This window comes from Sceloporus occidentalis, unplaced genomic scaffold (assembly GCF_023333645.1).
Source record: "Sceloporus occidentalis isolate IW3139 unplaced genomic scaffold, rSceOcc1.0.p SCAF_1, whole genome shotgun sequence".
NCBI lineage: Eukaryota > Metazoa > Chordata > Lepidosauria > Squamata > Phrynosomatidae > Sceloporus > Sceloporus occidentalis.
The window spans coordinates 68,847,074-68,919,162 of NW_028316981.1; positions in this window are offsets into that span (position 1 = coordinate 68,847,074).

Genomic DNA, 72,089 nt, shown 5'->3' on the forward strand with positions numbered 1-72,089 from the left:
TCTTTTTTTCATGGCTTGAATTGCACAGATTACAATTGTGACTGACTGGGAAGGGGATTGATAAAGAGGTTGCGCCCCCCCCCCCCATTTCTGCGCTTCTTACCTGCAGGTATTTGAATATTCACATAGCCCCCTGCCCATTCTCACACATTGTAGGGTCTGCACAAGTACACAGCTTCATACCACCAAGAAATTTGGGAAATGATTGGTGATGTTGCTTTCAGCAGGAGGCAGAATGGATATGAGTATCTGCTGGCTATCTGGGGGCAAGCGGAAAACCCAACAGCAGCTGCAGCCAAGCCACTAACAGTTAGAAAGTTTATGAGCAAGCAGCTTGGGAAATGAATATGAACAGGCAGGATGTTACTAGTGGGGTGCGGGGGTGGAGATCGCACCAGCCGATACTCTAAGGTTGGGGGTGTGTGAAACCACTGCTCCCCAAACATCTGCCTTTGAACAGAAACAGGCATTGGTGTTCTCCTGCTGAAGAGATGCTGTGACTGGGGCAAGGCTCAGTGAGAAGAGAAAGGAGAGACCCCAGGTTTATTTTAATTTTTTTATAAAATCACATCTTACTAAATGTTCACTTTAACTGTGTATATATAAATACATTTAGGCTATACATATGATATTGTTATTTAAAGGTACAAAAGCAGCTGCCTGACATACTGGGCCAGCTGAGTTGCTGGTGGGGCCCGCGCCACCATACCCTTGTTTGGTGGGCCCGCTCCCACCCCAGCATGCCTTGCTGAGACTGGACGGCCCGTGATTGACTACTGGGAGCGGAAAGGGAGGGACTTCCACCTCCAGGCTGGGACTACATTTCCCAACGCGCCTGGGAGGCAAAAGTTCCCTCCCAATGGGCTGCCCTGGTTTCCTGGCTATCCCATTGGTTGACCAGGTTTGGAGGAGGAGCCTTCTCCTTCCCGGCCCCTCCCACCTCTAGGTCTATTTAAGGCCACGTGGCTGCCTCAACTGGCACCATTTGAGCCCCTGAACCTCTTTAGTGATGCCCCTCATTATGAAACACAGCTATAATAATGTACCTCCATTGTGATGTTACATGTGACAATGCAGAATCTTGGCTGTTCTCTTTAATGTTACTTGTTTAATGTCCACAGAAGGGGTTGGAATTGTATGGAGGATTTTTTTTTGCCTATGAGCCCTTGTTCCATCCAGATCCTCATACCCTAAAAATCAAGGTAGAAGATTTTTGGTTTTTTAAAAAATCGAAAATTTTCAGGAGGCACAATGTAATATTTTGGCATTATTTCAATGATATCCATCCTCACTATACAACAGCAGAAAATCTCTGGCAAAATCACTCAGAAGAGACCAAAAGAAGCCATTTATGATTTTTAAAATGGTGGTGATGCCTTCTGCTAAAGGTTGGGAAGAAAATGGCCCTCTGAGAATGCCCACCTCTGGTCTACAGTTATGAAGGCTGGAATCTGACCTTATTGATACAACTGTTGATGCAGTGAAGGGCAACTGCTAGGACCTAGGGAGATCCACTAGTCCCCCACAGGGCCATGGAGAGCCACATACCCTAGAGTGTTCCCAATTTTCTCCCATGCCTCTCACCCTTTGATTTTTCTTTTTAATTTTTTAAAATCAAAACACTTTCCTTCACACATTTTACTACACACACTCTGCCTGTTTTAGTTCCAGGAAAGGCATAATTTCAACCCCCAGTTTTCTTCCTTGTCAGTTAAAAGTCTCTGTTGGACCAAAAGAGCTTGTGGGGGGCAAAATGTGGCAAAATTTTCTCCACTTTCTCAAGGGATGTACACAGTATGTTTATGGTCAATTTAAAAAAATGACATATTTTGGTGGAAAACATTGGGAGGGGGGCTTTGAATGGGCCTAGCATTTGCAAAAATGGTTCTTAGAGGTCACATGTATCCCCTGAGTTGTATTTACTCATCTCTGATCTAGGAGTTTTATATCATGCCAGCCACATAGTCAGAAGCTACATAACCTTGATACAGAGGAGTCATTATTCTGCATGCATGCTACTTGTGATGGATGAGACATTTTGTGGGAGGAGAGGGTGCTGACCTTAGAATAAGCTGTACAAAGAGGAAAGATATCTCAAGGTTCGTGTCCTAGGCCACAGATACACTTAACAAATTGATGTCTTATACAGGACAGTGAATCAATGTACTTATATGGGATAGTTCTCTGGTTTTCACTGTAGGAATCTGTTTGTACCAAAGCTGTGCAATATGAGAAAATGCTTCAGAAGGTTGCTGTAATAATGAATGACCTTCCCAGCCTAAAGAAATATCTATTATCACCTAAAGTGACATCAACAACAATGGCTTTGAGAAGGTGATTGAGGCTGGAGAGAAAATGCTGTGCAGAGGGAGAGGCAGACATGGGAGGAGAAATGGAAAAATAAAAAAGGAGTACAAAGTCTAAAGTACACAGTAATAATGTTGTTAAGAAAAGGGCAGGCTCCTCCCAGGCAAATGAATTTGTTACCAACAAATTCCTCTGCCTCACTTGTCAAGGAATGCCCTGTTCAGAAACTGATTAAATAAGATCTCTCAGCAATGGAGATTTAATGTCTGGATTGTATCTCATAATATTTTTGACAGCTCTGTGCTGTTGTTTCAAAGAGCTTCCCTCTCTTGGGCCCATTCATCTGTCGATAAACTCTTGGAAAGGTTGCTGTCCTGCTGCTCCATTTCTAAAATATTTCATATGGATATGAAATGGCTTTTCTACTCCTCATGGTGACAAAATCTGTGTTCCCTTAGACTTCAACATCAGTTATTTGCCCTACTACAGAGGTTTAAAACACTGAAGAGGATAGGCAGAGACAGAATGAATTCGTTTGTTTTAAAATTCTCATGCTTTACATTCATGTGTATTTCAAAATAGTCTGTTAACTGAATTCAAAAGATGCTGTGCTGATACTCTTCTGCTGCTTCTGTTGTCATTTATTTGGCTTAAGGAAAAATCACAAGAAAGATATTGGCTGAAATACAGTGCAGAGTAAAGATAAAAAGAATATTTGAAAATATTCAGAATGGTTGAAAATGTGTTTCTTGTGTGTCATAAAACATTGATGAGAAGAATCTCTGTGATATGAGACTTAGCTGGGCAAAATATACAGATGGTTTCTTCCCCACAGAAAACAGCAATTTCTGTGAAGCAAATACTGGCTGGTATCAGTAATTACAATGTCATAAATCTGAATTATGACATTGTATTTACAGTGGAGCAGTGGTATCTACCAGGGGTTGGTTCCAGGATATGGATACTAAAAAATATGGATGCTCAAGTCCCATTAAATACAATGGTAGAATGGTGTTCCTTATGTAAAATGCCAAATTCTAGGTTTGCTTTTTTGGAATTGATATTTTTGGGGAATATTTTCAAGGCATGGATGAAGGAATCTGTAGATAAGGAATCCATGGATATGGAGGACCAATTATACACTAATTCACTTTTATGGTAATTGTACCATTACAATGACCAAAAATGCCCCTCAAGCCTACCTTTGAAGCTTTGCAACCCCCAACAGCATAATTTCTGATGCACCAGAAAACAGGGTGGTGAGTAATGGCATGTCCAGCACTCCCTGGTAGTAGGCTGCATTGTAACAGACGTGGTAACAGGACCTCACAGTGTATCTTGCTAGTGTGACAGGGATGTTCATACCATCTCTCACTGCTCTGCTCTACAGCCCCTTGGAAATTCTTCTGTTGTCTGTTGCATGTCTTAAAAATTAGGATTTTTTTTAAAAGGGAAATTAGCACTGGGAAACTTAACTGTGGAGATCTCCCAAAGCAGATCTCAGCCACTTTTTCATTCTGAACACACACACACACACATAAAACTATATGTGAATTTTGCACAGAACAAATCCCAAACTGCAAATAGTCTTCAAAACTGCACAGTTTGTTTTGTGGTTTTTTTTTTTGTTTTGTTTTGTTTTTTAGGATTTCTTTCACAGCAGGATGAAAATAGAATTGCTTGTTGCTCCCTTTGGTAAAGAAATTAGGGAAGAATTACATCTGTAGTGTAGAGTAAGGGATGCTTAAATTCACTTAAATCATAGGGTTTTAAGAAGACCTAACCTGCACTGGATCTAAAGTAATGCTTCCCCCTCAGTACAAATTATGACAGAATGATTTGCTTTGCCCTTATTTTATATTAACTAGCACAACTACTTTTTGTCTTCTTGGTAGCTCATGTAGGGGAACAAAATCTTTAAAATGTTTTTTTGCTTTTAAAAAATTCATATTACAGGCTGAGTCTTCCTTATCTGGAATTCTGAAATCTGACATGTTCCAGAAACCAAGACTTTTTTCATGGGTGGCTGAGATAGTGACAGCTCTTCTTTCTAATGGTTAAGTGTACACAAGTTTCATGCACAAAATTATTGAAAAATATTGTTTATAAAATTATAGTCAGCCCTCCTTATTCACAGATTCTTTATCCATGAATTCAGCCATCCATGGCTTGAAAATATTTTTTTAAATATAAATTGCCAAAAGCAAGTTTTGATTTTACCATATTATATCAGGGGCACCATTTTACTACACCACTGTATTTAATGGAACTTGAGCAACCATGGATTTTAGTATCCAGGGGGTCCTGGAAGTGAACCCCATTAGATACTAAGGGCCCAAAGTATCTTCCGGCTACGTGTATAAGATGTATATGAAACATAAATGAATTTTAAATTCAGTCTTGGGTCCCATCTCCAAGATATCTCATTATCTATCTATATGACAATACACATATTCCAAAATAAAAAAAAATAATAATCTGAAATTCAAAGTACTTCCCAAGCATTTTGCATAAAAGGCAATCGACTTGTACATGACTGAGTTGCCTTGCATTCACCTGTCTGTGTTGTACCTGCAAACTCTACACATTATCATATCTGGATCCATGTAGGAAATACCCTTGCAATGAGTCAAGATCAAATTAGATAGGAAATGTATATTCCTATGGATTAATTCATTTTCCTTCTGACAATGGGATTTCCATCCAGATGTGGGCCTCAGACATCAATGAGAAACCACAAAATAAAGCATGCTAATTGCAAGGTATGGAAACAAAGAAAACCAAGAAGTATGACAAACGGATGTCTTTCCCCCCTTAAAAGCACATAGCTAATTGTATCACATCGTTTGACTATTGGACCACTTGCTCATCATCTCAGTTGGCAGCGGCACTTCAACAAGAGGAGCAGACCTTTGAAAGTGCCTTGAATAACACAAAAACAAAAATGTAGGATGTAGATTGGGAAAACTGTATGGTGAGATTTTAAAAAATAGCCTAGGCAGAGGCACATTTTCCTTGTGCTGTTCAGTTTGCATTACACAGTGATAACTAATTTATTCCTTCTTCATGGAAAGTCATGGAACAAAACCTCAAACATCAGGCAAGATGAGTATGAATTAAAAGATATTAAAAACCAAAGCTTCACCAACTAGTTAATTCCCCCACTTGCAACTTTCCCTCGCTGCAAACATAACCTTGAGTCCCCTAATGAGTTATTAATGCCACCATGTTCTGAACAGCAGGAATTTAAAAAAGTAGTTCAGATTGAAGAACAGAATCTGCACATCATGCTCCCCATTCTGAAGTATAGTCTAGATAATTTCTCTCTGGAGTATATTCAACACATTTAAGCATATTCACAGGACTGTTTTTGAGTGGCTCTTTCAATCTCAAATGAAGGCAAGTTCCCAGCAGTGGCTACAGTAAAAATTACTCATGGTTCCCATGAGTATATTTCTAATGATGTTTTGCAGTGACCTGTCCTGTTGAGGGCAATGGTAACTTGACATAAGAAATTTTCAAGAGACAATACATCATCAGTACCTTCACACATCTGTCTGTCTGTCTTCATCAATATACATGTCACTGCATAGTGTAAAACAAGAAAAAACAGCCCTGCAGCAATAGCATGGAGTCTGCTAAATTTGTTAAAGGGTTTTATGTGTTTATCATGCCTGTGTTATCCTTCAAGCACAGTTCATGCTGCTTCTTTTGACATATGAAGCTCTTCATTAATTTTGCCCAATGTGGCTGCCTCTTTCCTCATATCTCATTATTATCATAAACCTTGATTCAGTGGTGTCCACTTGTACACTTGGCCCTCCACTTTTACAGATTTGCTTATTTGTAGATTTGATTAATATGTTCTCTCTAGGAATCTTTAGGTCCTCCAGTGCAACTCTGCTGGACATTGGCCGTAGAGTTGTGCTGGAGATGTTCCTAGAGAAAACATTTCTCTAGGCATTTGTAGGTCCTTAATCGTGAATCTGTGGTAAATGTCTGGCAGATGTTGATTACAGAGTTGCAGTGGAGGACCTAGTGATTCCTACAGAGGTGTTCTCTTGGGTAAAAAGAATAGGTTTTTTTTTTTTAATTTGCATTTTTCCACATTCACAGGGATCCTTCACCCCTAACCCCAGAGAATGTAGAGGGGTACCACTGTAGTTCTTTGCTGAGAGGAAAAACTGAACTGGAATATTAGAGGTTCACTGGCAATTCTAGGCCTGCCAGAAAACCTGCCTGATCATCTTGATGTAAAGCTTCTAAGTATCAAGTCAGTGATGGTAATAAAATCACAGAATCACAGAGCTGGAGGATCACAAGAGTCACTCGGTTCAACCCCCTGCCAAGCAGGAATATGCAACTAAAGCACTGCTGAAAGATGACCATCCAATTTTTGTTTAAAGACGTTCAAGGAAGGAGAGTCCACCACTTACTTTTGGTTGGAATTTCCATGTCTGTTCAGTGGTGAATCTGCAATGAGATTTAGACCAGACTTGAAAGAGAACATCTAAGGTACTGAATTCTGTTTCTAAAATAGATCCAACCCTCTGGATAACTCATTTAAAGTTTTAACTGAACTCCAAGGCGGTTTCATTGTCCCAATGATCCAGGAGGCACCAATTGCTACTGCATTTGAGAACACTCCAGCTTCCCTATGCTTATTTTGAGAGAGGCAAGAGATGGCAATTAATTGAATACTTAGGATGGAGGGGATCAATGCAATTATCCTAGTATATTTCATAAATGTACTGCAGGCATCTTTTCCAAACTCTTTTTTATAAAGTTCCCTTTCATGACTGAAAATAATCTCAATGTGGTTTAAAATTATTTAAGTTCTCGGGCTGTAAAGCCTGAATTACCTTATTAAATTATAAAATGAGAAACAGAAGACCAGACACAGGCAAGGAAGGATTAGAGCGAATGAGCTCATAGTTCCATTCTAAGAATTTTTAAAATTCCCCTCTTCTCCCACCTTTCCCCATTTATGGTTACAAATGACAATAATATCTAAACTACTGTATTAAACGTGGTTCTCTTTGTGCCCTGTCAGTATGCACTAATTGACTGCTTCAGATTTTCTTCATGTGAGTCACTGCAAAAAAGGATGTTGCTTTAAAGAAAGGTCTTGGAAGTCAGCAAGAATATGGACTATAGATCTTCTGTAATGGCAGTGAAGCAATGGAGAAAGAAGAAAATCAGTTGAATGAAATGTAGGTTGGGAGATCTCTCAGTGACATACACTTAGAAGTTGAAAATGGGGAAGAGCAGAATATAAAGTAGATATAGTACTTAATGCCTAGGCAACTGGCCTTATGGTAGAGAGGCAGAAAGTGAGAAACAGAAGAAAGCTGAAAGAAAGCTGAAGGCAGTTCACATATTGTCTTGCTGAACAGCACAATCCAATGCTTAGTTATTTGGAAGTAAGTCCCATTCTTTTCAATGGGGCTTACTCCCAAGTAACTGTGCGTATGAATAACAGGAGTTAGTTGCAAGAAGTGCATGCACTGACCTCTTGATTATGGTACCTGGCCCAGAAAATGCATTTTTCCTTTAACCAAGAACTCATTCTGTGCAACCTGTGACCCATATACACAATATTAACAGATGTTTGCTTATCAGCTCACATTTCAAATAGCTATTCAGACCAGGCAATAGCTGTGGGCTTCCAGATGTTGTTGGACTGGCAATCTCACCATTATTCATCATTAGTTAAGAAGTTGATGGGAACTGCTGTCTCTCAACAATAGCTGGAGAGTCAGAGTTTCTGTCCTCTGATGGAAATGCTAAATCCTTGCTCCATGTCTTTACAACCAGAAATTACATAGCGCCACTTTGTACTTCATCTGAGGTTTGGTTAATGCTTATGATGTATTATTAAACCAGAACTATTTGGTGAATCACTAACAGTACTTTTGAAAACACTGGGTGTGCCAGAAACACAGAGTTTACAATAAACAGAACAAATGTTATGATGCTGTAATGGTAAATAAGGACCCCAAAATATCTTGGAAAGAGAAATCAGTTTGTAAATCTTTTATTGTTTTGACCCACTTTTCGCTATTGATCTACACAAATGGTTTGTAAAATATTACACAAAGCTATTCTTTCTACTCCTTTTGGATATTGCAGTTGCTGTTACACAGCTCACTGCCTTAATGGTCATAAATAGTGACTTATAGAGTTTCAAAGTTGAAAGTGATGTACTGTGTTGAAGCGAAAGTGTACACTCTCTCCTCCACCCCAACTCCCTGAACAAATCAAAATCCCAGGCATAAATCTCTATTGTGTTTATTTATGGACAGACAGGGCTAAAATATGTGTCTCATTTCCCTTTTATTAGGGTGGGATCCTGATGTAGCCGATGGTAACTTGTGCTTCAGCCTGCCATAAAATAGCATCTATGGAATCCTTTCTCATGACAATCACAGACGAATTCCCAAACTATGCGCTACACCCTAGAAGAATTATTTACCACTGAAGAAATGCAATTTCTTCTAGATAAAATATCAGATGGCTCATGTCAAGCATCACAATCCTTGGTGATGGACCCTGCCATATAGTTGATATTCTCGGAAAGCATCACTACCATGATAGTAAAACATCTACCAGTATATGAAACTACTGGGTTCAGGCTGATGATGACGCTGAGGGTTTGAGCTGATGACAGTGAGTTCCATCTCTCTATATCATTGTGAAGAATACAGCTCAATGATTTTAGGTAATACTGCTACATAAAATTGCACAGGTTTACTTTCTTCCAAGCCCAACTCAAAATGATGTTTATTTTTCAAGATTAACACTTAAATCCATGAAGGAATCTCTCTCTCTCTCTCTTCCTTTCCATGTCTTAGGTTGATCAGTGGATGCTCTTTTATAGATAATTTAACAGGGAAAGTTTGTTATTGGTCCTGTAGATTTGGTTGCAAACTCTGAGGCCTGGAAATGTAAATAGGGTGTTTATAACATATACAATATAACAAATATAAAGCATAAAGTGCTGTGTATTGTAGAATATGTGTGTGTTACCAAGAGCCTAGACATAGCTTAGTTTCAGGCAGAATGCTAACACAATATAAGCAAGATATGATAATGTAAACAATTTGAGTCAACAGATAATTAACTCAAAGCAGGTGTCACATTGAAAGGAATGGCTGATGCGATCAGCTAGCTGATGTAAATTGTTGGAAGTTAAGTGTACCTGATGTTACCTCATCTCTGGGGAGGAGACTGGTTACATAAACAAAGAACATTCAGTGTCTCTATTTATTTACTTACTTACTTACTTACTTACTTACTTACTTACTTATACCCCGCTCTTCAGCCAAGGCTATCAGAGAGGCTTATCTCATTGAACCAGATACAGTATGTCAGCTGGTTAGGCTAGGAAAGATATAACAAGCCATGAAGACAAATGACTAAAGTCCTCCTCCAATGTACGAGCTGTTGATAACAGCTGCACTGTTCCAAGCTGATAATCCAGACATACTGATGGAGGTAGACACTGCTGGTAAGGGAGAGGATCTTTACTCTCAACTAGATAATGCTAAATAGATATATTTCCCATTAAGATTATATTGGATGTTGTTAGATATAGCAGTACTCAAGTATATTAGCTCCTGGAAGCCTGTATGTTCACAGATACCTGTTTAGAGATCTATAGGTCATAAACAGAATTAGTCTATTATTTAGTTAATAAATATGGGATATATTGTTTATATTGTTTAAAATGTTCCTCTATGTATTAACTATAGAGGACTATGGAGAAGACTGCTAAAGGGATAAAGATGGTATCAAGGTCCAGTCCTTATGAAGAATAACATCTTACATGCCACATGTTATAATGTAATGAATTACATGCAGTTTATTGTAATTAAAGTAATGTGCCTAGGCACTGACATGCCTGTCTCTCCACAAAAGGGAGTGAGTATGCATATATCTATAATTGCATATACTGTAATCAATAGACTAAAAGATTAACGGAGAGCTTGTTCATTCTCTTGTAGAAATATTTGAGATTCTAATACTTAAGAATGCTTAAGTGGAATGTTCATATTAAATCTGCCTACCTGGATTTTACCTTGTTGACAAGTTGGATGCCCAGATCGCCAGAAGGTGATAAAATTGACCTCTGACAGATATAGATACAGGTATAGATTAGCTAATAATTCTTTTAAATTATTTCAAAACAATTAAATTTTTAAATTGTTTTAAAATGTTCATTAAAAAGTCACATATAACCAAAATTTCACTATAACCCTATGAAACAAGGTACATGTAAATACATTTAGCCTGTGCATATGATATTGTAATTTAAAGGTATAATTTTAACTTTGCTAGTTGTCATAACTATTGCCATTATATTCAGTGATACACATGAATTACGGTTTATGAGGAACAGTACAAAAATGACAATAAGGATCCTGTATGGTGTGATACAGGAGGCGGTTAATATGGGAGTGACACCATGAGTTACCACACTGGGCGACCCCAATTCTAGTGATGCCACTGGCTGACAGATAGTCCATTACCCCATGTCTGTCAGTCTGAATTGATGCAGTGGGGAACCATAACTGTTTCTCCTAGGATGGGACCCAACGCAGCTTCCATAACAACAAATCTAAAACGTTTACAAAACATTTAAAACCTATTTGAAAGCACCACATTAAAACACTATTCAACCGATGGGAGGACTAATGCCTATGAAGAAAACTGTCCAGACTTATGTATTCCAGCCAACAGGAACTGCTTTTTCTTTTCTTTTTTAAAATACTCTTTATTTGAAAAATAAAGGTCATTCCTTTGAACAAGAAGTATAACATGACCATTTGGGTGAGAGTTCTTTCATTGGAATTTAAAAGATGAGAGTGCAAACTGTAAACAATTTGAATGAATGGCTAATGACAAATTTCATAGCACAAAACCAGATGGTGCATGTCCAGGGCTCATGAGAAAAATAAAGAAGAGAAATGACCAAAAAGATAAGACAAATGGGGAGAAATGTATGCTGTTCTTATAAAAGAAGAGAGAAAATTATAACCTGTGTAAACTTTCAAGTAAGAAGGGCCACAAAGGAGTAATAGTTATATGTAATTTTATACTGTTTTTAACTAGTTGGTTTTAATTGACTTTTAATTTTTTATTGTAAAGTTTTAAATGGTTTTATTTGAAAGCCACCTTTGTTCCCTCTCTGGGAGGAAGGCAGCATAGTAATGAAATAATAAAATAATATTTTTTTTAAAAAAAATACAATGGATGGATTTGTGGAAAGCCGGAAGGTGGGTGAACCTGAGAAGATGGAGAAAGAGAGAGACTACACAGTAACATTCGCCTCTGGGTATGGATCTCCCATAATCTTTCAGTGCTGGCTATAGTTGATAGGAGGTGGGGTTGATAGGAAGTGAAGTCCAACCACATCTGAGGTTGCCCATGTAAAGCTTAGAGATGATGAACGAAGGACAGATCATACCTGTTTGGAGTTCCTGTCTATTCTCTGTCTGCCTGTCTTTCTCTCCCACATCTTTTCTCTCAATGTATTATTATTATTTTTTTATTTTTAAAGCAACAAAAATTAGAACTTTGGACTCAAGAGTGAAACACCATATGAAAAAATGGTAGCACATCTAAGTGTTGACTTCTGAAGGACTGTTTACACTCTACCACTTTATCAGTTTGATGGATGACATTTGCAATAGTAGGCCATTTGGATGACATCAGTCAAAAACAGCCTTCCTGTGGAGTAGAATGTGAAGCTGGAGTAAAAATTGACAAATGCTTCTATATCTTTATCAAATCTACTGAAGTTTCCAGTGCATGAAAACAGACCTAAAATTGCTGATGTCAAATATAAACATGTTGTTCCCTGTTGAGAAGATTTCATCCTGCCATCAATCTAAAGTGTCTTTCCTTTATATGAGTGTACCCTCCCCTCCCCTCCTCACCATTCTTTTTGGTAGAGAAAGCATTGAAAATTGATGGGCAGGTTGCTGCTGACATTTTGAAGTACAAGAGAAACCTTTCATGAAGTCAGTCTTAAAGCTATCATAAAGCATCAGAAATTAGAACCATGTTGATTTATTTATATACTTATATATTTGAAAGATTGATATACCGTTACTCAGCTTTTACCATTGCAAAATAATAAGTATAAGAGTAACAAATTTTGAACAAAACAAAAATCAGATTACAACACCATTTTCTGAAAAGCACAGAAGGTAAAACAAATAGCTAATGCAGCAACATATTCATATCATTTGTCAGCATTACACTGCTGTGACTTCCAAAGTGTTTGCTTGTTGTTGCTGTGTGCCTTCAAGCCATTTTGGACTTATGGTGACCCTAAGGTGAACCTATCCTGGAGTTTCCATGGCAAGTTTTGTTCAGAGGGGGTTTGCCTTTGTATTCCTCTGTGGCTGAGAAAGTGTGACTTGTCCAAGGTCACCCAGTGGTTATCTATTATATGAGAGTTTGATAGCCCCATTCTTGGTAGGCTGTCAGGAAATGAATCCATAAGACATTTGTCTAGTTGTAACATTTTGAAGGATTGACATGAATTTGGATTTGGATTTTGAAAGCCTAACAGAAGATTGAGGCAATCATTTCTGGCACCAGATGTTAGGAAACAATGCTGGTAGCTCTTTTCCTCACCAAATGTGCCCCTCTCTTTTCTCTATGTGTCATATGGCCTGCCCTATTGCACGGGTCTGCTGCGCTCAGAGGCCATGTAAGACACTCTTCTACTGTGTAACCAGTATCATGGATGCAAGATTCATCTGCCAGTATGCCCCCCTCAAATAGCAAAATCCTTTGCCCCAGCTCTGCAAACCAAATTTGCTAAATCAACATCCAGTTTCACCTTTCATACTGTTGCTCCTTTCTCCTGATTATTTTGAGAGAGCTGCTTTTTATAAGTTAATTTTCCTTTCAGGAGGAAGCCCCGACGACTTCTTATAATCATCTGTTTATTTCTAGATGTACAATTGAATAGCATTTTATGAAGTTTCAGGGGAAACAATGGCTACAACAAGGAGCTATAACCTCAAAAGCAGCAGGGCATTTGAGTGAGGAATCTTGCATTTTGAAGTAAAATATTCCCATTAAAAAAATCTGCTTTCAAATGCTGAATTAGAATAGAAAATTCACATTCTGAATTGGAATGATGAAATGAAAATATCTTACCAGATTTTCAACATCTTGATGATGTTCCTATCAGGAGAACATGTCCAATGAGTGAGGCTGAAGGAGCTGAGTATTCCCTTTTTGGAAAAGTATTGTCTAAAGCTAACATGGGAGCCATCTTCAAATATCTGAAAGACTTTCACACAGTTGATAGAGCACGTTTTCTGTTGTTTTGGAGGGAAAAACTTAAATTAGTTCCAGTTATTATTTTTAAGTTTGAAGTTTTCAAGTATGAAGCACTGGCTATGTGATACTTTTATCAGGTATTTTAAATGTCTGTCTGGCATCCTGTTATAACATACACAGGATTTAATTAAACTTATCATAAAATCATAGAATTATAGGGTTGGAAGAGACTACAAGGACCATTTATTCTTGCCATGTAGGAATAACAATCAAAGCATCCCCAACAGATGGCCATCTAACCTGTTTCAAAACCTCCAAAGAAGAAGATTCCACTCATCTGCTCTAACTGTCAGGAAACTCCTCCTAATGTTGAGGTGGAATCTCTTTTCTTGTACAGTGGGACCTTGCTTTACGTGGGGGATGAATTCTGCCCCCCTCCCTCGTGTAAAGCAAAAAACGCATATGCTTAAGTCCCATTATATCCACAGCTGCACACGCCCCCCCATAGCCATGCGTGTCATTCACAAGCCCCATTGGATATAATAGGGCTTGTGCTTGCTGTGTGGCTGTGCACACACCGGACATTCGCCCATTTCCCGAGCGGCTTCAGCATATGCTGAAAACCACCTATAAGGAGCCTGCATATGGCGCAGGCTCACTGTAGTTTGAATCCGTTGTTCTGTGTCTTGTTCTCTGGAGCAGCAGAAAAAAAGCTTGCTCCATCTTCAATGTGACACCATTTCAAATATTTAAACATGGCTATCATGTCACTCCTTAACCATGCCTTCTGTAGGCTAACCATATCCAGCTCCCTAAGTTTCTCCTGATAAGGCATGGTTTCCAGATTTTTTGCCATTTTTGGTCACCCTTCTCTGGACATGCTCCAGCTTGTCAATATTCTTCTTGAATTGTGGTGCCTAGAACTGATCACAGTATTCCAGATGAAGTCAGACCAATGTTTCAGTCTGGAGACACTATTGGTCATTGCACAGTGACCAAACTTGTTTCTTTTATCTGAGAGATTCTCCTCCCCCCCCCCCCCCTCCAACATGGCCCTTTACTGGCTGGTGGCAAGTGAGAGAGGTCAGAGGAGTATCCATGTATGGTGCTAGGGCTGGGAGATGCTTGTGACTGTGTATTTAGCCATAGGAACATAGCTGGATGCTTTTTTGCCACTCTCCCTCTGCTCTCTACCAGCCAGTAAATGACTATCTTGGAAAGGGCTGCAGCAGGTAAAAGATGGGTTTCATGGGAATGACAGAGGAAACGTGTTGTTGTTCTGCCAATGGAACTTTATGCTTTGTCTCCTTGATCCAGGAATTCAGTTGTCTATCTTATAGTTTAACTTTCAGCAGTAAGTTTTCAGTTGCTGCCAATCGTCTGCTTCATTGGGGATGGGAGCAAAACTGCAATTTCAGTAATTTCAGTATAGCAATTACCTTAGCTCAGTGCTGGGAGTGCAATGTGAACTATAGTTCACGAACAGAGGCACAGTAATTGCTGTCTTATCAGCTGTTCATGACAAGGGAATTTTACTGATTCCTTCTTGGAAGACAGAAAATGTCATCTTTGATCATAAGACCTTTCATTTAACCCCCATTTTAAGCTATGTGCTATAGCCAAATAGAGTCAGTAAATGCACAAAGATAAACTTTTATTGATGGAGACACAATGGTCCCCGTTTCTTCTCCTGGATTTAAATTAATCAAAAATTCTTTCCCTAGAAAACTCTTTTAAATAGGACAAGCCTATTGTACAGAAATGGTGAGAACTAACGCTAAACATTAAATACATTTTAGAGCAACAGTATAAAGTGACAATGCTGCCTAACTGTTCAGAAATGGAAGCCTAGGCATAAGACAGAAAGCAACCCAATATTTTGTGCTCTCTTAAAATGCTTTGCTCTTCCCCTTCATGTAGGACACTTGCCATAAATGCATGCCTCAGTTATCCCTTCCTTGAAATCCTTCTTCAAAGCCAACCAGTTCTACATTCAACATCTAGATTCAGTCTGCAGTCTTTAAATTTCTCATTTGGAACTCAGAAGCTGCTAGCAGTTCTGTTGATTTGTGGCAGCAAATCCATGTTGGGTTTTGTAGGAAATGCTTCTGGTTTTACTGGTTTCAAAGAAATAGCCGTGTTAGTCTGTTAACTGCATAAAAAGAAACAGGGGTGGAGGAAGTAATCTCGCAAGACCTTTAAGGGGTTGTTCCCACTTAAGATTTGAAACGATTTAAAATACAACGTTTTTAATAAAATCGATTCAAAATAACACTGTTCTTATCCCGCTATCCGAATCACTTTGTTCATCATTCCCATCTGGTTATTTAAATCGAAGTTTTTACCTGCAAGCGTTCCTACTTGGCATGAAATCGGTGTTTAAATAAAGCGATTCTTCTCCTCCATACCTTATTTGGAGCTGTCAATCAATAGTACGTCAGAATGACGTAACGTTAATCCGGAATATTTGGAAGCGATTTATCTTTTGGCATCGTTTCCATTTCATTGACTGTTTGTGAATTTAGCGAATTTAGGAAAGCAAATTTAGGAAACCCAAGCTCTTTCCAGAGGAACTATGGGATAGGTTTTGCATGACAGCATCCCCTCTTCATGTCTCCCAAAAGACAGCCAGGGAGAATCCCTTCAGAGAGCACAGAGATCAATGGGGGAGGCTTCTGGCAAAGCGAATTTAGGAAACTCAAGCTCTTTCCAGAGGAACTATGGGATAGGTTTTGCATGACAGCATCCCCTCTTCATGTCTCCCAAGACAGCCAGGGAGAATCCCTTCAGAGAGCACAGAGATCAATGGGGGAGGCTTCTGGCAAAGCGAATTTAGGAAACCCAAGCTCTTTCCAGAGGAACTATGGGATAGGTTTTCCATGACAGCATCCCTTCTTCATGTCTCCCAAAAGACAGCCAGGGAGAATCCCTTCAGAGAGCCCAGAGATCAATGGGGGAGGCTTCTGGCAAAGCGAATTTAAGAAACCCAAGCTCTTTCCAGAGGAACTATGGGATAGGTTTTCCATGACAGCATCCCCTCTTCATGTCTCCCAAAAGACAGCCAGGGAGAATCCCTTCAGAGAGCACAGAGATCAATGGGGGAGGCTTCTGGCAAAGCGAATTTAAGAAACCCAAGCTCTTTCCAGAGGAACTATGGGATAGGTTTTCCATGACAGCATCCCCTCTTCATGTCTCCCAAAAGACAGCCAGGGAGAATCCCTTCAGAGAGCACAGAGATCAATGAAGGAGGCTGCTGGAAAAGCAGGGAGGGCGCACTCTTCCCAAAGATTCTCTTTCCAGGGTTGGAGGAGAAGGCAGATTCTGTTTGAGAAAGAGAGGGAGAAAGGCTCTATCCCCCCCCCCCCCATTGATCAGAGCCCTTCCTTGCCTGGGCGAGATCAGATGCCTCCTCGCGAGGAGCCTTCCCTTCCCTGTCTGGGCGAGATCAGAGGCAGGGAATGCCTCTTGGAGAGGAGCCTTCCCTTCCTGCCTCTCCTCCGTTAGAAATGGGCTCTCCCCACACAGAGGGGTGAGGGAAACAAAAATGGCGACAGCCATGACAGATGGGGACAGAAAGGGCAACTCCCCCAAGGCCAGCCCCATCGCAGTCCGCTCCTCCCATCCATCTAACACGATTCAAAGGCTGTCGTTCCTATTTAAATACTCCGGTTCCTAACTCGAATCAATGGAAAAACGTAGGTCAGACCCTAGTGTTTTTTTAACACGCGTTAAATGAGGAAAGCTCGATTTAAATTTCTATCCCGCTCTACGATTCGATTTGTAGTGGGGACGATTGCGGGTTGCACAACCCCTAAGACTAACTGATATATTTCAGCTTGAGCTTTTTGGATTTCAGTCCACTTTTTCAAATGCACTGATGGAATACAACATTAAAGCCATTTAATAAAGATATTTAAAAACAGAGAATTACAAGATGTAATGGGACACAGAAACTTTCAAATTGTGATGTAAATTTTCAAAGGAGTTACAGGTTCAGCAAAAGGCTACTCTGTTGGTCCTGAAGTGTTTTTTGCTTTGTTTTTTGGATGCATGTACAACTGTGATGTAAATCCCCATATGTGGAACGACTTAGGGAGCTGGGGATGTTTAGCCTGGAGAAGAGAAGTTTAAGAGGTCATATGATAGCCCTGTTTAAATATTTGAAGAATTGTCAAATTGAGGAGGGAACAAGCTTGTTTTCTGCTGTTCCAGAGAATAGGACCCAGAGCAATGGATGCAAGCTCCAGGAAAAGAGATTCCACCTCAACATTAGGAGGAACTTCCTGACAGTAAGAGCTGTTTGACAGTGGATCACACTCCCTCAGAAGAAGTCTTCTTCTTTAGAGGTCTTTAAACAGAGGCTGGATGACCATGTGTTGGGAGTGCTTTGATTGAGAGTTCCTGCATGGCAGGGGGTTGGACTGGATGGCCCTTGAGGTATCGCCCAACTCTATGATTCTATGAATATCTGTAGTACGCCAACAAGCCACTGTTTCTGTTCATACTTCTGCTAATGATTTGAAATCTGTGAATATACGCCAATTCAGCTGTTTCTCTTTCCAGCCCTTTTCACTTTGTTTTCTTTACAGGAATATTTATGGAAGCTCCCTGTGCTACTAAATCTATTTTGAGCAAAGGCTTCAGCACCTTGAATAGCTCTCCTAAAAAGGGCTGGGCAATGGTGGAAGGCCAGGGGGCTGCATTATCCTCCTAGAAGACCTTGGAGGGCATACCTAACCCCCTCCCTGCAAAACAGAAACCCTCAGGGCCAACATTGTCCACTGGTTTGAGCATGGGACTAGGACTCTGGAGACCACCCCACCACAGAAACCCAATGGAGGATCTTGGACATGTTATACTCTCTCAGTCACAGAGGGAGGCAAAGACAACCAGTTTCTGAATAAATCTTGCCAAGAAACCCCCATGAGATGTTTGCCTTAGGGCTTCCATAAGCCAGGAAACACACAACAATGACGAAGGCACACAACAACAAAAACAACTTTTTGCCCCCCAAAATGTGGAGGGGCATTTTTATCACATTGTTAGGCACCCTAAAAATCACTTCTGGTTTGGAAAGAAGGGCATTTTCTATGCCTAAAATGGTCAGGGTGAGGGCTCCAAAACCTGGCAAAATCTCCCGGGGGGGGGGGGGGTCCCAAGGGTCACAAAATAGCCCAAAGGCTGCATTCCTGCCATCTCTAAAAGGCAGGCAATTGTAAAATACAGTATGGATTTGTCAGCTTGAAATAATTGAGTCACAGGGCATATCTGTCAGAATTCAGGAAAATGTTTAGACTTTTAAATATTTACAAATGCTCATTTCATCTTTAGTGTTTACCACATTGTTATGTTGTTCAGTTATCTGATGACTTCTGTTGTCTTTTTCAAAAAATGTCAAGCTATGCTTATTACATTTGTTGTGGTCTTCTGACTACATCTGGTAAACAGAACTCAGTAGTGCCACAATGTGTAATAGTGATGACAGGTTAGTGAAGAGTCAGCCAGGGGACTGGGACCTTCCTATTTGAGGTTTCAACCTCCAGCAAAGGTCTATATCTTTTTTCTTTTTAAATTCGGATTGGATTGGCATGTTTTATCTCAACGCCACCTAAGGTTTCCTGATGCAAAAGCATGAAGGCTTCTTGAGAAATCCAGTGTCCTCTGCCTAACAAAGGGGCCTGTGGCCTCACAAGGATGCAAACATATTGGACATCCACTTGCTGGCATTTGCCAGCTGAGACCAGTGCCTAATGAAAGGACAGCCCTGTTACATGCTGCACTACACAGAATTGCTACCATTTTACTGATCCACTGCTGGGATTAGTTATGTTTGCACATGCTGAGATGCTCCTAGGTTACACCTATCAGTAATTCCCAATAAGCCTTTATAGTTGTTATTCAGATTGATCGTGGATAACTTCATGTTCTATTCTCCATCTGTAATGAAAAGTAAACTGTGGCCAGTATTCTGCATCAACTATATTTAGGCATCCATAACTGTATTCACAATCACTACTTAGTCATAATTGTAACATGATTGTGACATGTTTACGGCACTATTGCTATGATCATAACCCCCCCCCCCCCAATCTACTTTATTGGGCATCAACTGCATAAGGAGAAGGGGGTTAGTTCTGCCAACAATTAGAGCATGAGAGAATGAAGTTTCAGGTCAAGTCAGGTGAGACTACTCAGGCTTATATACTTCATAAATAATTCAGCTTGATACCACTTTAACTGCCATGGCTCAGTGCTATGGAATTCTGGGATCTGTAGTTTTGTGAGATATTTAGCTCTCTATTTCAGAGAGTTTGGTACCACAACAAACTAAAGCTCCCAGAATTCCATAGTACTGAACCATGGCAGTTGAAATGGTGTTAAATTGCATTATTTCTCCAGTGCAGATACAGCCTAAGTTAAGTATAGTTAAGAATAGCTAACTAAATAGCTGATGTAAAATATTGGCCTGTGTTTTCTTCAGGATGGCTGTAGATACACCTCCCTTTCATAAGAAAAATATTAACAATTTAAATCAGTTGGGCAATCTATAACAAGGGCTTATTTTTCAGTGCAGTGAAGTAACTTTAAGATAAATAAAATGATGTAAAGAAGCAATGAAAACAGGGGGCATATAGTAATCAAAGGACAAATTCCGTCTTGTGTATCTACCTCTAACCAATTGCTGATGTACCGACATTTTTTTTCTTTTTCTTGACTTTTTAAAAAAACCATAATGGTTATTATTAATGCTATAATTATCTAGTAGTGTTTTAGTATTATAATTTTCTGTACATTATTTACAGGACCCATTTTTATCTGGTTATACATGTACCTCTGTTAATTTTGTTGGAAATTGCTTTGGGTCTTAGTTCTGGGACAAAACTGAGAACCAAAATAAAATAAGGTAATAATATAAAAAGGAAAGGAAGGAAGGATTTCTCAAGGATCTCTTACAAAATCCTTTGTGTTTGTGATTGTGAAAAAGGAGTAAAATGGGAAAAGGACAGCTAGAGTGGATCAAACCAATGGGACAAGCTGAGCCTGGAATAACTCTTATTATTATGGAGTAATAACAAACTATATGTCTTCAGCTGTCTAATTCCAAGGAAAGCAAAAATCTGTGTTTACATTCCTTTTGTAGGATTGTCACTGAGGAGAGCATATTTGCAAAGTGCTTGGGTCTTGGCAGCCTCGCTTTTGTGGCGATACATGACTTAATGTATCGAAATTAGATTCAAAAGGGACTTTTCTAACAGTGTTGCTTTCCCCCTGTATATCTCATGTAAGCAACACTGGCCAATTAATTCTGCAAAGGGACAACACATATATCTTCACTTCCTCTATACTGAGTGAGACACAAAACACTCAGTTTTAATCACACCACTGGGAATCTATTAAATACTATAGAAGAAGTGATGTAAAGCAGAAAAACAGGCATCCATAATTTTCTACCTGGGGAGTGAGGCTATAATAAGATCACTTTAGAGGTATTATATTGCTGTGTTTATATATGAGCAAACTGTTAAGCTTCAGTAGAAGAAATTTTATTTTTAGAGTTCTTCATTCTTATGCCAGTTCATTTCAATACAAGACTTGGTTCTGTTGAGGTGAAGAGTTGTTGAATGAAATGAAGTAATAAAATGTCCAAATCACTGGGCACTGTAAATGTCACATTTTTTTCCTCTGGAATATATAATGTCTTCACTGGCGCATACAACGGCATTCCTTTCTATATACAAATATATTCTAAAAGCATAGCTATTTTCTGATGGCACCGGTGGTAATAACTACAATGAATTCATAGCGAAAAAATTACCACTGGTATCAGCTTGTTTCATTTTTCATGTACATTCTTCTGTTCACAGTATGAGGCATAATGCCCAGCTCTCTGTAGGCATTAAATAAATGTTTGGCTGTACTAGGAGTAGTAACAGCAGCGGGCCTCATGTGTAAAACAATTTTGTATCAAGCAATTCCAGCTGAGAAGAAGAGACTTCTGTAAGAATCTCATAAGTTTTTATCTGCTGTGAACATTATATCTTTTCCCATGCTTCCTTCCACCCTGCTTAAATAAGTGGGACCCTTGCCACTGTGACTACTTTCTGCTATGGCACCTCAGTTGTGGAATGTCCTCTCTTTAGAGGCTAGCTGGCCTGGCTGGCACTGATGCCAACTTCATTCTCATGTCAAGTTCAAATATGGGGTGTAAATTTTGATCAACTCTCTACACCTATATGGGCTGGCATCTTGTTGGAAACAAATGCAGGGATAAGTCAAACACACTTGTGTATGTCTTTTTGTGGTTGTTGTGTACCTCAATTGAACATGTCCTCTTAACTGCTGGACCTCCTGGGGGCCCTCTGGGAAAGCAGGCATGTGTGGGACAGGCAAGAAGCATTCAGCGATATTCTGGGAGTTGAATACATGATATTTCCTGGGACCTTCAGAGGATGGAGAGAGATCACTACTTAATCTAGTGATAGGAGATTATTGCACTGGGGTTAAAACATTCTCCGGTGTGTTCTAACGGGGGCGAGCACGGAGTGTGACGAGAACACGATGGGGCCCAGAACACTATTTTACCATACAGTGGAATGCCGCCATCACCGCCGGGCGTTCCCATCACGTTCCCATTGAGTTCCAGGGGACACCATTTCTGGGGACGCTTGGAAACAGTTCCCAGAAATGGCATCCCCTGGAACTCAATGGGAACGCAATGGGAACGCCCGGTGGCGACGGCGGCGTTCCGCTGTGCAGTAAAATAGCGTTCTGGGCCCCATCACGTTCCTGTCACACTCTGTGCGCGCACCCGCGCGGGCACATTAGAACGCATTGGGGAACGTTTTAATCCCGGTGCGATAATCTTCATAGATTGGGGTGCAGAAAAACTCTTAGATCTGACTGACAATCACCACCCTCAAAACTCAAGAATCTGTACCTCCATATACATAATGGTCTTCACCTAATGTATTACACATTTTAGGCACCCATCCAGCCTTTCCACAGGCTCACCTGACTCAGGTATAACCTGTACTGCAGAAATAATGCAGTCTGACATTGCTTTAACTGCCATGGCTCAGTGCTATGGAATTCTGGCTTTTGTAGTTTTGAGAGATATTTAGCTTCTGACAGATTGCTCTGGTGCCACAACAAACTACAAATCCCAAGTTTTCATAGGATGGAGCCATGATGAACTGCATTATTTGAATAGTACTGATGGTTTATTACTTCAGATCCCCACATGACCTTACTGAGCAGTTTCAACATAATAGCTGAACTGTGTGGGAACTTAGGAACTGTAAAGACTGGTGGGAAAGGCCAGCCTGGAGATGGAGTCACGGCATGGCGTCCACATGATGCACACCCCATGGTGGACAATGTCATGGTGCTCCTCTGGCACTGCATCTACATGATGCAGCACTAAAGGAGCATGGAAAAGTCACATGCCAGCAGCCATGGCACCCTTTCCAGAGCACAAAAAGGAGCCACTTTTTGTGCCTCTTTTTGCACACAGAAAGGAGAGATTGGGGCTGTAGCATGTGGTTGCTGCAGCTCTCATTATTATTATTAACCTTTATTTATGAAACGCTGTAAATTTACACAGCGCTGTAAATACAATCTTTTTAGTTAGACGGTTCCCTGCCCTCGGGCTTACAATCTAAAAAGACATGACACAGAAGGAGAAGGGAGTGGTGGAGGGAAAGGGTAAGAGGTCCAGCAGTTCCTCTCTACCTCCGAGGCCTGGACCAAGGCAGATGGACTGGAGGGAGGGCTTGGGTTCTTAATGGATGGTTAATCATTTTCCAGGGAAAATACATACTCTCAAGTAGGATAATGCATATACAGTACATAGCAATACAGTAAATGGTTTGATAAGCAGACAACAAAAGAACACCAAATAGCAAGCGTCAATTATGCAATGCCTGGGAAGGCTATTCTGAACAGGATGGTTTTCAACTCCGTTTTGAAGCTGGTTAAAGAAGTGATGGCTCTTGCTTGTGGGGGAAAAAGGTTCCAGGAGTGAGGGGCAGCAAGTGAAAAGGGGCGAATCCAGGATGGGGCAGAGGAAATCCAGTGCTAAAAGGGGCAGCTGCAGGCCACCCTTTAGGGGCAGTGTGTCGAGCCCCTTACTGGTAGGTGAGATCTCACAGTGGAAATGCCAAGGCCCAAAAGTCTTCTAGAAGAATTGACCATGCAGATTAATGCAAACCCACCATATCATCCTGCCATTGCATAGAACTTAGAAAAGTTATTTACTGCACTATTAATCCCAGAGTCCCAAAAGGAACTTTTCTAGGATTTGTCATTGCTCCCCTACTCAGTGAAAGCTGATTCAGAAGAATGTTTTTTTCCCCTTCTACTGCTGATTTTTAAAAATCATTTTAATATATACAGTCAGTCTTCCATATTCATGGATTCTACCACACACAGCTTGAATATATAATATAAATTCCAAAAAGCAAACCTTGATTTTGCCCAATTCAATTTGCAACAGTGAAATGGCATTTTTCATGACTAGAAAATGGCATCGTAGCATCTGATCGCTAGGAGACTGCTCAGAGAATTCAGAAGGAGATGTGTGTGTGTGTGCATGTGCGTGTGCATTCACGTGTGCGCATTTGTTGGGTATTCCCTGGATCCTCTCCTTTCAGTTCCAGGAAGTCTTGAAAGATGTTCAAGTGACAGAAAGATTAACAAGTAAATTAACTCATGAACAATGAATATCTTGTCACTAAGCTTTCAAATTCATTGTCTTTCTATGGAAGACTGATGGGTTTAGAAGATAGCTGGGAAGTATATTCCTTCCAAAATCTGATGTAAAGCATGTTAACAAGCCTAAGATGCCTCTATAGGAATGATTTATAGGCTAGCATCCCACACACAAAATCATTTTGCTATATTTGAATAATGAAAAAAACAGTGGCATCAAATTGTATATTCTCACAGCATTGCTTTTAAACAAACAGCTATTTGATCATTGTTTAGAACAGTTAGGGGAAGCTCTTTTGCTTGACTTGACTAAAATCAATATATGTATACATGCTGGCTGTTTTGGGGTGTTTTTTTTAAAAAAGCTACAGCATCTAACTGCTGATTGCTATTGGCATATAAAATGATGTGTCTAAAGCTTGTGAGTGTCAGAAAAATCAATTGTTCTGAATGGTTATCTTTTAATTTAATAGTTTGAAAGGCTTCTTTTTAAAATCTCAACATAAAGCTGAGTATTTTTTATATAGTTTGCTCAGCAGTTAGATGAAAAGTCCAGAAGATCACCATAGGTGGTCAAAGTGGCTGCAATATCACCTGAGTGGAATAGGGCTTGATCCAGAAAGTCATCTTGGCCCACTGTCACTATAGTTCTTTTTTAATTTTATTTATTAAAATATTTCTATTCCATCCTAAATCAAAAGAGTTCAGTGTAGCATACAGGTAAAATCAATACTAATAGGTCAAAACAATTTAAAACAATAAAAATAATTTAAATAGACTAAAAACATATCACACACTTTAACAAGTTAAAACAGTTAAAATATTAAAACAGTTTTAAAACTCTGTGCATAGCATTTGGAATAAATCAGTGAGATCCAACAGCTTGAATAAGTAGCCATGGTTTTACTTGGCACCCAAATGAAACCAGCGATGGCACCATTCAAGCCTTCAAAGGGATGGCATTCCAAAATTGGGGTACAACAGCTGAGAAGACCCTCTCCCAAATTTTCACAGTGTATTGATCTCACTAGTTGGAAAGAGACCTCAGGCAAATATAGGGAGACATGATCCCTCAAATATTAAGGCCCCCAATGGTTTAGGGCTCTAAATGTCATTGCCAGCACCCCAAATTCAGATCAAAAGAACATTGGCAGCCACTGAAATTCTTTCAGTGCTAGCATTATATGACATCTTAGTGGTATTTGAGTCAGAAATCAAACCATTGCATTATGTACCACGTGCAGTTTCAGAGCTATTTTCAAGGGCAGCCCCACACACAGTGCATTACAACAGTCTAGTCATGAGGTTACCAGTGCATTAACTACCATGGGTTTACTCTTCCAGGTAAGGCTCTAGCTGGTACTGCAATTGAAGCTGGAACCAAGCACTGTGAGCCACAGAGTCCCTTTGGGCATGCAGTAGCAAAGATAGATGCTGGAGTACGTCCAAGCTACACACCTGCAACCCCATTCAGAACAGACCATTTACCTGATTCACAGACCTGAACCAGCAATCCACAGGATCTCTGTCTTATCAGAATTCAGCTTCAGTTTTTTGGCCATCATTTATCCCATTACAGCAGCTGGACATTGATCCAGTCCCTGCCCGGCCTCTGTTCACTCTGATGTCTAGGAGAAATAGAGGTGAGTGCAGATAACACTCCTAACAACCTCACTCAGGGATTTCATATGGATATTGGAAAGCCTGCAGCAGTCCTCAGCTTAATAGCCATCCAGTGCAAGGCTACTCTCTAGAAATAGCCCTGTAGATAACCACAGAACCACAAATGTCTCCTACCCCCATCCCACAGAGCCAGCCCAGTAAGATATCATGAACATGAGCATCAAAAGCTGCTGAGAAATCCAAGAACAACAGAGTACCACTCCCCCTGTCTTTCTCCTGGAGTAGGTTATGAGCCACTTCACATTCTGCAGCCAACCAATTTGATCCCAGCCATTTCAAAGACCAAGGCTGGAGAAAATGCTGTTCTCCAGATATTATTGGGTTGCAACTTGCAACAGCCCTTGCCACCACAGGTTGGCATTCTGTATTGCAGTTACTGGTTCGTAGACTAGTTACAGATCTGAAACTGCTCCTTATTCAATAAGACTCTGTAATGTTTGTGGCACTCTTGCCTCTTAAATACCACCACCCCCCCCAGCCTTCCTTAACAGCCAGCAGAGCAAAGGAGTCTGCTCAGCTGTTGATCAGGGCACAAGAAGGATAACATTTCCAGTCCTTTCCCACCAGTGAGCAAGCCTGCAATGAAGAATTGTGACAGGGGTCCTGTTTCTGATTCTCACAGTCTCACTCATTGGTGGAAGGGGCTGGAAATGGCATTCTCCTTGCACCATTACCAGCAGCTGAACAGACCTCCTTTGCTCAATCCATCTGCTGGTTGTTAAGCTTGGCTTGGGAAGGAAATCAAGCTAGGAGACTACTTTATTACACATTTGTGTAATGATTCTCCGCCTTTCAAAAATGAAAACTTTATTGAAAATGCTGCACTTCTTAAATTTATTCTAGCCTTTGCATTAATCTAAAATCCTTCCTGTGTTTCTGAGGAAGGCAGAAACTGAAACATTTAATTAAACTGAGTTAAATTTCACTCTATTTGCTCTTTTTTATTTACATATGAATTGCAATTTTAGGATTTGGGTGTAACCTTCCTGAATCTATAGCCCCCCCCTCTCTCTTTTTTTACAGTGCTCTTTAATTGCTTTGAAAACTTCTACAGATACAAACACACATTTGAAAGAGGCCAAGACAATTCTAACCAGGGCTTAGAAGAATCTATTCAGCAACTTCAAAGATCTTTTTTCTTTCCACGAACACTTTATTATAGATCAGAGAATCTGCTCTGCCATTGATTTTATATTATCCTACCAGAACACTTTCAGGGGTAGAGACTAGCAAAATTATTTCACTGGTAGCCAGCACTTCCACAACTCACTTTTCTAGTATAAAATTCCAATACCTGAAATACAGTGGAAGTGTTACAAATTTAGGTGGCATTTTACCTGCTACTGATTGTGGTGAGAACAACGGGGAACTTTACATAATCAACAGTGTCTTGTCTTATTATATTTTCCATCAATCATATTTTTGCTTTGACTTTACCTGGCAAATTCTTCTCTCAGCTGTCAGTCATTTCTGTTCATGAACCTTATTATATACACTCTGATGGAGGACAGTGGGTTCTAATGCTGCCTACCTAAAGTGGTTACAAATTTAGTGAAATCAATGTGAATGACAGGTCCATTCGATAATCTCACATTGTTTTGGGAAACTATGCAGCAGCTCCTGATTGCAAGTATATTTCTTGCAGAAAAATAAAACCCACCTGTTGTCACATAGTATATTCTAGTAGCTATTTTCATTCACTAATATGCTTAAATTCACACTGGGTATCCATATAGACATGTGAGGCTTCTATATATGGTCCTTTTAGCCCAGTATTGTCTATTTTGATCAGCAGAGGTTTTCCATGGAGCCAAGCAAAAGTCTCTTTCAGTCCTACTATCAGAGAAATCTTTAAGTGCAGGTGCCAGAGATCAAATTTCTAAGGAAAAACATACTCTACCACTAACTGAATCCCACCAGTTAGGGCCAGTGTTCTGCTGAAGTGGATAGACTGTTTGAGACTTCAGTCCTCTTGTATCTACTATGGGAGGAATAAGACCCCATTTAGAAGAGAGTGTTGCAATCCTTCAGATGAGGATGCACTACAACTTCTACCCATCTTTGTCAGCATGGCCAATGCGTAGATATAATGGGACATTCTATCCAAGAAAATCTAGATGGCTCTAGGTTCTTCCTATTTATTACTGGCTGGGGATGACCTCTTCAATCTGATACTCTCTAAATGTTTTGGACTGGGAGTGACAGGTTTTGTAGTCCAACACATTTAGAGAATGGAGCTTATCGCTTGGGCAAATAAGCCAGTTTACCTCTTCTGGCTTTAATTCTGGATCTGGGATCTCCTGGATATTATCATACCTAAATCACCACCAATCTAGCTAGGACGCCGTCACCCAGATGCATCCTGGGTAGAAACCTCACTCAGCCAGCATTATTTTGAAGTCAGGGAGTTTCCAGCTTCAAAAATTGGCTGGCTGAGCAAGGCTTCTGGGCGGTGGCATCCTGGCTAGATCAGTGGCGATTTAGGTATGCTAACATCCAGGGGCATCCCAGATCCAGAATTGAAGCTGGAAGAGGTAAGATGGCTTATTTGCCCAGTTGATGAGCTCCAGTGTCAGGTTGGGCAGGTCTGCAAGATACAACTATATTCTGCGCTTTGTGCTTCTTTTTTGGCCTCTTTGCTGCAAAAATAAACTGAGGCAAGAGTGGTTTTAATCTGTCCTGAGCATTGAGAGAGCTTGACTCAGGCAGGTTACAAACCGCCAAAAAATACATATGGAATATGTATTAGGGTTAGGAAGGGGTGGTGCTTCCGCACCCCACTAACCCTAGTACGTATTCCATACGTACAACATGGCGGCGCCCCTTCCACATGGGGGCCGCCATGTTTACGTATCGGACGCTGTGCGTCCGCACGTGTCGTGGCGTCTATGACGTCGTGAGTCTGCCCCTGGCGCCTCGCGACGTCATAGAGGCGCCGCTTAAAGAAGCTCCATTTTGGAGCTTCTTTTTTGCTCCGCAAGGGAGCCGCACAGTGTGGCTGCGGTGGCTCCCTTACGGAGCAAATGGCGGCGGTGGCAGACCGCCTCAAAGCGGCGGTCTATAACCCGCCAAAGAAATCTAAACAAGTCACAATTTACTGCAATTATTTTGCAATGTTTTATTCATACACCTCATCTTTCCCCCCGAATATTTTTCAGACACCATGTATTAATGCATTTTGTATTCTATTTTTAAAAGCAATAAATTGTCAGACAAAACCTGCTGCATGCTACAGATGTATGCTTTTCCTGGCTCATATAGAAAACACAGGGAAATGTAGCTTTTATTAAAGTTGCTGTTCAGAATGTCCAGAAGAAGAATGTCAAGTCAGTGACACTGAATTAAGTCAGAGGCAAATGTTCTTATCATTTTAATTTTCACCACTGAAGTAGTGATGGCAGGTGTGGGTGTGGGTGGGATTTGACACAATCTTTCTCACCAGCACCATTTTATTTCAGAAATGTAGAAATGATATGAGACAGTAGATGCATAAAGGACATTACAGAAGAATCTGTTCAATGCTCTCTTGCCATAAATTCACGAAATCTATGGATGCAATTAATGGACTCCTCATTGAATTATCTTGCAGAGCTATTTTTAGGTCCATTCAAGAACTTGTCCATTATGATGATCACAGCACTTTCCTAAACTGATACATAGTGCTGTCTTGGCAGCCAGCCAGTGCAAGGAATTCCATAGGGTCAAAAAACTGCCTTACCAGAGCTTCCAGCCCAGCATTTAGCGTTCTCAGAGTCAAGCCAGTCTGGGTCGGCAGGGGAAGGCAAACAACTGAGGCATCAAATTCAAAGGTGTATGGTAGCAAGGTCAGTCCACAGAGCAGGGTCCAACTCACACAAGCCACGAGTCAAGAGCAAAACAGGTTGCAGCTTCCAAAAAAGGTTAGTTGTCAGCATCCACCTTCTGGAGGCAAGTTTGGGATATTTGTGTTCTAGTAGACTCCCACAGCTATTGCCTCAATTCAGCGTGTTTTCTGTACATACACTTTGACCAACATAAACTCTCCTTTTCTTGTCGGTGTTCACTTGTGGTCGGTATTGTCTGGTATGTATCTGTGGCTTGCCGGAGGAGATCCATCTCATTACCACCTTCGATTCCTTTAAGAAGGCACTTAAGACAGATCTCTTCTGGCAGGCCTATCCACCCAATCTGCTATAAGAGAGTTAGAAATACCCCACCTCTATTTGTAAAGATATGTATTTTAAATGATGATTTAGTCTACGTATTATATTGATAGCGGTTTTACTGTTTTATCGAGTGTATTTTATATGAAATTGTAGTAATTTATCTTGTAATATTGTTTGTATTGTTGCAATCTCCCTGCGGATCGAGGTTGGAAATATAAATAAAATTATTATTATTATTATTATTATTATTATTATTATTATTATTATTATTATGTGTCTTGTGGCTGCTGTGAGGTATCCATGTTTGTCTCCTGCATGGACATGTCCCTCTGCTCTGCCCCGGTTTCTGAGAGTTAGGTCTGCCACCCTCTTTGTCTGCCTTTCTCTCTGTATTGTACTCCAGACCCAGAGGTCTGGGAAGGAGGCATGACAAGAGTCAGAGCAAAACATAGCTGCTTGTGTTCAGTTTCTTAAAACATACACCTGATATCTCAAGTTAAGATTATCAAAAGAAAGTGAAGTACAAGGTCAGACTGGGCATCATAAAAGTGAATTACAATAGCCTAGTCGTTGGAAGTATGAATAACAACACTGAAAGCTACATTGGTGTCTTTGCCCTGACCAATGGAGGGCATTCTGTGAGCAGAAGTATGAGGGGTTTAAAAATAAAGTGCCCAGGCTGTTGAAGAGGAGGTAAGAAGGAAGGGTGGGGAATGAGATGAGATGAGATGAGATGTAGTTTTGACAGCTTCAAAACTGCAGACAGTTCAGCTGCTCATTGGATTGTTTGCTCTAGTCTAGACAATGGAAAGAGTTTGTTCTTAGTTGGAGATGCTTCCTGCTAGCATCAAGCCAGCTTATCTGGAAAAGACTCTGACAGGCACATTATTCAACCTGTGGAACAGAGAAAAGTGTCACACTAGTAACTGTGTGACTCTGAAGATACAGTAGAGTAGAATACTTTTATAGGTATAGACAATCAACTATAATGGGATAAGTGGGAACTGCATTTTTATAACAATGACAGCATTTTAATTTTTGAGCTTTTTTTGGTGCTTTTACATCTTTGCATTCTTATCCTGCTGGTGGTTTTAATTTATTTTCCTAAGCTGAAATGCTTTATTCTCTGCTGCTGGTTTCATCTTGGTTTAACATTCTGCTGACATTTGGCATTGTTTACTTCAATTACTGCTGTATGGTTTATTTTTGTTGTATTTTGTATTTTATAATTATATCAGAGTGTACATTTAAAAATGTAATAAATATAATACAATCTAAATACAATTTCAAAATGTAATGAACAGATGAATAATTACATTAGGTAGATGCACTAATTAACCTAGCTATGGTCTGCACCCATTTTTTTAAAAGAAGATATTTATTAAACAAAAACAGTCACAAACAAATTTTATAGATCTGTCTAAAAAACAGTCAACCTTAACAACTAAACTACTAAACAAAAATAAACATACACTACTGCCTCCCTGCAATTGATGGATATATACCACTATTTCTCTGCTTCTTTATATCTGATAATATATTTATGCCTCTACAACATACCAGTACTATTTATTTTATGAAATTCAAAACTGACTCATATCCCCAGTAAGACTACAAATATGTAATAAACAATTCCCAATCTTTCTTAAAATTATTCAAAGGTTTCTCTTTCATCAAGGTTTCGTTAATTTGCCAATTTCAACAAGCTCAATCCTCTTCCCCAGCCAGTTTTCTTATATTGGCATATATTGGTATCTTTCCAGCTCTGAGAATATATTATACTTACTGTTTGGATCATATATTGGATTCCCCCCTCATATTCCTTCCAATTTTAATTAGTCAATAATCCAAGCAGAAAAATCTCTGGTTTCAGCTGTATCTTAACATTAAAAATGTATTTTAACATTGAATGGATTAGAGTCCAGTATTTCTGTGCTTTATTACAAGTCCACCATCCATATATGAAAAAAGATCCTATCTTCAGTTTATATTTCAAACATTTTTAAAATTATTCTTACACATTTTTGATAGTTTATCTGGTGTTAAATACCATTTATACACCATTTAAAAAAATCTCCCTTAGATCATAACTCAAGGTAAATTTCAGACTTTTTGTCCACATTCTTTCCCATTGTTCCATTTCAACTGGAGAACCAAAAGTTGGAGCCCATTTCACCATATGATCCTTCACCTGTTCCCCTTGTTTCAAATCTGGGCAATAATTTATGCAAGTGTTCTGCATCCATGATGCCTTTGTACACCTAATTATAGCTACCTTTAACCAAATGATGCACAAATGATCCTGAAGCAGCTACTCAGGATCAAAGGAAACTCATTTAATAGGCAAGAAACATTTTTCTCTAGCTCATTCAGTGTGAAGGCAAGGCAAGGGCTTCATCAGATCTCAATGATATCTACCATGTAGCCAAACATTAGTGGCTGTGTGGGTTTGTAATCTCATCATGTTTGCTCTGTGTTCCCTGGTAATTTGGGATCATACAGCCAGCAGGATGGATTTTTTTTAAATGGTGCTGAACGGACATAAAGAAGATAAATCATGGGAGGCAGTTATATGTGCTTTAAAAATCATCTAAAATTTCTGTGGTATTTCCAAGTCATTAAAGAAAGACTGGAAGTCTCAGAAGCAAAGTATAAACTATAGCTATCAAACATCCTGTACTCTCTGATTTTCCATAATTATATTTTCAGAAGTGGTATTATTTTTCTACCATTTTGTCTGACTGATATTGGTTTGGTTTGTTGGCTTACAAACAAGGCAGGACATCTTTTATTATGTCATTCATAATGTTTTTCTTTCTTTCCTTTTTTAAGGACCAGTGTAGCCATGCACTCTGCAAGCATGCATCCCATGGTGTGCTTTCTTGGAAATAGTTTGTCCCTTTAGACAAAAATCCCCCCCCCACACACACACACACAAAATCTCATTTCATAACTCCTGTTCTAAAGACCCTCATGTTGAGCTCCATCAGATCCTACCTATGAATATTCAGAGTTGAATATTTATATATTGATTTATGAATCACTAGCCACATGTAAAATGGTATCTTGAAGTGGTCTCAGTATCTCAATGCAGTATGAAGGGCTCATTTGTCCCAGTGTATCACTGTTCAGGATCTCATCAAGCCATTCAAACAAGCTTCTGTGGCATACAAATAATGTTAAGAAAAGTAACTAAATAAATCGATTTCTGAAATGATGGCCAAAATTCTATTGTTAATCCTGGCTAGAGTATAGCCATTCAGTCAACTGTTTATGTCTCCATGATGGCATCCAATTCAACAATTGATTAACAGGTCTACCCCAATTGTGATAAAATAGAGCTCTTTATGGAGCCACAAATGTGTTGATCATTTTATATTGTGTGAAAAATAGTTGGTTACTGAAGTTTTATACAGTATGAGAAACAAGAGATTTCTCAGATGTGGTGCAGCTGCTCCAGAGAAAGATATAAAAAGGGCCATTTAACACTCATAATCTTGGGAACAAACTGGAGTTATCTTGCTGCGCTATTTAGATTAGGGTTTTCTGTTTGTCATAGCTTCTTTATAAATTGTTGCCTACAAACACTGGCACTGCTGCTGTAGATATGATGAATTGAGCAATAAACAATGAGTTGTGATAGATGGCATCATTTGTGAAGAGATATGAATTCCAGCTCAGGCAAATACAGTTTTCTGTTCCCACATACTTTTAGAGCCCTTTATTCTACCCGTACATTGCTACTTTATAATGAGTATTTGGAACTACAGAGCCAGCATGGTGTAGTGGTTTGGGTGTTGGACTAGGACTCTGGAAACTACTTGGACAAGTCACACTCTCTCAGCCTCAGAAGAAGGCATAGGTAAACCTCCTCTGAACAAATCTTGCAAAGAAACTCTTGTGATCAGTTTGCTTTAGGTTTGTCATAAGTCAGAAATGACTTGAGGGTATGCAACAACAGTTTGGAAAATGTGCAGAGTCTTGTTATGGCTATTTTAGGCTACATATTCTACACGTTTTCTTCGGATTAGCTTTTTAAATCCCAGTGGGGCTTACGTCTCAGTAGAAATACATAGGATTATACTGTCAGAGATGATTTTGCAGTAATCATTTATGTTAGCATAGCTGTGGCCTTCCACGTGCAAATTCTATGGAAAATTATGGCCAAGATCCTGCATTAGGAAACATAGTGTGGTGTTCCACACTGGCAAAACTTACATATGTCTCTCTTCTCAACCCCTCCATGACTCAGCTATTAAGTGCTACAGCTCCAATCCATTGCTGTTCTGTGGCTGATAAGAGCAGAAGGTATTAGAAAAGGATCTGCATATATGGGACCCTCGATGGTTGTTTATATGGTCATCTGCCCCTAGAATGACCTTTCCCCCCTCATCCTCCAGAGGAATATATTGATTCATGTAGAAATAATTAGGAGTGGAAATTCACTTCCAAATAATAATAACTTTTATTTCTTTCCCACTTCTCCTCAAGGCCCAAGGTGGGATATAACATGTCAAAATTCAAAACACAATTCAAAAACATATAAAACCAATAGTTAAAATACAGTAATATAAAACCATTAATATATATCCACATAATACAGTCTTCAAAATATACCAGTTAAAAATTCATGATTTAAAATTGACTTAGATATGCCTCTAGTGCTATTTTAAAAGCAGTTAGCATTTTCTGCTGCCGTATCCGGTGGTCATTCCACAGTCTGGGGGCAGCAGACAAAAATGTCCTCTGGGAAACCATTGCCAGTCTTGTCCTGGCCGGTGGGAGCAAACATTTCCCAGAGGACCTGAGTGTATGGGGCGGATCGTATGGGAGAAGGTGATCCTGTAGGTAACCTGGAGCCAAATCATGTAGGACTTTAAAGGTAGTAACTAACACCTTGTATTTTGCCAGGAAACTAATTGGCAGCCAATGGAGTGATTTTAAGAATGGTGTGATGTGATCACTCCTGGATAGATAGCAGTCTGTGTGTGTATATCTGCGGTCACTTATGTGCACTATTTGGTATTAACAAAATACACTCACCCCTCCTTTCTTGTGGACTTGAGGTCCGCGGTCTCCAATATTCACAGAGAGGTGACCTCCGTTATTTCCAATGGGGCAAGCTCCTGCTGCACACATGGGCACGCACCCCATTCAAGCCTATGGGGCTTGAATATTGGCAACTCTCCATTTTCACGGTGGGGTCCAGAATAGATCCCCTGCAAAAATGGAGGGCCAACTATACCTGTTTTTTAAAACCAGCAGAGAGCTTCTGTCACTTCTGGTTTTTTTTTTCTTTTAGGGGTACATTTGGCAGTGCATACTCAGTCTTTTAGTCACTACACTGTGTTGCATCTTCCAGAGGAGTTATGTTACCTTTGATGCCTTCCTCATACATCAAAGGAGTAGCAATGATGGGCACAGATACATTTTAGTTTTTACTTAAGGTTATTTATCCCCCCTTTTCTATTAAAGTAATAAATGCCAGTATGGAGCCAGCATGGTGTAGCTTTGAGTGTTAGACTGTGACTCAGGAGACCGGGGTTTGGTTCTCAGCTTGACCATGAAAACCCTGCATGACCTTGATTGAGTCACACTCTCTCAGCCTCAGGGGAAGGCAGTGGCAAACCTTTTCTGAACATATCTTGTCATGAAAACCCCATGTTAGGTTTGCCTTAGGGTCACCATAAGTTGGAAACGACTTGAAGGCACACAGCAGCAACAACAATAAATGTCTTTCAATAAAAAGAAAATATAAAGCAATACCTCTGTTAAACAAACAATAACAAACATTAAAAAAGCACAGCATAAAAAACATAAGCAAAAATCCTCAGTAAAAAATGCTGGTCACTAATTCCTTCCTTCCTTTTCTTTTGAGACTGCTCTCTTTAGTTCAAAAGGCTCTGAGAGTGGCTTACGTGAGCTTAATAACAACCAAGACAGAGAGTTCCTGCTTTCAGGCCTTCAGTATGAACTTTGATTGAATACATTCCAAATTAATTACCATCTAATTAAAACAGATTGAATTTAAAAAAGACTTTCAGAAGATAATAAGCAGAATTTGGCAAAACTGCCCTTGAAACTTGGAAGGAATTTTACAAACATGGCATCAACCATCAAGAAAACTATTTTGAATCCTAATGCCCCATATATCTCAGCCAGAGCAGAGCTCTTGAATACTTAGTCAACACATAGGTAAATCCCATAAATTTGATGGGTCTACTCTAGTTAGAACTAAAAAGCATGTTTCAGACCTCTTCTTCTTGCATCTGTTCAGCATGGATTCTCCTGTAATCTAATTCTGTAAATATGAATTTGGTACTATCACTGATTGTTTTTGCTGAAGTGCATCTAATTGTTGTGCCTGAATGCCCTTGGAAGTGGCTACTGAGAGTAATGTTATGCAATTACAAGGTATCAAAGCTACATACCTACTTCTGTGTAAGGTCCAATGAATTATGACTATGCATGCTGTATGACTGCACGCTTGGTGGAACACACTGGATCTTCCAATAAGACAATCATTCTTAAATGATTTAGGCTCTTTTAAATTACTGAAGTTTTAATTTGATATCTTAATTGTGCTTTATCTTTTTTAATGTTCGGGTTTTTGTTTGTTTGTTTGTTTGTTTTTAGCAGTCTTATGTTTTAACTTTGTTCTTGGATCCCATATCAGGAGACGGGGTGGAACAGAAATTTTACAAGGAAATAAAGGAATAAATGCTTTTCCCAGTTCTGTATAAACATACTTGTAAACAATTTCTCTAAATTAATCAGACTGTCATTGCCCAATAGAACTAAAAAGTAATTTTAACATCTAAGTGATCCTTCAGCTCCATCTGTGTTAATTCCAAAACACAAACACAGTGCGCAAGTTAATTATTCTGGTGCTTTGACATAATTGGGAAATTATTATAAATTTCTCTGATATTCAAAGTATTAATGATGGCTGGATTTGGTACTAATAAGGAGCAATTCTGTGATATTTAGCAGTGAGATGTTGTTCAACACTCACTCCTACAGGCATAAGACTGTGGGGTTAGAGAAAGCAATGGCTGTAGGAGATGCATATACAATGGTAAGAGTAAGGAAAAGAGCCAACATCTTGCTACCTACAACCTTTTTAAATAGAAAGAGATTCTGTTCTGGAAATGGGGCAATATTGATTTCTATAGCAATCTGTCCCAGTATTCAGATCATACTATTAATCATTGTCAATTCAAGTGTCCTTGTAACTCCCCCCCCCCTTTGTAACGCTGACTTCTCTTTTGCCATTGCGTGACATTGACTGTGTCTGTATTTTGCAAATGAAGTATTTAACAAGGGAAAAAAATTGCTGCTGCATTAATGCCTTTCTCAGCTCATACATCCTGAGACAGATGGAAAGGCCTAGACTCCTAAAGTTGCTGTGAAGTTATTTTGAAACAGTTATTCTGAAAAAATAAACTGTTGCTTGCCCCCCTTTTTTTTAAAAAGCTCAATTCAGAATTACTTGTAAAGAATACCACTTTACCTAACACCTTAAGTTACTTTAAAAAGATTAAATTCCAACAACAGTTAAAAAAAGGCACCCAAATGATTCCTGAAAGGGATCATTTTAGAAGCAGAAAGTAAATCTTGCTGTTTATTAAGTATTTTTTAAAATGTAGTTGTGTCCTCATTACCACCAAAAGCAACACTTTAGAGGTAATCTTGTTAATTGTAATGTATAACTTCCCAACTCTGTGTAGTTGTTACAACATGTATGATGGGTGCTTATGCTGCATGTGCAAACATGAATACGTTTCTGGTTTCTTCTGTCATGCAAGTATTTAAGCTTTATTTATCCTTCCTCCCCACACTCCCAAAATCAGATTGCATCAGTTGGCCAAAACTTAGATTAAGAGTTGTTATGGTACTCATGTTGACGGTAAACATCCTAGGTGCTCAAGACAGAAGAGTGTGTGGCAAGTTAGCATCCTATACATACATGATCTGCTGGAAAACAGTTGGATTAGACTGTAATCTTAACTGCCTATCTACATAAACAAGAATTCTTAACCAAGATGCTGCCATTGGGAATAAATTTGGGGGGCAACCAATTCAATAGATCAGGCATACTTTCTCAAATTCTGAAAAGCTATTATTATTTTCATTTCTCCCTCACTCCTCTTCCTTTTGTCCTATTCTGGACTCTTAAGGAATGAATTATAGCTTTTGAACAATGTGTTCCTCTGTGGTGCCCCCTCCCCCCATACCTTCCAACATTTCACAGGTGAAAAGTGGAACACATGTGGCCAACCAACATCAGAGTGTGGTCAAGATGGCATAAATTATTAAGAAAGAAGAACACATAATCTAGGAGAGACTTCAGTAGTTTGCTTTTGCCTGAAACTACTAAAGAGAGCAAGATTCTACGCTGTCCTCTCCTCTCCTTCCACTGAGTTGGTTGAGTGCAAGCTAGTTTTGCAGCAATTAAAGTAAGCTGATGACAATGGGGAAAAGTTGGAGGAGATGAGAGAGAAACTGGGATATTTTTAAAGCCTCTGGAAAAAGTAGGATTACAGGGGATTCATTGGGGTTGCCCCTGCCAAACTGGTACTGCTGGCTGGAGGGTATGCTCTCTTTGTAGCTCCACTAAATCCATTATGGCTATATCAAGCTTGCTTAACATTGTTGCCTGCCCACACAGCAACCTTTATGTGTTCAGAGACATAGTTCTTCCTGTTCCTTATATTTCAAAATCAGTAGGTGGTGCTGGCCAAAAAGCTAAAGTAGACAGCTTAGCAGCTCCAACCACAAAATTAGGCTGCTCAGTATAATGGCATCACAGTTTGTGAATGGTCTCAAGTGTTTCTTGCCTTGTAACTAGGGTTATCAATTCAGGATCATCCCAGATCATGAGGTTTGTTGGTCAAAACATGAGATCTAGAAATGCCCCCCCCCCCCCCGAAATATCATTAAGCATTGTGAATTAAGTGCCAACCACAGTTCCTCACAGCATGTCAGAGAAGGACGGAGGGAGGGAGGGAGGGAGAGAGAGAGAGAGAGATTTTCCTGTTTGAAAATTAAGACAGATACCTTAGCTAAATGATCTGTTCCCATATCAGGATGAAATGAGTGGTTATTCTTTCTCATATAGGGCGATGGGATAAAAAACATTTAATCTAGCTCACTTGTGTCTAGACACTAGGCAGATGCAGAGCAGAGGGGGAGGACGGGGGAGGAGGAAACTAGCTAATTGTAATAGTGTATTCGGGGGAAGATTATCACACTCCCAAGCACTTCTCCCATTTGTGTCCAGTGCATAAACTGTAATGGATGTGTCATTGGGTAATAACATTATTATTATCTCTCTGTGTGATATTATTACCTCTCTGTGTGATAGAGTCCAGTATCTTTTTGCATCTCAGTGGGGTTGGATCCCACATGGATTTGCTTGGCCAAGCTGATCTGCTCAGAAAAACTGAGAATGCACAGCTAAATGAGAAAGTGCCCTGCTGGAGATGTGCCAGTTTCAGCTTTCAAGTATTCACATGTCTTTTCAGTGCTTGTTTCGTTTGTGACTGCTCAAGTATATACAAAAAATCTGACAAATAATTGGAGTTTGAAGGGCATGCTTAATGGATGCCTATAAAAGTGATTCATGGGCAGCTGTAAACTGTGTGCTCAAACTAAAGGATTAAAAGCCACCTTAATGAGCCATACAAGACAGTTATTGATATACTTATGAAAACATTCCTAAATACATATAAGCAGGGGAATTGCAAGATAAATATTTAAAGATTGCAGGAACACTTCTTCCAGGTTATGGAAATGTACTTCAAAGCTTGAGAAACCACTAAGCCTTTAAAACAGAGTTCCTTTCAGAATGCACAGCTTTAAAATTAATTAATCAATTTGCTTGTTTATAATATTTGTATGCTTGCCTTCATCAAAACTGTTTTCATGGTGGTTTAAAGATCTTCAGATAACAGAAAATGATGTTAAACAGCAAAGAGAAAATGATCAGCACTATTTTCAAACCTTGGGAGAATATCAAGGGTTTTTGTTTTTGTTTTGTTTTTGTTTTTTTGTGAGGGGGGGGGTTGAGGGAGGGCTGGCACATAAAAGAAAGCAACTTGAGTGCCAGGCAAGCATCCTAAATTGAAAATGACTTGAGGGTACACAACAACAACAACAACCCTCATATCTTCCATATTGTGGAAGCCAAGTAGGGTCAGGTCTAGCTAGTGCTTGGCTGAGAGTCTACCAGAGAATACCAAGGATTTCTAGGTAGAACTTGAAAAGAAGCCCTCCTAAAACCAATGACAGCTAACTGCCAGTCCAATTTGACAATATTGAGCTAGATGGCCCAATGGTATGATTCAGTTCAAGGCAGCTTCCGATATTTCTATGGACCCAGAAAGGCTTTCCAAGCTGCAAAGGTATCATCTTTTTCATAGAATAATAGAATCATAGAGTTGGAAGAGATCCCAAGGGCCATCCAGTCCAACCCCATTCTGCCATGCAGGAAGGTACAATCAAATTCCACCACTTAAGGAACTCCCAACAAATGGCCATCCAACCTCTCTGTTTAAACACCTCCAAAGAAAGAGACCACCACTCTCCGAGGGAGCTCTTACCACCAGGAAGTTCCTTCTAATGTTTAGGTATAATCTCTTTTCCTGTAATTTAAACCCACTGTTCCATGCTCTCGTCTCTAGAGCAGCAGAAAACAAGCTTGTCCCATCCTCAATATGACATCCCTTCAAATATTCAGATATGCCTATCATGACCCTTAATCTTTTCTTCTCCAGCTAAACATACCAGGTTTTCTAAACCACTTCTCATAGGGCATGGTTTCTAGACCTCTCATCATTTTTAATGACGTTTTTAATCATCCAGACATGGTGGTGGTCAATGCAATGAATTTTTGGACAGTTTTAAAAAAAAAATCATATAATTCCAATCAGTTTATTGTTGTGTGACTTCAAGTTGTTTTCAACTTATGGCAACCTGAAGGTGACCCTATCACAGGGATTTCTTGGCAAGATCTGTTCAGAAAGGGCTTAACTTTGCCTTCCTCTGAGGCTGTGAGAGTGTGACTTGCCCATAGTCACCCAGTGGGTTTCCATGGTCAAGTGGGGATTTGAGCCCTGGTTTCCAGAGTCACTGTCCAACACTCAAACCACTACAGCACACTGGCTCTTTCCTATCAGTACCACCAAATATATTTTAGAGAGAAGAATTGTTAATCATCATGGAATATGATTAATTTATTTCTCCCTATTTTTAAATACCTCATTACCTAGTTACTCAGCTGTGATCAACACAGTCAGGTTGCAATTCATAACTTGGTAGTTTTATCATAACCTGAAGGGAAAACAAATAGCTCATTGTTATAACTCTGGTTAATGTACAAATCAATGTACAACGTCTTAATGGTGTATTATGCAGGTACTCTAGTTTTTCTAATATCCATATTGTTGCACTGTTTAGTTGACTTTAGATTTATAGTTTTTATATGTAGTAATAATAACACCCTATGATTTATTTAAACATTTCAGAATGTCTGAGACTTTGTTGCAGCGCTGTGAGTTTAACTGGTTCCCAATTTAAAAGACCAACAGGAACCCTTCAAATAATTTTCTTTTGAATAGCACTGATAGATTTCTTTGTAGTTTTCTTTTCCGCAGTAAATTCCACAAATGCTACATTACCTGTATCTTAATACTTTCCCCACATCAGCCCAACACAAGGGGATGTAACAATCTCACAGGTAGGAGAAATTGGCATATAAAAAGACAAATATATGAATTGTTCAGACATGATCCACAGTACAGCCTGAAATGGACTTGATAAAGTTACTTTGCACTAGCCAATACCACTGTTAGGTCTCACTGAATTCTTAGAAGGTATTACATGACATAATTATCCCACTTTGAAGCCACTTTAACTGTTGTGCTTCCATCTATGGAATCCAGCAAAAAACATAACTAGAAACAGCAAAACAATTAAAATGATACTAATCCATGCAGAAACCTTCCAGAGGCACATATAAGAGAGGATTTCCCACACCAACAGAGGGCTGGACAAGATGACTCTTGGGATCTCATCCAAATTGACATTCTAGAATTTGAATAAAACCATTACAGTCATCAACACAATTAAAGCCTTTCTAATCAGCATGCTTAGCATCAAAACAGTTTTAAAATGCTACTGTGTCTTCCTGTGTCCTCCTTTTTCCAGACATGTCCTCTTTTTCATGTCTGGGTGGATTTTTAAAATGTCTGGGATTTCTGAGGAGGAGGGAGAGAGTCATGCCAGATTAAAACAGGGTGAGGGAAACTCCCAAACCAGCCCGCCAGCATTTGTATTTCGGCTAGTGGGAACTGAGGCTGTGTGTTGCTGCTGGCTCAGATGTTTGCTTCTCAGATTGTTATGACCCCACTCAGTGCCTGCTGTTAATATCTGAATGGTGCCCAGGAAAAGCCAGAGTTGGCTAAAACAAATTTCAAGCCTATCCCCTTCTTGTTTCTACATATAAAAGCTGTGATGCCACACAAGAGGGGACAAAAGCAAAGAGAAAGAGATTAACCGTGAGGTGGTTGTTTTCCTTTATATAGATACAACAGTTTCATATAATAATGTGTTTCCCAATGTATTATTTGTGATTATTTGAGTATACTTTATTTTATAATTAGTTGAGTACTGAAAATTCAATGGTAATGAGATCATTAAATTATATTCTTGAATATTGCTAAATAATCAATTTAAGTTGTTTTTGTTCAAACACAATTAAGGTCAGGGATATTTCTAGTAACAATTATCACAGCTTATATTGTATTAATTGCTGTCATGTTGACTTCGACTTAGGACAACCCTATGAATGAGAGACCTCAACAGCCCTACTGAGGACTTGTAACCCAGGCCCATGGTTTCCTAGATTTCATCCATCCACCTGTAATGCAGTCTTTTTCTTTTCCTACTGCCTTCCCCCTTTTTCTTCTGCCGCCAGTCAATAAATGTGTCAGTAAATGTGTCATCTTTTTTGTTTTTCAAACTGTGGTAACCCTTGCCTTCACACATGGCCTAACTGCAGCTCCAACAGGAGTGCCTTCTACCATCTGGGAGCAGCAGAAGAAAAAAGCCCTCTACTCTGAGCTCTCTGCAGTCAATGGCATTCTTGAGAGGATCTCTTGAGAGAGACATTTTCCTGTACACATCTGCATCGCCCTGATTTTTTGTTCAAGGCTAAATACTACACTACAGGTTGTGTCTCCCTTATCAAAAATGCTTAGAACCAGAAATGCAAAAATTTGGATATTTTTGGATTTTGGAATATTTGCCAGCTGCTCACTTCTGCATTGGAAACAAATGACTAGGAGCACTGCCATTGCCACCTTTAATGCAGATGCCGTGGCTAGAAGGCTCCCTGGAGAGATCGCTTGTACAATAATCCGGTTCCTTTTATGAAATAAAATGGTGCAGGCTGCAGAGAGAAGAACTTGGAGAGAGCAACTTGGATTCTAGGCTGTCTGTTAGTGGCTTCCACCACCGTCGCTGAGGCCACTCTTTGTGAGTCCTATCACCCACCAGCTTCTGGTGCCACTTGCTTCCTTCCACTACCACTCCAGTTGACATCAAAAGGTTCATTCTGTTTTTCGTGCATTTATTAAAAGGCAGGTTTTTGAAATCTCCTCATGTCTCTCTCCAACCACCTCTCCCTAAAATCTGCAAATACTTTTATTTATTTATTTTATATTAGGGATCGTATTTCAGTAGAGGAGACCTCTGTTGACCCCCTCCAGCCACCCACTTCTACGTTTGAGGTGTTGCCAGCACTATAGGTCATTCATTCACATCTATCTCCAGGCTTGTCTCCCTCTCCATCCTTACAAATGTACAAACTACACTACTTGTACAGTAGCTCCAAAAGTTTCAGATTTTGGAGCATTTTGGATTTCAGAATATCAGATATGAGAGGCTCAATTTGCACATCGTTATAGCACTATGATTCCACTTTAACTGTCATGGTTCCATCCCAGGGAATCCTGAGATTTGCATTACAGGGAGGGCATTTAGAATTCTCACCCAAAGAATTCTAGCATGGCATTATACTACAGTACCTCAACATTACATAGTATGTTCCCATCAGGACTATCAGATGTGTTGGCATTCCCATGTCTTTAAAGGCATTCCATAGCTTTTCATGATCTATAAGGCACATGCTGATTTTCTTTTGGAATTCCCTGATGCGTTTCATTAGCCATCGTATGTTTGCAATGTGGTCCCCAGTGCCTCTTCCTTTCCTGAACCATGCTTGAACCTCTGACATTTCTCTCTCCATATATGGTTGGAGTCTATGTTGCAAACTTTTCAGCATGATTTTGCTTGCGTGGGAGATGAGTGCTATGGTCCTATAGTTGCTGCAGTCTCTTGCATCTCCCTTTTTGTGGATGAGGATGTATATTGATCACTTCCAATCTATTGGCCATCTTCTAGAACATGGTCACATAGCTTGAAAAACCCACAAAAAGGTATTGGCCATCATTTTGTTTTCCATATCTGTTGACATATGTTGGTTAGCACTAGAGTTGACTCTGTCAGTGTGGATTGCAACAGTTCAATTGGAATATCACCTGTTCCTGGTGATTTGTTGTTCACTATTTCTCTTATTGCAGTTTCCACCTTGCTTTTTAGAATTTGGGGTTCATCTTCATATGACTCTTGGTTCCATGTGTCCTTCATTTTGTCATCCCTTTTATATAACTCTTCTGTGTATTGCATCAAAAATCTTTTTATTCCTTCCTGGTCATAGAGCATCTCAGTCCTTGGCTTGGATTTTCCTTTGATTTCCTGAATTTTGTGAAATAGATCTCTTGCTCTTCCCTTTTTGTTGTTATCTTCTATTTCTCTGCATTGGTCATTGTAGTAATTTTCTTTATCTTTCCTCACAAGCCATTGTACTGTTGCATTCATAATTCTTAGTTTGTTCATATCTCCCTTTTGTTTTTTCCTCTTCTTTTCATTATTGTTTGTAGTGTTGTTGTTTTTTGTCATCCTGTTTTTTTCTCTTTATTTATTGAAAGTGTCTGACTGCATTCTTCATTTATTATGTCCCTGGCTTCAGACCAATTTCCTCTGGTTCTCCGTCTGTTATGCTTACTAGCTGAATCTGTTTCTTATGTTGTCAGTAAATTCTGTTGGGATATTATTTAGATCACATTTTGGTTTAATCAATGGTTCTTGTCATTTCATTCCCTGAGTAGAACACTGTGTGATTGTCTGATTCAAAGTGGTTCATCCCTGTCCATTTTAACTCCCTCACCCCCAGTACATGTGTTTCATTTCCATTTTTACTTCCCCAGCTTCCCTTGGCTCATGCTTCTCACATTCCACATCCCTATTTTATGTGTAATGCTGCTTTGGATGTCATTTGCCTTCCTAAAGGTGTCTGCTATTTGTCTTGGCATCTTTCTTATGCCCTTGGCTAATCTTGCAAATGTGATATCTCTTTATTTCTCCCTCCTTCTTTCTGTTAATACTCTGTCCTTGCCTGTATCTCACCTGGGGTGTCTCATCATAGGTTTATGTGATGTGGTTACAAAAGGAGGGCCACCTATACCTTCCTGTGTACAGTGCCAACTGATGTTAGTTAAACATGTATACAATGACACTTTATTAAAATTTCCAATTGGTTCTTATCTCAGAGTAGATATTATACAATGTCAAAAATACAAAATTGTATGCAAATTATTTGATGTGAAATATGTGTGTGAGGTGTAATTTATGGGTAATACAGACGTACAGTTCTTTCAGCTGCTTCCTGAACATGGTATAGATCAATGAGAGTTGTTCTCTTGGAGCAGTTGATTACATGCTATGAGACTGGCTGATACTGTTAATTAAATATAATAGTTTATAAAGGAGATAAAAATAAAAACAAGCTTTCAAATATGCACATTCTCATAACTGTACATTGTTAATCGTCTTCCCATTTCTTTGATAACACCTGGCATAGTAACCAATTTTAAGCTTTCACTTGGATATGTCTTTCCCCTTCATTTGATTACCTAATTACTGTCTCTTGGGTTATTACTGTGTGTTGTGCTGTTACCATTTCCATTTAACTTTATTTCTACAGCTTGATAGTTCTGGTACAGTAACTCTGTTTGGTGGAATAGTTCTAGTAATGGCTTTAGAATCTGTGCCACTTCAATAAGGAATTCATTTATGGGTTTTTAAAAAAGTAATGGCTGGCTTCTTTGTTTGTTTTTATTAGAAACTTAAAGAGATGGGGATAGAAAGATAGGCAAGTGCTTAAACAACTCTAGCTCCCTATAGCTCCAAATCCTGAGAGTTTCATAGTAGCATCTCACAGCTTTAAAGGAAAAGAGTTCTACAGATAACATAAACTGCTAAAAAGGGAAATTAATGGGTCTTAGAGCAAATTAAACCTGAACTCTCACTAGAGGCAAAGATGGCTAAACTGAGGCTGTTACATTTGGAGCACATAAATGAGATGATATTAGTCTATGGGAAAAAAATTATGCTTGGTAAAGTAGAAAACAGTAAGAAAAGAGGGACACCCATACCACAAGTTGGATTGTTTCCATCAAGGAAGCCACAGCTACCCTGTGTTTGCAAGACTTTATTTAGCAGGGCCATTGATAACTGGAGATCTTTGAGACGCCATTTCATTGCTGGGATTGCCAAATAAATCAATATTTGATAGCAAATTTTACAGCATTGTTTATCTACCTGATTTCTACTCTGCACTGTTTCTTTTGAGGGGAGTGCTGTGGTTGAAACCTTTAAGGAAGAACTGTGAGATGGCTATAAGATTTTTTTTAAATTCCAATTCCTAAAGCTGTTTTATTTCTTCATAGTGGGAGAAAGAAACAGATTTGTATGTCTGCAAAGGGGACATTGGATTGGGTTTCCCTTCCACTGGAGATTATCACACTTCAATTTGCCCATGGGATAGACACAAGACTTAAAAGTCAAAGGCAGATTTTATTGCACTGCCCCATAGCCAGGCAGTATGCAACCCATATGCAATCCACACTTCTTCCTGCTTCTTGCCCCATTTTTCAAGTTGTGATGAAACAGTTTGTGGCAGAACTTGGAAAAGTTTCTGGGGTTTTTTGAGGGGAGAGGAAATGGGGAAAGTTAGAAAAAAAAAGTAAGAAACATGTGAGTTTCATCATCGCATACTATATGACACACACAAAAAAACATTCAGAACTTCATCCCTGGTGTATCAGTGAAACCAACATTGTATAAAGGCTCTGCATTATAATTAAACAAACTCTTATGGATGCTAAAAGTGATGTTCTTGTAATACTTCAGGAATGTGTGTTCTATTGTATTATTTAAAGTACCTTCAGATTAGAATCTCTTTTTGGATACCTAAAAAGCCTTCATATTATTTTATTGCCTCCAAGTGTGCCTAGGCAACTAGAAAGAGTCACAGTTGTTCATCGGCTCCTTTGGCAAATAGATTAGATTAGATTTTTAATAACATCAGAGGAGCAATACAGCAAGCACTAGAGTCCGGGACTGCATCAACCAACTACAGTTCTTTAATTATAGTGAGCTAGTAATTTGTTTTGTGAGACATGGCACACTCCTGGAACTGCATTATAACTAGTTGATTAAATTCAGTAGATTCCATGGAAAAGGCACCCGTGGGATGAAAGAACAGTGTGGCTGTCACATTATTTCTCACTGAAACTGATGGCAGTTACAGAGGTGATATAGCTATTACTGGCTTACACATCTAGAAGGGTTAAGGACTGGAAAGTTGAAGAGTGTAAAGTTGGTAGGATTTGTAAACAACATTTCCACAATCTCTTGTTTTCCAGGCTTCCTCTGTCCCAGACTTTTCATGACTTTTCCCAGGCTTTCCTCTATTAGATCTGAAAATGAAATGTACAGTACTCCTAGATATATGCCCTTCCCCTCACCTCATTCAGTGTAAACAATGCCCTACCTCTGGACATCTCTGGAATGTAGTGGTGCATACCTTGCAGTTGTTCCAGTTTGGCAAGGACAGTCCTAATTAATCCTTTGCCATTTTTTAAGAGTCTTTAAAATGTCCCATTTTCTCTTTCCTCCTCCCACTTTTGCTCTGAGTCTTTAGCTTACTTCAGTTCCTGAAAACCAACTACAAAGTACAAAAGTAGTTTGTACTCTGTTAATTCAGTGGAGGGGATTGAATCCTTCCCTTCTCATTAAGTTCAGGCAAAAGCAAACTAGTGCAGTCCCTCTGAGCTTGGGTTTTCTTCCTCGTTAATAATGTTTGCCATCTTGACCACACTCTCATGTTGCTTGACCACACAGACCTACATTTTACAAGTGACATGCTGACGGGGTGCACCTGGGGCTGGAATCCTGAATCTCAGGACAAAACATATTATTATTATTAAGCTTTATTTATAGAGCACTGTAAATTTACACATCACTGTACATACAAAACCATGGCCTACAGGCTCTCAAATCATGTTGCACTTCCTGTTCACTTCTTCTTTCAAGAAATTCCTCTCCTGGGCATTAAATGATCCAGGGATGGCAAAAATGTGTTGGAAATGCGCCCCCCCCCCCAAGGCATTTGTGACAAAAAACAACACCCTCTTGTTCAGGAAAAAGTTTGCAAAATGATTTTGGAGATGCTCAAAGAATGCCCACCACACTTACTAGAGGTCATGTGGGGGCAAACATATTTTTGCTTTTGATCCCTGGCAGCCACTAAGGGACACCCCCCCCCCAAAAAAAAAAATCCCAAAGGCTCCATGCAGTTTGCAAGCTGCACTTTGCCCACCCCTGTTTTAGAGGCTCATATTAAAAAATACTTTACAAATATATCATCCTTTTTTATAATACCTTGATGCTTTTTCCAGAGTATATGTGTTTGGCAGAAGCAAACTCCAGGCTTTTCTCTAATTTCAATGGTGCAGTGATTTTAGTGAATTTATGTGCACAATTGTCCATGTTAAGCATTTATTTATATCACAATAGTCAAACTATTTCATTTGGTTCCTTTGCCCTAAAATTGCTGGAATGAAGAAGGAATGTTAAAACATGAAATGGCAGGGAATGGGGATGAATTGATGTTTTATTGTTATAATAATTCACACAGCTTTCTAAATGTGTTCCTTCCACCTTTTGTGTAAGACCACTAGGTTCAGGGTCTATTATCTAGATGTACCACTGCTGAAAAACCAACATAGAAGCCATCTGACTTCTTTTTCCTATGCTGTTCATGTAAGTGACAATTGAGAAAGATAGAACTAAGCTTTGGAAGGTTAGGTTTTTGGACTACAACTCCCAGAATCCCTCAGCCAGCATGGCCAGTGGCTTGCAACATAGGGGGTATATAGACTGGCACCATAGGCTAGCATGGGGGCAAAGTGGGAGCTTGGCATCCACATGACACATGCCCCAACTCTGCCCCCATGCTAGCGTGATGCCACACACCCACCACACGGCGGGTGGTGTCACAGTGCTCCTCTGGTGTTGTGTCCAGCACCAAAGGGGCACAGAAAAGCTGTGGTGCCAGCGGCTATGGCACCCTTTCCAGGGCACAGAAAGGAGCTGTTTTTTGCATCATGGAAAGGCCAGATCAGGGACGTGGCATGTGGTTGCTGTGGCCCCAATCTGGCAAAGAAAGAGGCAGCTGCAGAAAGAGGCAGCCCCTTAGTCACTTAGTCACTGTGATGTACCAGCTCTCTGAAGATTAGAGGAATAACTATCCAGTGTCAACTATGGAAGGGAATCTTCAAAGCTGGTATTCTCCCAGTTTCATATTGTTCTTGGGAAGTAACTTTTATAAAGAATTGTTTCCACCCCTTGAACATTCCCCCTGATACCTGTTGCTCAGTTTTTATCATTATTCATTAGTTTTTATTTTATTTTATTTCAAAAGTATCTAAAAACAAAACAACAAATAAGTAACCAAGGAAATGGCCTAAATTTTTAGGCAGAATGACTCACATCAAAATGCCCACAGAATACCAACAGTTGGTTTGAATATTAAGCAGTGTGTAGAAGGGAGAAAAAGAAAGTATCATTACGATATGAGATGGGAAGTAAAAGGTATAGCAAGAAAGTCTGTATAGATGATAGAAACAGATGGAAGTAATAGAAGAAAATACAGTAATAGATTGCTGTAAGAAGAATGTGAACAAGGTTGAAAATATGAGAAATGTGAACAATGGGAACAATGTGGATTTTATTGTAATAATGGTAATAAATAAAAAAAAAATTAAATGCCCACAAAATAAATTCTTGCTAGAAAAATAATAATAAGAAAAGATAACCCATACACATTACTTATTACACAAACGAGTAATGACATTATATTGTAAAAGTCACATCATTATGCCCTCATTATCCCATGGTGTCACATATCACCGTTTAGGGATGTGAAATCTGGACAGTGAAGAAACTGGATAAAAAGAAAATCACCTCTTTTGAGCTGTGTGCTCAAGTTTATCCCCTTGAAAGGAAGAGTATGCATTTTCATGCTAGTTTATGAAATGTATCATTTAAGTGCTTTTTCCATTTAACATCTGACATTTTCACTGTTTAAAATTCCTAGTATTTCATTTATAATATTTAATTAATACCAGCTACTTTTTATTTGGCTTTCCTCCATCAGTGTAACATCTTTATCAACAACCTTTGCACTGATTGATTTCCTTATTAAGTAGTTGTCATCATTTGTACCTTAATGAATAATTGCCAAGTCTCCGAAGATGTACTTTACTACTTAGCATTATTATTAGACTATGCCCTGGATACCTCTTTTGCTCAAATCAGTATTAATATTCTAAATAATGTATAAAGCATACATGTTTACTTCCCTTCTCATGTCCCCTCCCATACATTGTTTGCTGTATTCCCAGCAGTTCTTGCATGAACTACCTTAAATTGTGAAGCTGTAATTCTTAGTAATTAGGACTTATCTAATTATTTAAAGCAGAGCTGTTCAGCCTCTGCCTTGCAGTCACTGTTCTATTCTCTATCCATGTATTTTATTTCAAAGTCATCCAATTTGGAGATGCACTTGGAGGGCATCTACACATTAGGAATAGTGCAGTTTTACACCACTTTAAGTGCCATAGTTTCATCTGACAGAATTCTGGGCTTTGTAGTTTTGTGAGGCACCAGCATTCTTTGGCAGAGAAGGCGAAAGATCTTCTAAAACTACAAATCCCAGGATTCTATATGATTGAGCTAAAGCACTTAAAGTGGTGTCAAACTGCATCATTTCTATGGTGTAGATGCACCCTTCATGTGGTGTAATTGCAAAGGGATGTATGGGCCAGCATTGTACATTGGTTGGGTTCAGTGCTTGGCTCACTCTTCTGTGATACTCACCAGGCTAGGTACTCATCCCTTCCTGCGCTTACTGAACTGGATACCATCCTTCATTCACTTATTGTGCTTTATTCTCACTCCTTCTTGGCTATATATGGCCACTAAATTGTATACTACTTGGTGGATCACATCTTGTGAAAGCCTGGTTTCCAGTTATTTTATTCAAAAAAAGAAATATTTTAGCAGAGCACTTGTGTCTGGATTCACCTAGGTTCTTTCTTTTGTAAACTTAAAAAGTGTATGGGTGAATGTCATGCTTTTGAGGGAAGGGAAGAAAATGGAAGGAAATATGGTGGTGCTACCTTGATCACTACTGTCTCAAGTAACATTTTGGTGCCAATTATATAAATAACTTCCCACTATTATATTGCTTCTGTATGTATACAAATTAGCCATTTAAGACTCCCAACCAAGCAGCTATTCACTTGGACTGAAGTGACAAGTTAAATTAATGGCTTAGTTGTTCATGTAGCTGAAGATCAGAAAACTAATTTATTAGCACATCAGTTCAATTAAATTCTACCACAATTGTATTTATATTCTTAATTAGAACATGTGATTTTCCCTCATATAATTTAACTGATATATGCTGATAGGTTTCCAGCCTTAATTTGTCCTTTGTCCTAGGCAGAAGATAGAGGAAAGTTAATGGATGCTAATGGGGTGATAACTTTACAAGGATCAGTAGACATTTTAATCCCATTTCTCCTAATCCTGTCAAAGGAAGAGAGGATGCCATCAAAACTGTTTTAGTGCAGATAGCCCACTCTCACTGAGCTCTAGGAACAGAGTTAGTAGCAGCTCATTCCTGTTACCTCACAGGCTCTAAGGCCTTTATCACATGAGATTGTCAGAACAGAATTACAGCAGGCTAGCAGTGCCTATGGTCATACCTCATCACACGACACCATGTCTGTCTTGTAGCTGCTTCATCTTCCATCCGTTCCTGGAGCGCCATTTTCGTTGATGTTCTGGTAAATCAGCTAACTGTGGACCTTCAGCCACATAAAGTGGGACTCTTTAGAGACTCCTAATTCCAGTATCCCTATTTCCTGGCACAAAATTTGATTGTTTTCACCAACAGCTGCCTGGGTTACACTTTGGGGGCTAAAAGAACCTTGCTCACTGCATCCCAAATCAGAGCACTCTTTTTAATTAATGGGCAAAAGCCATAAGTGCTTTCTCCATCACGCTGCTTTTCCACTAGAGGGTTGCCATATTCTAGTCCCTCATATTGAGCAATGGATTTGCATATTATGCAAATTATTATCATTATGCATGTTATTAATGTGCATTCTGATTATGCAAATTAACCACATTAATCATTGCCCTTATTATGTTTCAACTTCAGTACCAAGCTAAGAGATCTTTTGTACTAATTTCCCTCCTAGCTGGTGTGAAGAGAGGGGGGCTTCCAAGCAGACCCAAAGAGTAAAGGGACTTCTCTCAAGACTCTTTGAAAGCAAAGTTCCACTGTGCTGCCTCGGCTCAAGCTGCTAACACAGTGGTTCACAACCTTTGTTGGGCCGCAACCCCCTTGTGGCTGGAAATCCCACCTGGAAGCCCCCCTGATTGGTTTGGAGGTCAGGAAAGGGCGGGACTTCCAGCCACCTACAAGTTCCAGTGGTCTTTGTGGCTGGAAGTCCCGCCCCTTCCCAGCCTCCCAACCAATTAGGGAGGCCACCGGCTGGAAGAAGGGACGTGACTTCCGGCTGCAAAGGTTGCTGGAAGCCCCTCTGCCTCCGCCTCCTCCTCCATGCCAGCCAGGCTTGCTCTGGCCTGCCACGGCTGCCATTGAAGGGAGAGGAGGAGGTGGCCCTGTCCCTGTCCCCATCCCTGCATGGTGGTGGCGCTGGTGTTGGCACCCACGGGGCAGAGGGGAGGAGGAGGAGGAGGGAGCCCCATCCCCATCCCTGTGCAGTCCTGGTGCCGGCACCCGGAGGGAAGAGGAGGAGGAGGGAGCCCCGGCCCCATCCCCGCACGGCACCTGTGGGGGGAAGAGGAGGAGGAGGAGGCGGCCCTGGCCCCATCCCCGCATGGTCCTGGTGTCAACACCCATGGGGAGGAGGGGGAGGAGACGACCCTGGCCCCATCCCCATCCCCGCATGGTCCTGGCACCGGCACCCATGGGGAGGAGGAGGCAGCCCTGTCCCCATCCCCATTCCCACGTGGTAACAGCACCAGCACCTGTGGGGAAGAGGGTAGGAGGAGGAGGCAGCCCCGTCCCCATTTCTGCACGGTGCCGGCACTGGCGCCGGCACCCGCAAGGAAGAGGGGAGGGAGGAGGAGGCAGCCCCAACCTGGTGACCCCCGAGAAAGGGTCGTTCAACCCCCAGGTTGGTTACCCCTGCGCTAACACAATCACTACATAATACAAGGCCATTTCTGCTTTCCTCCTTTTCTTTCCCATCTTTTGGGCCTGTCACGGGAAGGGGAAGGGAATGAAAGAATAAGATGGGAATGCTATACTTGTGCAGTGGCAATGGGAATCTGCAGGATAGGATGAGGTTCCTGCCAGTGCCAGTCTTCTTGCACAGTTTCCTGCTTCATCGCCACTGCCATATTTTAACCTACTCATTGGCCTGCAATGAAGAAGAAATGAGGGGTTTACTGCTTCAACTGGCCCAGCCAGATGGGACATTTTTCTGGCCATTCAATCCAGGATTTTCCAGGTTTTCTGAAACAAATGGCAACCTTACTATTGAGTCATGTGTGCTAAGTTCTTCCCAAAGCAGTTCTGATATGCAGGCAGTCTCATGGTATAAGTGGGTGGGATTATGCTCCTCTCCCACTCGCTATTCTCATTTTTCTCCCCTGTCCCCCAAATTTCTTTTTCTTTTTTAATCTGATCAATTTCTGTGACTGCATAATTGAAAATAACTTTTTCTTTTTAAAGAAATACAGAACAAAAGGCCTGCAGGGAAGGGCATAGGAAAGGAAAGTAGGGTTATGAAGAGCACAGTGCACAAGACAGAGCCCAGGTATGATAGCAGAACTGTGTCACTTTTGAAGAGCTGTGTGAAAATTACTGTCCCCAAACTAGTATGTCCTACACTAATGTGATTGTGGTGTCTTAGCAGCCTGGTGTGATAAAATCCTTAGAATCTTGGTAGGGAGGTGGGGGGAGAAAAAGATGTAGAGTAAGGCCTGTTACAGACAGCCAAAATAAAGCTGCTTCGAGTCACAGTGGAGGTATAGTGTTTCAATGATGCATGCGTCCTAAGAGTCCAGAAATCGCACCAAAGCCATGCTCCAGCCCTAAGGACTGGAGCGTGGCTTTGGTGTGGCTTCTGGACTCTTGCATCATTGAAACACCATACCTCCACTGTGACTCGAAGCAGCTTTATTTTGGCTGTCTGTAACAGGCCTAAGTTATTAATTATCCATTTTTCAGGCATGTGTGCCTTTACCTGGACTTTGTATTTGCCTACAATGTCTTATCTGTACTACTGAATTCAGTTACTAAGAATCTGCACCAACCCAGCAATGGCATTTTAAGGAAAGTGTCACGTTATGAAATCTGTTATCAAAACACATGCCAGTAGAGCCCAATACATGAAATATTTTTTTATTTTCATAATATTAAAGCTACCAGGAACCTATGAAATAAGCTGGCCCCAAAATATGGGTATTTGCTCATTCCTATGGGCCAGTTTACCTCATAGCCTTCAAGTAGGTAATGAGAATCCTTTAATTATTTATGATTTATTACTTTTGTACTTCAGGTAAGAACCTGTGGTAATCTCAACTGAACAGTAAGCTTTAGTGGATAATTTATACCTCTAATGATGTCCTGGAATGGGAACTGAGAATAGTTTTGAATGGCATTCATCTTAGTTTTTATTTCCTTTGCTCTCATGGGAATAGTTGCTTATTTCACTTTAAGTGCATGTTCCAGGGTGGATTACAGGTGAGTGATATAGACAGAATTACTGCATTGTGCTGTAACGAGCAGAAAGTGGGGGCGGGGGGGATAACTAAATCAATCTCCAGCTGCGACTTCCTACAGGCACTTGTAGTACTTGTCAATCTGCCAGACCCGTCTGATTTCCAATTATTATGACAGCAAAGCCTCCCAAATTCAGACTGAAGCACAAATGAGTGCAGAATCTGGTGTTGCTATTCTTAGGATGATGGTCTCCAATAAAAAGCCATGATGCTGGCTGTAAAAGAAATGTAATAGAACAACACAGGCAAGTGTTCTATGATGGCAATTTGAAAGCCTGTCAGAGCCATAGCAGCTACAGCATTTGGGTTGGTACTTGAAGCCTGATTGACATTTGCAGGTGCATTACTTGATTTTCAGTGCTGATAACTTTAGCACTTGATGATTGCCATATAAAACTTGTGAGTTGTCTCCAGTGAAAATTACTGCATCAGAGTTGACAAATGAAAAATTTAAACTTCACTCTGTGATCAAGGCAACCCCATCCTTTAAACCAGAATTCTCTGAAGCTGGAGAGCTCAGTGTATCCAAATCCCTGGCCACATTCTAATTTGCAGAGCACAAGTGAGAGAGAAGCTCTGCTCATTACCCTGCTGTTGCTGTTGCTGTTGCTGCTGCTGCTGCTGCTGCTGGTAGAATTACTGTATTCAATCTGATAGAGTAGAAATTATTTACACCAGATTTATGGTAAATGTAACTTTTTTAAAATAAAGGGGACATGATTAAGGATCAAAAGGGCTTTGAATCCTGGAATTCCAAAGACTTCCCTTACTCTGTCCATGTTGTTGTGTGCCCAAGATCAAACAGTAGGTTTCTGTGGCCAAGTGGGGATATGAACCCTGATCTTTAGAGCTGCAGTCCAACATTCAAACAACTACATCAGCTCTCTCTCTATCTATACTACAACTGATATTCCCTACTCCATCCTTGGCAGAAAAGAACTGATCTTTGCTATGACTCTTGAGATGTTGTCACAGCAGACACAGGATGCTATATCACTGCAGGAGCTACTGTCAAGTAATCAGCAGTGCATTTATAACCAAGTCCCAACAGCATCCATCAACACTCTCCTTCCAGGATCCATGGTATAGCAATAGCAATAACAAGTACACTTCTATATCACTTATCAGTGAACGAACACTCCCTAAGCAGTTTACAATGTGTAAGCCAATTGCCCCTAACAAGCTGGATACTCATTTTCCCGACCTACAAAAAGATGGAAGGCTGAGTGGATCTTGGAGCCCTCTTCCAGGATCGAACTTACAAAATTGTGGCTGTAGTACCAGTCTTTAATCACTGTGCCACCTTGTGGTATCTGCATGTGGATCAAGCCCCTCACTCAAAATTGGTTGGTCAAATTTTAGGCTTGAAAGCTTAACTTTAAAAAATGTGGGGGGGGGGGGGGGAGAACATCAAGGAACACCAACCACAGCCAAATGCAAAAAAGAGGCACAAGTAGAGTAGATGTCAGGAATATACTCTTCTAGAACATGGCCACATTGCCCAAAAAACCCACAAAAATCTATAGAGTAGACATCTCCTGAAAATTAAGGAACCAAATGCTGCTGAGTATGTGTTCAGCCTAGTAATTTGTGATCAATAGCAGAAACAAGCTTACAAGTGCTTTCTCACAAAAATCCAAGTTTTCAGGCATAAGTGTTAATTATCAGAAATCTAATTTAGGAAGGGGAGGCAGGAGAACTTTGTAGCTGTAACCAAAACAAAAAAGAAATAAAAGAAGAACTGGAAACCCTTGGCAACGTATTGCAAATCATCCACAGAAGCACCCCTTGAGCTTTATTTGCCATTTGCCCATCTCAAAACCATTAGTCATATGGAAGATCTGAGATAAAACTGAAGATACTTGCCCTAGGAATGAACATCCAAGTTTGGGTTTCTAATTGGAAAGTAACTAAATGATCTAACACATTTATATAGGTAAATATCCCTATACATAAGGCACTTAGGGAAAAATGGCTTTCTCTATTAGTAAAATAATTAAAGATGCAGTTGGAAGGGTGGTAGTGGGAATTGTTTTGGCTGCTAATGATTCACCATCTGTGTCATATTTAGCTGATTTTCTCCGTAGATGAGAGTGAATTAAATAGGTATGTTTGGCTTTTATTTTCAGATTTCAGCACCCCTAGGCACAATTAATTTGCTCTGGATCTACTGAGGCTTATTACTGTGATCTAATGCAGTTCCTTCGACAGCTGGATGTAATGTATAGAAACCAAATCTTTGTTTCAGCTAAACCATCCAAGCTGAGCCTGCTGATAAAAATAAATACGTCCATAACTGTTGCCAGTATGACATTTGCTTGGTATAAAGATTGGGGATGACTCAAAGGCAACACATGTTTCACATTACTGCCCAGAGGCAACACACACTGTTTACCTCATAGATGTCAATTAACACAGACAACATTTCTACAAGGAATTGTCTAATGCTGAGAGAGGCACAGTCATCATTTGGTCATTTATCATCTGCCATAGGTGTACGTGCCTTCAAATCATTTGTTGACTTATAATGATCCCATGATTTCATAGAGATTTCTCTGGCAAGGAATACTCAGAGGTGGTTTGCCATTGCAGTCCTCTGAAATATGGCTGAAGGCACCTGGTATTCATTGGCAGTCTTCCATGTAGCTACAGTATCATCTCATTGTTCTGTAAATGACCATACCTGAAATGTTCAGATCATGAAGTACAGAGACCATGTTAAAATAATAGGAAAACTGAATTTATTCCTTTTAAGACTGAGAGAAAGAAGACAGGGGCCTTGATTTTTCAATAGGGCAGGAGAACATGTGTGTACTGCTGTGAAAAATTTCCTGTGAAACTGATTGTTGATTCAAAGCGGCCGCCCAGCTGGACGGGCAGGCCGCTTTGCCGCTAGAAGCGGCGACAAACTACAAGCCCCAGAGGCCTCTGGGGCTTGCCCCAGCCCCTTATTGGTGAGCGGGGCGGAAGTGGAGTCACTTCCGCCTGAGACACTCTAGGGACCGGGCTCTATGATCCGGGAGTTCCGGTCCTCCAGGGCAGCTCATTGGTCAGCTGCCCGGGAGGAGGAGTCTTCTGGATCAGGTGACCTGGGGGCGGAGCCGGGGCCTATATAAGGCCACGGGGCTGGCCCCAGCCCTCAGTCGGCGCTTGGCTCCGAGCGGTTCGGAGCCAAGTAGGAAGGGAGGAGGCAACGGAGTGCTTCTCCCACCCGCCCACCACTTGGTTCGTGGGTTTTTTGTCACAACTTGGAGTCAGCAGCATAGGCCAGGATCTGCACGGTGTGGTACCAGGGCTATGGAGCTCTGGTTTGGCAGTCAGTTGGGACCTGGGGGCGAATAGGGCAGGCGTATGGCCATTGTGGGGGCCATAACGTGAGGACGCCTCCCGGTGACTAGGGGCTTAGCGAATATGTGAACGCATGGCAGAGTTGCGGTCAAGCGGTGTTCCTTAGCCCCTAGGTCATCCCAATGCCTGGTGGGTACCAGGTTTTCACTAATCAGACAAACATGGGGTTGTTTGATTTCGCAGATCCTGACCTCATGCTTGGTGCCAACACTACCAATTGTTTGCTATTAATAAAGTTGTGACCTTTCCTCCAGCTTGGTTTCCTGTGGTTATTTGTCAGCGGCATCTGAGGCAAAGTCTTTACCAATGCAGATCACCAGGTGGTTGAGAAGTGGTACCACTCAGTTTCCTTACACACATCCTTAAATAGTTCTTCACAACTCTGAAACTAATGCTACAGAGCCAACTTTGGGGGTTAGCATGTGCTATCCTAAACTCACAAGGTGTACTGTCCATATAGCATGCAATATTTGTAGGATACATGGAAAGTTGAGCTTGCTATGAAAAGTTTTTCTTTTCATATCTATAGGACATTTGCTTGGAAAGGGTAAAACACTCTTCAATCAAAAGGCAAAGAGTGACAATCTGTCCAGCAAGAAGAATTCTTTCAGATTCCATACTTACTTCAGACTTCTCCAGACAAGTGTCTCCTAAAGGATATATTTGATTTCACTGGTAATAACGATATCCTGGATCACTTTTTCTACTGAGCAACTTACAAGAAGGATATTTGGAAATGAATCCTTGTACTTGTTATATATGGAACCAAGTCTGTCTTCAGCTTTGTACAGCCCTTGGTATAAGATGTCAGGTCAAAGGAGAGACCTTGAACTGAACATGCTTTGTCCTATGCATAAATCTAGGAAATCAGGAGCGAGATGGGAGTGCTAGGAAGACTTGCAAACAGGCTTCTGTCACATTGCGAGAGTCAGTCTTATCTCCTTATTAGAGTGCTCCCTTAAAAGACCAGGGGGCAAATCCTTAATTATTTTCTTAATTTCATAGTGTATCTGTTTCCAAAACTTGACTGCTTTATCGCATGTCCACCACATGTGGTAAAGAGTACCTTTATGCTTAGTACACTTCCAACAGCTGCTATCATAATTCTTACATATTTTACATAGTTTCTGTGGTGTAAAGTACCATCAATAAATCATTTTATAATAGCTTTCTTTTAAGCTTTGACATTTGGTTTACTTCGTTCTGTTATTCCAAGACATTTCCCATTGATGTAAGTCTAAACAATAATCAAAATTCTGCAGCCACTTTATCATGTTTTCTTTAACAACCTCTTCTAAGGACATTTCTAAGGACATTTCTATTTCTAGATAAGGGTCATTCCTTGTTTGACACGATCTCTTTCTCTATCTGGGTTTCATTCTTTCCTATTTCTGTTTGTTTTTTATCAATGGAATACTGTACCTTTCTTTTAAGGTCTATATAAGAATCAGGCACAATTTATACCTTGATCTCTAAGCTCTTCAGGAGTTTTCAGTCTATGTACTTCCCCACAATAATGTAGTATATCCTTGTATCTTATCCATTCCTCTCCCACTTTTGGGCTGGTGTTACATAAAGCTTCGTGTGGGAAGGCCCACAGTGGAATTTTTGGACAGGTTCTTTTTCTGTGCTTATGCCAAACTCTAATTAAAGAATGATGTACAAAGAAATTTTTGAAGTCTTGATTTGCTTTCTGCTTATTATAAAATATAAAACAAATAAGCATGCCGGCCAAATCTCAAGTCTGCTCCCTCTAGCTTTAATAACTCTGTGTCTGAAAAGGAAATCCACTCTTTTAACCAAACTAAACATGAGGCTTCGTAGTATAACTTGAGATCTGGCAAGGCCATTCCTCCTCTTACTTTTAGATCTTGCAAATATTTTGTCTTTATTCTGGTTTGGTTTTTTTTTGCCATTTAAACCAGAAGTGTTTTTGTTAAATATGTTAAACGTAGATTGGGGGGGGGGGGGGGGGAGGATGCCAAACTTATGTTTTATATGTTAGCAGCTGCCAGAATAATCTATGCACAATTCTGGAAGAAGGAAGACATCCCAACCCTGGAAACCTGGATTTGTAAACTACTGGACTTGTTGGAAATGGATAAAATATCAAGAAGACTGTGAAATGACAGACAAATATTTGAAAAACTGGAATTTATTTTTAGATTACTTTCAACAAAATTGGGTAAACATAGCAAGACTTAATATAGCAGTGGAGCACTGAATGTTTAAACTAATATACAGTACAATTTAGAGAAGATTCTGAGGATCTTAAATGGTTGTGTTAGAGATTTATATGGATATAGCTTAGTATAATTAAGCAGGAAAGAAACAACTTGTATGTTTAGTAATAAAGATTATAAGTTTAGACAAAGCACTACAAGATTAACAATAGGAAGTAATGAATGAATTTTTCCCCTTTACCTCCTTTTCCCTTCTTTTATCTCTTCTTTCTCCCCTTCCAGTTTTCTTTTTTTTTTTTTCTTTTTTTCTTCCCTTTCCTTTCTCATCTTCTTACTTACCTTGTGTTAGGAATATATGATATGTATGATATGTGAATGTGTTTTATTATGTTTTTAAAATGCATTAATAAAAGTAATATACCAAAAAATAAAAAAATAAAAAGGCCAGGAGGCAAATCAAGGGGGAAAATTGATCAGCCCAATGATGGCATTTGTAGTTTGAGAGACTCTAGAGGAGCTGCAAAAACAATAGAAAGCATAACAGAAATCCTGCTTCTACCAGAAGCAGAGACAAAGGTTGAACTGGAGGAGGTTGTCAAATCTGGATAAGGTTGTCTAATCTTTGAACTTTGACCCTGCCTTCTGACCTTGTCTGCTGCCTGATCTCCTATCCTACAGGATAAAAAGAATGGGTTTTTACCCCGTGAAGTGTTATTATATAAGCCAATTACATTTAGCTAGGCTTCTACAGCAGGCTCATCCAGGCAGAATCCACACACCAAAGTATGTTGCTACCTAGCACCCAGTTCCGAGTCACAAAATGCTCCCACTGTGTGCCTGTCTAATGAAGCTAAGGTGTGGTACACACTGCGCTAAAGAGCTGTGCTGGCACCATACTAGGGTTAAGGGACCACGCAGCAACCACACGGTTCCTAACTCTAGTACAGTGTGGTGCCGTAACAATGGCAGCGCCCTGTATACATGGGTGCCACTATTGCTACATAAGCGCTGCTTTTTGCGAGTTCTTTTTCCTCTGCTGGGGGTTTGGCGGCTGCAGCTTCCTTGAAGAGGAAAAAAACACCATCGCCTCTCTGGACATTCAACAAGGTATGTACCGGGTCTAAGTTTCTGCTTCACTGGGAAACTCAAAAATTAAAATAAAACAGACAAGCACCACGTAAACGAGCAGAAGTAGTTTTATGAAACTAGCTCTATGAAAGCAAAATTATGCCCTTCATTGAAAATTACTCACTAATTTTTATTTTGATGGCTATAGGGAAATCAACCTAGCTTCATCTATATTTGAGATAGAAGAAGGATAGTAACCACTATCAAAGCTGGAATTAATTCTGCCTCATAGAAAACAATGTTCATTTCTGCATCATTATATACGGCGATTATCACACCAGGGCCAATTCAGCAATTATCGCGATAATCAAAACAAAAGGCAACAGTGGTTCTATAATGCTCAATAATTTCACACACTCTCGCTTTCGCGTGATTCAGAAGCTAAAAAGTCAAAGAATAACATGATTGTTTTTTGCACATACCCATGAATGAATCATGGCATTGATCATTTTGTGCATGCATCCTGGCCTCTTGCAATCCCTTTAAACCCAGGTTGCTTCCTGCAGTCCCTCTGAAATTTAAAGATCCCGGGTTGCTTGTTTATTACAATTCCTTTGTAAATATGCTAAACATGTTGTAAACATGTTACATCTCAAAAATCATCTTCACAAAAATCATCTTTTTCTTTTGCTTTAACAAACCTCCACCTCCATTTCCCCCCACCTTTATCCCCCCTCCCCTCCAGCCAGATGGAAGGGAAGGGGAAGGTAATCACGGCAGTGACATAAAATATATAAGATGAAAGACTATAAGTAAAAGGGACATTGTAAGAAATTGTAACATTGCAATAACAGAGGCGTTTAAAAGTGAAATTGAACAGGCCCTTTAAAATCTAAAGATCCCAGGTTGCTTACCCAATAGCATGAATGAAATGATGAATGGTTTCTTGCTTGAGCATTGCTGGTTATTCCCAGGAGAAATCTCAATTGAGCATGACTTCATCTGAAAATCTTCTGCACAACTATGCTATTATCCTGTCATTTTGACTTTTCCATTGCCCCCCCACCCCCCACCTCCATGTGTTAATCTCCTGCATTGGCCTAAATCATATTGTTAGTCCCAACTAGAGTACAGCCATTAGTGAGAATCCTGTTGGCCAGTGCTGAGCAAAGTAGATCCATTGAATCAACACCTAGGTGTGAATCAACACCTGTGAGTCAACACCTAAGTAATTCCAGTTTTCTCAATGGATTTACTCTAGTCAGAAGTAATAATAAGGGTTTGGGAATTGAATGAGTTGGATTTACCTAGGTGTTGGCTCATCATTCAACAATTCATTCAACAGGTTTACTCTGCTCAAGACAACCATCTACAGTTGCTCACCTTGAGTATACCTCCAGTATACTCTGGAAGGATGGAGGGCAACTCTGAAAAACTGTGGTACATGGTGCTAAAAGTTGCAAACAGAGGGGGGAAGCCAAGGTTGCTTCCCCCTCCCACCTACTCACCCACTTTCCACCAGCAGAGCATTTTGACCAGAATGTTTTACAACCTGTTTAAACTTCTTAATGTCTTTGGTGCATTTTAGACAGTTTAATTTTTTATTGTTTTGCATTTAACCTGTTCCAAAGTGTTCTGTTGATTTTTCCTTGTAAGTTACCCAGAGATCCCACAATACACAGCTATAAATAAAACAGCAACAAAAGCAACAACTTTGCTTGGGCAAATGTTCTACAGGTGAAAACAGATGGGAATGCATGGCTGCAATAATGCATTTTGACACTGCTTTAGTTGCCATGGCTCCATGCTATGGAATTCTGGGTTGTGTGAGACATTTAGCCAGAGATCTTTGGTGCTACAACAAATCCCAGTATTCCATAGCACTGAGGTAAGGAAGTTAAAGCAGTGTCAAACTGTATTAATTCTGCCATGCAGATGCAGCCTGAATCCAAGGACCCAATCCAACTACACAATTATTGTGCTTTTATTCCATTTTAACTACCATGGTTCCATCTCATGAAACCATGGGATGATCCCATGGAATCATGGTATTTATAGGTTGGTGAGGTCTTAGAGAAGCTCTCTGCCTGAGAGTTTGAAATACACTTATCTGAACTGTAAATCCCAGGATTCTGTGGGATGAAATCATGGCAGTTAAGGTGGAATCGTAGACCTATAACGTGGTATGAAAGGGCCACATTCATAACTGCAACAAAACAGATATACAGTCAAGAAATGTGTTCAGCTGTATGCAGGAAAATGTCTCTCTCAACGAACTGTTTTAAGCTGCCCTATATGTCCAGTGAGTTGATTTGATAGCTGTCCAAAGGGATAATCTGGGTAGAATTTGTGTGGGGGTCCAATTCTGCCATTAGCCATAAGGAGTGCTAACCCCATCATTGAATGGGCTGGAATGCTTCTCTGTTAATGCTGCATCATTTACCACCAATATGGCAATACTGGCATAGCAGTAACATATGTCAGTGTTTAGCACTGAAAGAACTCTTGGGGACTCCTGAAATTACCTCATTCTGAAACAAGACGTACCTCTTCCAAAAGTTTTTTTTTCCACCAAGGAAAAGGAGACACCGAGGCATAAATATATGCCTATAATTAAGTTACATTATAGAACTTTCTCCACACACACTCCCAGTGGCATGTGAAAACTCTTGTTTGGGGTAAAGGTGACCCCTCCCTTCAGTCAGATCCAGGTATGAAAATATCACATACAGAAAAAATGTGTACACTCATTTATAGGCAAAAGAAGATGGGATCACTTTGACAGTCCCATTTGTATTTTAGGTGCAATTTTAATTGAACGAAAAGAACACTGCCAATCAGCCATGGATTGATTTGCAATCCCTTAATGCAAATGGTTCTGAAACTAACATGGTGTGAGGGTCTTTCTTGTTTTGTTCAGTAATTAGGACTGAAAAAGGTACTTATTATATGCATTGTAGAGCAAGTTGATTCATCTCCAGAGCTGTTTTTGAATGGAGGTAAAATTGGCAAGCGAAGCAATCAAAGCTCTTGTTTAACATGGAAAATCCCAAATTGTCATTACTTTTGCTGAGAAATAAATTTGCCTTCCCTAAAAATACATGTAAAGGAACTAATCAGTTGTGAATTGTCATTTCACTACTGCAATAAAACAGTAGCAGGCAGTATTTTTTCAGTCCTTCCTACTCACATCCTTGACTTTGTTTTGCCATGGCTGCTTAGAGCTGTGGCAAAATAAAATTAAGAAAGTGGCAGAAAGTTTAAAACAATGGTTGCTCCCCACATGTCTTCTCCTGAACCATTTGCAGAGTCACCACCACCACCACCTGGAATTGCTTTATTTTTATTTTATTAAAATATTTCTAACCTGCTTTTTATCAAAAGATCTCAGGGCAGGGCAGGGGTGTACCTGGCATATTTGGTACACAGTACAGCTGATTTTTTTTTTTAAATGGAGGCTATAGCTAGCCACCATGGTCCGATGTCCTCCTTGTGTGTTGTGTGAATGTATAAGGGATTTTATCTAAAAAGGTATTTGTGTGGCTGCTGTTACCTAAGTAAATCTTCCATGAGAAACATTTGCTCCTCCCCTTCATTGGTATTGCCACCCCTAGTGTCAACCTGGGGCAGGTTGCCAGAGCAGCAAGAGTTTGGCCAGGGAGCTGGAGTTCAGTTGGAAAGGACTCCTGGCAGAGTGGGCAACAATGGTTACCTGTCCGCCACTGCCACCAGCTCCCATCACACTTTCCCAGGATGATAAAGGGGCCCTCCTAGAGACTGGAGACACTGAGTCTGAATGGGACAGAGGAGCCCTGGTTAATGCTGGTCGGGTGGTGGCAACTGGAGTCAACAAAGAGGGCACATGAGGCTAGGCTAACACTGTTCTTTCTGCCCCAATGCAGAGTTTGGCTTGGCCAAGGGGTGCCTTAGGAGCTCTCAGGGTCAGACTCCAGCCAGGACTGGTGGGCAGGCATCAGATGAAGGGGGAGGCCTTTCTTCTCATGGAGGCACCCCTTCCTCAGTCCTCAGATGCAGGATGGGGGAGAGAGAGACTTCCAATCACTGCTGCCATGGGGAAGCAGGGCCAGTTATGCTTGCCTTTTCCCCCTCAGTGAGATGAGGGCCTGATTGGGTGTCACCTCTCTTCTGGGATGTTACCCAGTGCAGGCCATATCACCACACTTCTCCTAGTGATGCCACTGTTACCCCTCAAAAGGAGCTGAAATTGGTCCTACCTTTATGAGCTGCAAATGAAACCTGCCAAAGTAGGGTGACCATTTTACCCACTGTTGTGCAAAATGTTATTTATATTAGCATAGATTTTTATGAGTCAGATCAAAATGAGGATTGATACATCCTTGGCATATTGCATTAAGCATTACTTGTGCTACATAAGCTTTGTGTTACATGGCAATGTTGCACAAAACAATATACATCCAAATGTGTAACTGATTCCCTGTGTGCATGCATGTGAGTCTGCATGGCCATAGGCATATGCATGCATGCACACCTGTACATGCAATGGAACTGCATGTGCAACTCCACTGCTGGAAACTTAAACTCAATGGAGATGTTCCTTATCAGACAAAAATGTCCACCTGCTTCTATCAGGGGACTCATCCACATGAAAAGCACTAACAGTATTCCATCCAGCATCCCTTGCTTCAAATATTGAAGTTCCAACATTGTTGCTACTTAGGAAGCCATTAATCTGAGCATATTTCTTACTAACTTTACCAAAGTGCTAAGAACAGTCATGTCAGAGCAAGAAGCAGACAGTGAAAATATACTCAGCTACTTAATTTTCCTTTTATTTTGGGTTCTGTGTGAAATTTGAAATCTCAGGGGGATGATCATTCAAAGCTGCTGTTGAATATTTCATTACAAGTAATTTAAACGAAGGAGAGAGTGCAAGTAACATTTGCAATGGAGAGTCATCTTCTCAGCACCACACCATTCTGACCCTCATGGCTAACTTTGGAAGCTACTCATCAAATATTGAACAGCTGTTAGTATAATTGCATTCACTGCACATCACTGAAGATAATAATAATAATCAAGACTGAACTTGCCAGGCCACTTTATAAAATAAAAAGGAAGTCTTTAATGAAAGAAAAATATTTGGTGTGCCTATAAAACTAACAGAACCTGTAGTCCAGAATCCCAACAATTCAGAGTCTGCAGTCCAGAAGAGTTCATGAGATGACCACAGCTTGGAAAAGTTACTTTTTTGAACTACAGCTTCTACAATTCCCCAGCCAGCATGGGCACTGGGGAGTCATAGCCTCAAATAGTAACTTTTCCAAGCACTGGAAAGATCGGCAGTATAATGCAGTAAGACCTGATAGATTTGGGAAATGAATGTCTTCCCTCCCACCTAAATGATGCCAGACAGAAAAGTTGGATGAAATAAGGCCACACGTTTATTATCCTCAAGAAACTGTGACATGGCGGCAAATGGTATATGTGGAAAAGAAGTTGTATGTGGAATCTAGTTAAGACAGATCTCTTTTCCGGAGAATTTTGGGCTTGAAACCCAGAGTAAATTGTATATAGGTATGTATAAGTCTAGAAATTTTAGTCAAAAAATTGAAAAAAACCTGACTCGACTTATCCACAGGTCAATGCAAGTACCATAGTTTAATTCTTATCAAAAAAAGGGAACCACCCCCTTGTCAAAACTGAAAGCTTAATCCCTCCTCAGGGCACCTAAATGAAACATTGACACCCTCTACTCTCTCATGCATCCAGCTGTTAGGGTGAGCACAACCAGTTATGCCTCCTGGAATTTTATAAACCCTTGGTCATCATTTTCTTTTGCTCCATCCTTTACATCCTTTGTTACATGTCCCTTGATTTATCTATGGTTCATATCTTGACACTCTTACCTGGGTAATTCATCCTGTTACAAGAACCCACTACACATCTCTCCTCAAGCCAGTCAGCAATGTCAGGGAAATGGGTGAATTCTTTCACTTTATGGTGCCACCGAAAGCCTTCCAAGAGAGTCAATTGATGCTAAGTGCCCACATCCATAATATAGCCTGAAGTAGGTGGGGGAAAAGTGTCACCAGCTAATCATGGCATGATAAAAAAAATCTACCCAGCTCCACAAAGGTGACCACAAAGTCCCATGCTATATAGAGACAGGTGGGCGGGAAGCAGAAACGGCGAGGCCTGAATCAGAGCAGTGCTGCTTTAAATAACCCAGCCCAGTCCAGCCCAGCAGGACACTAGCAGAACAGCACACCCTGGGGTGCCATTTGGCCAATAGCTTGAGGAGCACAAAATTACTCCTGTCAGAAAGCCAAGGCAGTGTGCATATGTGCACGACTTATAGAAGCTCAAAGTCAAATAAGCTTAGGTAATCTTTGAAAGGGAAAGTGGTATTGTTCTGATTCTGTGAGATTTTGTCAATAGAAAACAAGGGAACCTTGCAACAGTTTTCTCCAGTGGTGTTTGTTAATGCTTTCTGAAATGGAGCAGGAAAACATGTGACAGGAGAAAACGATTCTGTGAAAATGTGAGCTGTAAAATTGTGTACCAGACTATCTCTGAAAGCTCTTCTGTACTGTAGGGAAATAAAAAGCCAAAACTGAACTTTCCCTAGTTTTCACTGGGACCACAGCAATTGCTGAACAGAGATTTAAGCTACTCCAAGCTGCAATCCCAATGAAAAATCCTGTTCCATATACCTGATAGTTGTGGCCCTAAGGGGGAATAAAAACTCTTCTTTGCACATGGTGGAATATATTCCACTTTGTTTTCCCACTGGAAGCTTTTGAGAAAATGGTACTGATGAGTAATCAATGTGTTGTTTTGTGTCTTCACCATTCCCACAAACAATGTCTTTCCAAGATCCCTTAGGCTTGTTGGACAAATGAATTCATAATGGGAAACAATAATAAACATGGAACCTTTTCAGTTATAAAGATGAAAGCTTACACTTGACTTCCAGAGAAATTACACTCATCATGAGAACATTGATTCTTACCCACTCTGTTAGCAAAAGGCATGTTAAGACAAAACTGAGAAGGAAAAGAATTTGAACTTATTACCCCCAAATACATTTTTAAAAATCATTTCATAGCACTCTTGTATTGGCATTACCCTATGAGTTAAACATGGATTTTAGTCAGAAGCACTCTCCTGCCTTTAAAGTAGATTACACAAGGCCAGCAGTAGAATACAGATTATAATCTGGTTTCTTTGAATTTAACTCAACCAAGTTGTGTTAAATTGTGCAATTTGGATAAAAATTGCTACTTTTGAGCTGCAACAATACAACTGAAAAGCTAATTTGGACCAAGACTGCAAACACACATATTAACCATTTCAGTGCACTTTCGCCATGTTTTGCAATAGCATGAATAAGGAAAAAGAGGTCTGAAGACACTCGTAGTGACCTTTCATGTAAATATCTGAAAAGTCTTATTTATATTTAGTTATTGTTCATTATTATTTGTTGTTTTAGTGTGCCTTCAAGTCAATGGAGACCCTATCCTAGGATTTCCTTGGCAAGATTTATTCAGAGGATGTTTATTCAGAGGATGCGTTTTGATCAAGGTTACCCAGAGGGTTTCCACACCTGAGTGGAGATTTGAACCCTCGTCTCCCAGAATTTATTAATTATTTCATTATTTTATTTCAAAGAGTAATATCTTACCCTTATCCCACAATGGGATTCAGGAATCTTAATCCAGGACTCAAACCTCTAAGCAACACTTGTTCTCAAGTATTGGTTACCTAACTAACTCTCCTGCCTTTCCTTAATGAGCTAAAGACAATGTACCTGTATTTCTTTCTCATTTTGGCCTCAACAATGCTGTGAGGTAAATCAGACCGAGATAGAATAATTGACCCATGTTTACCTAATCAGTTTGATAGTTCAATGAAGACTAGAATCTGGTTATCTCATATCCCAGATCAAAGCTTTAATCATTGAATACCAAGTAGGTATTATTATGTCAAATATGTTGAAAGCTATTAGAAGTCATTATTTTGGCAGACCTTAAGAGTCTGTCTAGGAATCCCCAAAACCATGTGGCTTTTAGAGAAAGAAGATATTCGGACACTTAGGGCTGACTGTGGAGTAACATCCAAATACAAGGAATGCTGCCCCCCAAAAGAGAAATACCACTGAGTTGCTTTGAAGCACAATTGTGCATTAAACTGTGCACTGAATACAATTTACTGCAGTGAGACTAGGAGCACAGTTCTTAGAAGCAAGTGTCATTGGTTTGGAGGGCTTCCTGCAAGGAATAGATGTTTATAGGGCTGCAGCCTAAGACATTTCATTTTCAGAACTGTAGACACAATCTCCAGTCTGATAACTTTGAAATATAATTGGGGAAAGATAGGTAGCAGTGAATCATAATTTGGTTGTGAATTTTAAATGTAAATTGAATTTGCCTGAGGAAATCAGCTAGTGAAAGCAAATTTTGGACATTTTAAATTTTGGAGGAACCACGCATCTGATCCTACTCACTCCATAACAGTTTGCATTTTCTGAGACTGTAAATGTTAACAGTATCAATGTGTCCTTCTTTTTCCTTTAAAAAAAATAAATCTTCAGAGTTGATCAGATATTACATCTACCACTCTGACTGCATCCAAACTTCTCTGATTTTTCAGGCTAAGGAGGCTCAGGCTTGGTTAGTACTTGGCTAGGAGACCAGCAGCAATCTTGCAACAATTCTGGGCTAAAACTAAAGCTAAAGTTGGGTGAGTGGGAGTTGAGCTCCCTCTGAAATGTTCTGGCAAAATTGGACCACCATGACGTCCGTATAGTTGAGCCTCCTCAGTTATTATTTAGAAGTATACTAAATAATCAAGCACAAGGGAATATTAGCACAGGTAGTGTCACTGAAGAAACCAAGTGAGGTGTAGTGGTTTGAATGTTGGACTATGACACAATAGTGGTTTGAGTGTTGCAGGAGGTCACTAAAATGAGTACCCAGATTGTTGGGGGCAAATTCGTTTACAGTTGTAGACCGCTTAGACACTGCTTAGGCGGTATGAAGTGGCATATAAATGAAGCTTGTTGTCATAAGCTTCAAATAACTTGAAGGCACACAGTAGCAACAACTAAGTGTCATTGAGCTTTCTCGGGAATAATAAAGTCTGTCTGCAATCTAACCTATGTACACTTCCTCGGAAGTAAACTATACTGAACACATGCTTGTACCCACTGTGCTTGTCAGAATTTTAATATTTAAGGCTGTTTCACTGATAATGGATGAGAAAAGCAATTTGCCCTCTGCCTGCAAGTAGACAAAACTAATAGCAACCTGCCTGCCAATGTTGAGTCCCCTCCCCTTAAAAACAGTTCTGGGGGCCCTGACCAGGAAACCTTTTCTACCTATAGCTAGGCAGGAATCCTACATGACATCCCACTGTCACTGAGGCTTGACAATAGTGAACTAGACAGACCCATGATCTGACTCTACACAGTGCTCTATAAAGAAAGATGTACAAAGAAGATCTGCAATTTCCTTTCTCTGTTTTATTTATTTTTATTTAGTTTTGCTGTTACTAACTTATATGGAAAATATTAAATTACCCTATCAATTAAGAATAGCACTGAAGTATTTCAATAACGAGAAGAGTTATGTTTCTTGTTTAGTTCTGTTCATGCTGTAATGTCCCAAATAGGATTTCTTCATCTCACTTCTCACAAGCCTTGGGCAAATGTTTACTCCTTTTCCACTTCTATGTATCATTGTTCATCTTCAGTAGTTCCTGAAGACCCAGTCATACTACACAATTACAGTGCTATTTTTCCATTTTAACTACCATGGTTGCGTCTTATGGAATACAAGGGTTTATCATTTGAAGATCCATGAAAGGAGCTCTCTGTCTGAGGCTTCTGAGTATCCCTCTTTAAACTGCCAGTCCAGGATTCTATAGGATGGAATCATGTTAATTAAAGTGGGATCATAGAGCTATAATTCAGTAGTGTGAACTGGCCCATAACCTCTCTAGATTCTGGACTGGTAAATAGTGAAATAGAGCAGTGTAACATACTACAGACAATTGGCTTGAG